Source organism: Eulemur rufifrons, chromosome 29 (assembly GCF_041146395.1).
Source record: "Eulemur rufifrons isolate Redbay chromosome 29, OSU_ERuf_1, whole genome shotgun sequence".
NCBI lineage: Eukaryota > Metazoa > Chordata > Mammalia > Primates > Lemuridae > Eulemur > Eulemur rufifrons.
Genome location: NC_091011.1, coordinates 70202629 through 70274717, shown reverse-complemented (window position 1 = coordinate 70274717; position 72089 = coordinate 70202629). Strand labels below are relative to the sequence as shown.

The window sequence follows — 72089 nt, the reverse complement described above, 5'->3', positions numbered from 1 at the left end:
TAATGATCAGTTATCTTAGCAAGTTATTCCTTTTCCACATGACATGATGAGAGGTATGAGTTAGCTGATTTCTACAGATTTTTTAAGGTCAAAATTTCTATGAAATAACTGGAAAACAAATTGTTCTATATATTGTAGCAATATATTTTCAAAAGTAGCAGGCTTAAAACTGCAGAGGTGGGCAAAGTTAGAGCCAAATCCCCAGTAATAAGGGTGGAGTGGAGGTATAGGTACTGTGTTGCAGGTAGTCTCATTATTGCAAGAGTAGAGGGTCATAGGGGAATTCTCCCAGGTTTCCCGAATGCTCCAGGATCAAGGACAAGTCAGAACAAAGTCACAGTCTCTACGTTATACTGAGTCAGACTTTTGAGCCAATCAGAAAGCTGTTCGTAGAGCATTTGTAGAATTAGATGAGAGGAAGCCTCAGTGACCATTTAATAAAACTTTCTCACTTTACAGATGAGAAAAATGAGAATAAGACATAAAAAGTGACTTGTAGTAGGTGCAAACTAGAGTCTAGAGCTCTGGTCTCCAAGTCTGTTCAACTTTCACCACCCCACACCATGCCAACCCCTGGCATTCTGTTTGCCCACAGCCAAGTCTTTCATTTGTCCTAGTATTCAAGTTATTTCTTTTTCTTAAATTCGTTTCTTCACCTAATGATTCCTTAGGTGTTGAAACCCAAGTCCCACCCACTGAGGAGCCAACTGCATTGACCAAGAAGATGGCCATGAACTGATGGCCATTCCCAGGGTGAATGACCTTGTTGAACTTTACTCATACTCTTTTCCAGGGATGCCAACATCACTTTAGCTATTTCAAAGCAGAGCTAAAGTTCCAGTCCAGGGAATGGCTTATTCTTCTATGTGTGTTTCTGTGTGCATGATTTGCTCTTTCAACAACCTCCCCTTGAGTTTCTGGAATGTGAAGACTGCTTTTGTCTCAAGAAACCACTGGCCTACATACTTTTATTACACACACCAAAAAATTGTTACAAAGGGTACTGCTATAACAGGGAATATAAAATCTTGGACTGTTTCCCAGTTATCTTTCTGTCTGTACTTTATCCACATGCCTGAGGAGAGTGGTGCAATCTTGGGAGCCAGCTTGTGGGCAAATTAAAACAAATAAATAAATTAACAAATAAGTAGACTGAAGAATAAGCATTAAAGTTTAAACTGAGTGCTTCCATGATGGGCTGCTTTCAGCTACATGACTTTGAAAATATCCTTTCTTCCTAACCACTTGTACTTTCTCGTTTCTAACACCTTTGGCTTTTCTTACACCAGATTACTTCTTTTCTCTCTTTTCCTTCTTCCCACTCTCCAAACTAAAGGGTAATTTTGATCACGGAATCATACTAATGCTGTGTTGTTATCAGCTAATAATTCATAGGCAATATGGATTTTAACTTATTTTGACTTTTTTGCTGAAATTTCTTTATGGTGAAATTTCAGCAAAAAAATCAGATTTTTTTTTATAAGGTTACGAATGAATATAGAACAAGAATTTGTGTGTGGGCCGGGCGCGGTGGCTCACGCCTGTAATCCTAGCACTCTGGGAGGCCGAGGTGGGCGGATCGTTTGAGCTCAGGAGTTCGAGACCAGCCTGAGCAAGAGCGAGACCCCATCTCTACTAAAAATAGAAAGAAATTATATGGACAGCTAAAAATATATATAGAAAAAATTAGCCGGGCATGGTGGCGCATGCCTGTAGTCCCAGCTACTCGGGAGGCTGAGACAGGAGGATCACTTGAGCTCAGGAGTTTGAGGTTGCTGTGAGCTAGGCTGACGCCACGGCACTCACTCTAGCCTGGGCAACAGAGTGAGACTCTGTCTCAAAAAAAAAAAAAAAAAAAAAAGAATTTGTGTGTGTGTGTGTGTGTGTGAGAGAGAGAGAGAGGAGAGAACGATTGATTAATTTTATTATTTGGTGACATTAAAAAAACAAAACCCAAATCCAAAAACCCAAGGGACATTAGCAAGGTCAAAGCTGTGTAAAAATTAAGTAGAGTTTAAAGAAAGTGGCCAAAGATACTTGAAAACAACTTTTTAAATCATATAATTATATAACAATGATTTTTTTTTTGTTTGAACTAACCTTTCCAGTTACATTTTGATGTGTATAAGTGTGGATTTCCTTCTCCCAATTTGTTCTCAGTTTCTGTTACATCAAATCTTTTTTCTAACGTGTTAGCAAGAGAGGTAGATGAGTCCTGATGGCCTCATCAATGCCCAGTCTCAAGTGACATGTGCCATTTCCACTTCTAACCATTGATTATAACTGGTCATGGGGCCCCGCCCTGACTCTCAGGGAGGCTGGGCACAGAGGGTGCACCAGCAGCCCCTGCCACACTTGGGGTGGGTGAAAAAGCTCAGGTCCTAGAGTCCAACCAATCTGTGTTCCACTCACTTCAAACTTGATAGATGAAGTGGTATTTTTATTTTCCATCAGAAATCATGCTCTACTGCCACATGTTCCCAATCACATTTACAACCATGTCACAGCACCAACCTTTTAAATGGATACTTTTTGCTGAAGAAAATATAAGCTCTTGGTGTATTTCTTTTATTTTAGTTGATAGCAATGGTATTGTATTCCAATAAATAGAATAGAATGGTGTTCTATTAAAAAAAATAGAAGAAAACATCAGAAATAAAAGTAGGAGAGGCATTTATTTTATAATTTATTCTGCTGTTTTTAAATTTGACTAAAGAAAGTATACATATAGTAACACACATATATCATAAGTGTGCATCTCCATGAATTTTCACAAACTGACTCTACCTGTGTAAACAGCCCCCAGATCAAGAAATAAAACACCATCGACAACCCAGAATCCTCTTCTGGTCTATAACCTCCTAAGGGTTACCACAATCCTGCCTTCCTGTACCATGAGTGAATTTGTGTTTTACAGAAATGGAAGCCTACAGTGTGTATTGTTTTGTTCCAGGCTTCTTTCACTCAGCATTATGTTGAGTTTTTTGTTGTTGTGATGTTAGGTTGTTCACTATTAGTGCTATAGTATTTCATTGTGACTATAGTCACACTATTAAATTTTTAAAGTAAACATTAGTAATATTTGTAGATTTGGGTTCATTTTTGACCACCAGTCCCTATTGGCTAGAGAGTTGGAAAACATTTATTTAGTTGATGTCCTGCTTCTGTTGATCAGTTTCCCTTTAGGTCCTCTCCTTGTCCCTTATATTCACTTCCGGCTGCTTCCTTTTTGTGGCTTACAAGTCATTAAATTTCCATAAGGGCTTTGCGGGCTCTGAGGCAAACCCAATCACAGTTCCCATCTTGCTTTCCTTGTTCATTCTGTCTTGAATTCCTCTGCTATTGCTGATATATAGTGTGTGTGTGTGTATGTATAGTATAGTAACACACACAAGTGTTATTTCATGTAACTTTTTTCCTAATAATTTTTTTCACACCAGGTAAACTAAAGGGAATTTGGAGGCATCTGTGTGGGGCTTGTTGAAAGTATATGTATACTTTATTCATTTATACAATTATGATAAAAACACGAAGTTTTAATGAAGTTTAAAAAATTTCGCCTTTAAGTAACACTGCTAAATCTTTGCAATTTTTAAAATGAGAGACTTGAATTTGCTTTGATGCCATTTTTTGACATCATAATTTTATGCCTGAAATGGGTACATACTTCCTGTTTAAGTCTTCTTAAGGATGATCTCTGCAAACTCTTGATGATCATCATTTATGTGACACTTTCTTTGCATAAGTGATAAAAATTTTAAACCATTACGATATTATAACAGTTAAAGGTATATTTGAAAAATTTAGCAGCTTCTGCCTTTTTCTCACTAAAAACTGTAACATTGAAATTTCCTTTGCTAAAGAGAATAGATTTTTGAATTTAATAGAAATTTTTTAATCTCAAATATGTTGAAATAGTGACAACTCTAGTTTGAGATGCCTGCATGTTAGAGGTGCTACCATGAGGCCAGTTTGATGACACTAAAAGGGCACATCAACTGAAAACAGAAATATCCAATAAATGTGAAGCCAGAAATGTGGGGCCACTACATAGAGCTGCCCCATTTCCAGCGCCCACCTGGACTTCCTACCTCTTTCTGCCCCACCCTGACCCCCTCCACCAGGCTGACCTTAAGCTACTTGGACATCTCAAACACCAGCTCTTCTGCCAGCCTCATGGGGCATAGTTAAGTGAATAGGGGCCCCCAAAAGACATGCCCATTTCCTAATTCCCAGAATCGTCAATATTGCCTTACTTGGAAAAGGGATCTTTGCAGATATAATTGAGGATCTTGAGATGAGGAGGTCATCCGGGATTATTTGTGTGGCCCTAAATCCAGTATCAAGCATCTTTATAAGAAATACACAGGGCAGACGTCGCAGGCAGTTCAGGGTGCTATAACAGAACATCATAGACTGAGTGGCTTGTAAACAACGGACATTCATTTCTCACAGTTTTGGAGGCCGGAAGTCTGAGACCAGGGTGCCTGCATGGTCCCATTCTGATGAGGGTCCTCTTTTGGGTTGCAGACTGCAAACTTCTTGTATCCTCAGGTGGCTAAAAAAAGAGCAGGTTAAGTCTCTGACCTCTTCTTTTAAGGGCACTAATCACATTCATGAGCGCATAGCCATTCCAAAGTCCCCATCTCCGAATACCATCACATTTGGATTAGGGCCTCAACATGTGGATGGTTGGGGGGAGCCTTCAGTCCATAATAGCAGGTTTGACAAAGAGGGGAGGTGATTAACCTCAGCGGCAGAGACTGGAGTGATGCAGCCAGAAGGCCTCAAGTCAAGGAGTGCCAACAGCCGCCAAGCCGAAGAGGGGAAGAATGATTTTCCCCTAAAACTTCCAGAGGAAAAGGAACCCTTGCTGACACCTTGACTTTAGACTTCTGGCCTCCAGCACTGCAAGAGATAGTTTTTGTTGTTTTAAGTCACCAATTTATGGGAATTTGTTAAGCCAGACACAGGAAACTAATCCAGGGCCCTTTTCCACCCCGGGCAGTAGGTACATGGTTAGCTGGCTGCCTCATCCCATCTGAGCAAAGCGTCAGGAGTGGCCATCGTGGAGCTCTCCTGCCTCTGTGGCCCACAGTGTGCCTAGGGCTGCCCTCCAAGGAGCCCCGGATGCAGCTCTGCCACCCCCAGCCTTGCTGAGCTGTTCCAGGGCTGAGGGGGCCAGGACATTGCAGCACACCGGCTCAGCCTACATGGGCACTGTCCTGGGGGCGGTCGCCTAGGGCTGCTATTAGCATTAAACTCATCCTCTACTTGGGATTTCTTCTCACTAGGGTTACGGGCTCTTTTGTGTTGGAGGGCACATATAACCATATAACTATGGTTATAAAAAATAACCATAGTTTTGGTAGGAAAAATACAGGTTCATGGTTAATCGGTACTAGCAACATCACTCATCAGAAAGTATTTCTAACTTCCAGTTTCGTTTTATTGCAAGCATTCCTTGAGCATAATGCAAAAGACCCTTGAGATGTGGTAGATGGTGGTAGAAACCCTTGCTGCCTCCTCTATTTGGGTTTGGAATTTTCCTAAGTTCACGCGTTGTTTGTTTGAACTCCATTTTTATTAAATCTCGGATGCATTACTTTTTGAGAGGCCACAAAAGTTGTAAGAAATTGTCTTCAACTCATTCAGGCCAGTTTGCTCTTTGCTGTTCCTTCCTCCACACCCTATAGCCTCTGCTCAGTTAGAGCTCCTCTGCCTCTTGTGTCTACCTTCCTAAGCATGACTTCATATTTTCTGAAAAAAAGACTGGACATGTAAAAGAGATTTGAGGAGATATTTTATTTGGTACAGAGAGATCATATTGACCATCCACGAGGGTGATTTTCATGAATATGCAGCTACCTGAGTTATTGGGAGATAGATTTAAGTTGTTACTAATTTTCTTATAACAGCTGCTCCTTAAGAGCCCTCTGTTCTGTCAAAACTGTTCAGAGAAAGTAATGCTGTGTAACAAGGTTTCCTCAAAGCATTTTTCAAAGTGTGTACACACTGAGCACTTTTATATGTTGTAGAAGGTGGAATGATCTCACCCATGGAGTTTAAATTGGGCTTTGCAGAAATGTTCTATAATCTGCACACGGTGCCGCATCTATGGCTGTTCCTGACCTCAGATCATAATCCTACAGAACTGGGACTGAGATTTTACCCAGGATGGCCTGTGGTCATAATTTATTGAAAAATTTTACCAAAAAAAGGGAAAAAAAAAACCAAACAAACACCAGAATAGCTCGATAATTTAAAATTAATGACAGACTAGCTTTTAGGGTTCTTGAACTATAGTGATTCCACAGTACTTAGGGAATAGGAGGAGAGGAAAAGGTGGTTTCCTTCTTCTGGGCCAAAGTACTGTAATGTTAAACAGAACAAAGGCAGAATATGAGCAGTGGCCACACTTGCTTCTAGAAGCTTCCCGTGGTGATGGCAGAAGTGACAGCAGTCACAGCGGCAGCACAGAGGACATACATTTCTGGAACTGCAGTGTATGAACAGTGTTGGTGGAGTCCGTTCATCCCCAGAAATACTGTCTGAATTGTAGTTAAGAAATCCTAGGACTGACCCTTCAGAAGTAAGTAAGCATCCCAATAGTTTGTGAATACCAGGGATGAGATTCTAGAGGAAGATAGAACTCTGTTCACCTAGGCAGGTAGTAGTAATTTTCCTTTGGCAAACTGATGTGGTACATAATGTGACCAAAGCTCTAAGTACTGTCACTGCTCCAATTTATAACTTGGAAAACAAGGTACAAAGAGGTTCAGTACCTTGTCCACGATCACAGTTCACAAGAAGCAGAGACAGAGTCAAACCGAGGCAGTCTGGCCAGATACTCCGCTTGATATAATTAGACCAGCATTTAAATCCAGTAAAGAGAGTGGAAAGATTGCTCTGCTTTTATTCAAACAATTGCTCCAAGAAATGGAAATAAATTGTGCGTGAGATATTTACATGTTAGCGTGAGTAAGTGTCACAGGATGGCAGGAGGGTATCGCTGGCATTTTACAACAGACAAGAGTCAGGAAAGAATAGCTAGTACTCAGCCTTGGAAAAGTTGAAACTGCCTGTGTACACAAGATCGAGATAATATTTATTTCAGCAAAATATTTTGAGTCTGTTCATTTTTATAACCTAAGGTTTGGAATACCTGACGTTTGCTTAGCCAGTATAATCTGTTTTAGCATTAGCATTCTCTATTTTCTAATTAAATTAAGTTTTAGGTAAAAGGGAAGTCTTTATTAAAGCAAGTATTGTTTTCACTGTAAGGTTGTTTATTTTAATCAAATAGTATCCAAATCAATCCTTGAAACATCAGCTCTATAGATCTTGAAGTTTAATACGATTAAAAATATGTGGCTAATTTCCTTGAGGAATTTTAAAACCTCAGTTAATGTGTTATCATTTTCAATCAATTTTTGAGAACATATACAAAATTTTCTTCACTGCCATTAATGGTTGTGGCTACTGATTGATACCTAATATTCATCGATACTTACTTAGTATAATATACCTGAATTTTTCTTCTAAACTTAATTACAAATCATTTATGTCAGTATCCTTTTTAGGAGAGTCAAGCTCATAAAAAGATAGTAAAATTTCATGTATTATATTAAGCTTAAGTTTGCTCTAGAAAGTTGTTTGAATAAAGAGAGACGCTGTCAGCAAGTGGAGAATATGTAACGTAAAGATGTCTTCAAAACCTCTGACTCCAGTGTACCTTCCTGCAAGGACTATAGGCATGTCCATGTCCCCCTGGATATGACATTGGCATTTTGAAGATACATACCCCAAACATAATTCACTATCTTCTTCTCTCAAACCCCGTTCCTCCCTAGGCTGGTCCGGGATGTGATAAAGAATCACACTTGCACTTAGTTTTCATATCTCTTCAGTCTCCCTTAATCTGGGGTGGTTCTTTGGCCTTTTATGACAGTGATATTTTTTGAGGGCATAGTCCATTGATTTTATAAAATGTTTTTCAAGAGAAATTTCAGCTTATGCCTTGAGGTCAGGAATATAATATAAGTGATGTGTTCTCAGTTCATCACCTCAGGAGGCACAGGATGTCAGTTTGTCTCATTTTTGATGATGGCTACCTTCAATCACTGATTAAGTTGTTATTTACTTTTTCCTACTTGTTCACTTCTTTACTCTCCATGTCTAACCAGCCCTTTGGTGTTGTCAGTTCTAAAAATCTACCAAATTTAGATTTCCTCCTCCACATGCATAAGCTTTGCCTGGTTGTTAGCTTCCCAACTCTATCTCATTTCCAATCTTTCTTTCATATTCTTGCCAAAGTTGCACTTCTGAAATACAAATTTGGCCATGAATCTCCCTGACCTTTCATAATTAAGACCTTCAATTCTTCTCAATTGCTTATAGTCGCATTTCCAAATTACCTTATATGGAACACTAGCTCTTTAAAATGTCCCGGGCAGACAAAGGGTTCTTTGGTCAAATAAGTGTGGGAAATAACATATTTGTTAGCATATCTTGCACAGCCAAGTACATTAGCATACTGAAGACTGAGAAGCTCTACAGAAAAGAAATCTAGCCTTTCTCAAACTTACTTGAAAAAGAAACCTTTTGTTTTCCAGTTCACCATAAATAACCCAAGAAATAAGTGGTCTATGGAGTTGATATTTTATAAGACAACTCTGGGGAACTATTTCTGCGTAGCACAGACTCTTCAGCAAGTCTTACAGTGACACTGGAGGTGAGACTTAAACTTTGGCTCTCTCCTTCACTGCCCATAGTCTGCCCCTCTCCCCGCCAATATCTCTTCCCTACAATCAATCAGAAGGACTAGCTCTCTTCAATGGCACCACATACGCATGTCTTGTTGTTGAACAAACAATGCCTTTTGTTTGCATAACTATCATGAGACTATGTCTGAAATACTCTTTACTATTCCACCTCCCATCTTTCTCCTCCTGGTCACTTGCACTCTTGTTAAAGACCCAGTTCCCTGAAGTCTGTTCTGCTCTCTCTTCTCCCCTCTGTTTGTACGCCCCTCTATTGAGGGCTTACCACACTCTGTATGATTGTCTTAGTCTGTTGGGGGCTGCTATAACAAAATATTATAAACCGGGTAGCTTACAAACAACAGAAATTTATTTCTCACAGTTTGGAAGCTGGGAAGTCCAAGATCAAGGCCCTGACGGGTTGACTGCCTGGTGAGGGCCCGTTTCCTCATGGACAGCCACTTTCTCCTCTAACCTCACATGGCGGAAGGGGCAAGGGGTCTCTCTCAGGCCTCTTTACAAGGGCACTATTCCTACCCATGAGGGTTTCCCTCCCATAACCTAATCACATCTCAGTGGGGTACCTTCTAATACCATCATCCGTGGTTGAGGATTTCAGCATATGGATTCTGAAGGGACGCAAACATTCAGACCACAACCATGATAACTGCTTGTTTGCATGTCTGACTCTGTCCTCCCATGGGAGCATCTTGAGCGCATGAGCTTCTTATACACCTTGTAAATATCATGGTATTTGGTAATCTCTGAATGTTGATTGTTAAATAAATGAATAAACGTAGATTTGATGTTTTCTACATATGTTGAGAATGTTATCTAGTGAATTTGTTAACTAACATCAGCTATACCTGGTGACCACATCCGATTTTGATACTGAAGAGACTTTTGTATCAAGCCCAAATTCTAAATATCCAAAAATAGATTCTTTATTTTCCATTTCCTTTTTCTCACACTATTCACCTTTATTTGGAAATATGTATTACAAGTTATTTAATATATAAAGGAAGAAATTTGACTCTTTTCTTTGAATATTAGTCAAAATCAGCAGGTATCACACATTTGCATTTCAATTACTTTATAAGATTCATGAATTAAGAAGGTATGATTATTTTATTGCTTAATAATTAATAACCAAAGAAAGTTTTGCAGCATACGTTCATTTTATTACACAATTCTGAAACATGATTGATTCCCTATAATTTGGGGGGAATGTGTAAGTTTGATACATTTAACTTATAGGGCAAATCTTCAGCTTAAAGCCACAAATTTTTAAATTTTTCTGTTCATTCAGAATGCCTTCACAAATCTTTTTTTTATTTCATTTATTTGACTATTTCATGATATTTAGAAAGAAAATAATAACATTTGGTTAGTGCAGTATATCTAGTTTCTTTGAAATGAAATTTAGAACTTAATAGCTAGACTTAATTCATTTTGCCAGATAAACACGTATTATTATTGATACATGCACCTATTTTCTTAAACTTACTGTAAACAGGTTAAGACATGGTGAGAAACACTGCTCTTGCATCTATCCTATGACTTTTATAAGCACATCTTGCTTTGTAATATTCTTTATTTCCTTCTTGCAGTTAAAGATGTGATCTGTCAGATGTTTACATGTGGTCGACAGCGTTGGCGAAAGCCTTAGCGCACGGCACCTGTGTATTCTCAACTTTGCCTCTGCCAGCCTCTGCCATGTCATTCCACTCCCACTCACCACTGGACCAGCTGGTTTTATTACCTTAATCAGGAAATCTGGTTCCTCTAAAAGGGCCAAGAAACGGACCCTTTCCTCATCAGAGGCCTCAGAGCCTGAACATGCGCAACTTTGTTCCGGTCCCTCCGGAGACAATCTTACGGGAATAAACTTTTCCATAGCAGGAGAGAGACTGTCATTTTTTCCCATATTGGCCTCCAAATTTTCAAGAATGCGTTTGAAATCAGATGTTGAACTAAACACTAGGTTTCTGTCTTCTATTTCAGATACATTCCATACAGATTATGGTAGGGTATGTCACTCAGCCTCCCTGAACTCTATGATTCATAAGGAAACCCCTTTTACTGGCTGCCAGCAAATCGAGAGCTTGGGAGACCAGGGTTTGAGCAAGCAGAGATTCAGAGTGAGCTCGGGCCAGGCGGGGACACGGTGTGCATTCCAGGTTGGCAAAAGTGCACAGTTTACAATTGCAAGGCAAGGTGGAGCTGCTGATGTTAAAGAACAGTCAAGGAGGCTGATGAACGCTTAGTAAATGAGGCCAAAAATTGCACGATTCTCTCTCTCTCTCTCTCTCTCTCTCATTTCTCTAACATGTTTTCAAAGCTGAAAAGTAACTTTAAATTTTCCAAAGTTCCTTATTCATTGTTAATGGGCAAGCCACTTAAATATCTCTGCAGCTACATAGTGCTGATCCAATAGTAAAATCACAGCTAACCTTGTAGTGCTGCAGTATGTGGTGGCTCGAATTAGCATTACCATACAAGGCAGCCTTGAATTCCTCCTGGTAACCTTTTATTACTGTTTTTAAGTTTCCCAAGCACTGCCAAACATCTTGAACTTTGTGGAATGATTATAAATTTTATAAAGATAAACCTTTGATTCCTCTTTGAAATTCTGCTAAAGAAGGCCAAAATTATATTAGCAATGCATATATTTCAAAACCAAAGACCTGGAATACCACTTTGATTATTCAACCCTAGAAAAAAAAATTGCTGGTATCATCGGACAATTAATAAAGGGGCATCGCAACAGCTGTGCTAGTTTTCAGAAGCAAAATTATACAACCCAGAAACAATGCTTGGGCTGCAAAGCAGGCCTGCGTGTCTGGGTTATTTGCAGATGCCTTGGATATTTAGAAAGCTGCCTCTTGAAAACTTCCAAAACATTTGTTAGAAACACTTCATAATGGAAGTATGTTTCCCTTGGCACCTCAGCAGAGCAGTTCTGACTTTCAGCTCAAAACATGAGGGATTTCGTTGAGAAACAGAAAGGGTTTTGTCTTGAGCAGGCGGACATGGCACTGCTGCTGGCTGCATGGCCCAGGATCAATCTGATGCGGAGAAACTCCACGAGGAGAGAAGAGCTTCCTCAAGGAACAGGCTAAAGCTTTTGGGAGATGCCAAGGCGCATGGAAGACATCTCTGTGGAAGAGCAAACACAAGAAAACATTTTTATGTCGTTCTAACATAGTGGCCTGTCCTAGTTCACGTGAAAGGAAGAAGACTCGCCCTCGGGGTGCAGTACGGCATCGTGAACACAATTCACATTTTGGGGGCCTGAGTGCCAGCGTCTTCCACTTCCTAGCTTGGTGGCTTTGGCCAAATTATGTCATCACACTGTCCCTAGTTACTTTATCTGTAAAATACTATAATGAAAGTATCTACCTGCCTCAAAGGGTTGTGATGAGGATTAAGTGAGTATATATGTAACAGTGACTAGAGCTACTATTCAAAAGAATGTCAAGGACATTTTAAAAAGGGGAGAGTGGCCGGGCTCAGTGGCTCACGCCTGTAATCTTAGCACTCTGGGAGGCCGAGGCGGGTGGATCATTTGAGCTCAGGAGTTCGAGACCAGCCTGAGCAAGAGCGAGACCCCGTCTCTACTAAAAATAGAAAGAAATTGGCTGGACAACTAAAAATATATAGAAAAAATTAGCCGGGCATGGTGGCTCATACCTGTAGTCACAGCTACTCAGGAGGCTGAGGCATAAGGCTTGCTTGAGCCCAGGGGTTTGAGGTTGCTGTGAGCTAGGCTGACGCCATGGCACTCTAGCCCGGACAACAGAGCGAGACTCTGTCTCAAAATAAATAAATAAATAAATAAATAAGGAAAGAGTAAGCATGAACTTTATTTAGGAAAAAAAGTTTCAGGCAAATTTGCTCTCCCGTGACAACACTTGCCCCAACGTACACACACATATGTATATATGAGCAATAAATAATAAAGAAATTCTAATGCTTTTAACTCTCCCTTTGGTAAAATCCATAAGTACTCTAAAAAAGGCTCTATGATTAGCTCCCAAAGATCTTTTAGATGGATGTAAGTGATGGAAATTCTTGTAAATTAAGAAGAAACAACAAGCTTTCTCAGCCTTTGATGAAGATACTGAATCCTCCCTCCAGGATGCAAACCCTTTGAGACAGGGGCTTCACCTGCCAGGCCTGCTGTTTTATGCGGGTCCTAATAGGAGAGGGCAGAGGGGAGTGCTTAATAAATGTTGAGCAGTGATAATAATTTCACAATAGCGCCTTATAGTTACCTCACAGATTTTTGCAAACTCCTCCACAGGGTATTTGCTGATATAGTCAAATACTGGGTGCTGTACCATTTGGTGAAAAAGGAGCAGGGCATGGAAAATCAATTCAGAATGAAAGGCACCGTATGTCGCTGTGGCCCTATACTGTTCTTCAGCTCCTCTCTTCCCCACCCCCATCTCACACCCATGAGCAGAACTTCGTTTGGAACACGGAGAGAGAGAAAATGCGGGTGGAAAAAAATGAATGTACTATATGCCTTTGTCAGGGATGGCTGCCAGTACTCTCACCTACTTCCTTACAGTTCACTCTTAGGGATGCGTAAGTACTTTGAAGGTACCATTCCTTAGCTATATCAATTGCTATTAAGAGGAAGTAACTTATTTTTCAACTCAAAAAATTTGTAAGAAATCAGGTAAATCACTGATTATGAATACTATCACATGCCATTATTCTTTGGAAAACAGTAAGTATTGACAAACTTCAGGGCTAATCACTAGATTTTTATCTCTACTATTGTTTTTATCACAATGTGTTGCTAGTTTGTTTAAATGCCTGTCTCTTTTATAAGATATGAGACTGTGAACTCGTCGAGGACAAGGCTTATGTTGTAGAAAATTGTATATCATAGTACTTGGGATCTCATGAGTGATTAATAAATCCCCACCTTCCCCAATCTTCCTTAAATAAGTACCTTTTATCTTCTCAAAAAGTGGAAAATCCTGGTGTTCAAAGGGTTAACTACTACCCTGGAGTGGTTCATGCTACTTTAAGATGTACTAGAGAGATAGAGGTTTTTAAAAATAAACAAAATTAATTTATTTAGGAATTTTTTTCTCTGTATGGGTTTGCTTTTGTTAGTGGTCCTCTTCTATGTCAATGACATGGGAATATGAAACTCTTGTTCCCTTCTAGGATTCAAGTGACAGTTGTCAGTGTAGCTAATGAAGAAATTCTTTCAACTTGTAGAAGTAGCTGATGAAACTGCAGATAATGAAAGTAATGAAAGTAACTATAGATAATGAAGCTAATGGATATGGAATGAAACTGAGGCTAACGAAGAAATCCTTCTAAACTGCAGTTGCTGGGCTGATTCAATGTAATATACATGAAATATATATATTTTTATTTTCTTCCCTATCTGGATTGTTATAAACACTTAATTCCTCTTTGACGAATTTGATTAATAAATGAAACTATGAATTAATAATTAAGTAATATGTCAAATAGTTTAAACAGAGAAGGGAGAGAATAGATCCAACAGTAAAGTTTGGGAAAGGAAGTAAAATGCAGAGGAAGGAAAGTTTAGAAGAAAAATCCAGAAAGGAAAAATGATAAAAGAGAAAGATAAGGAAGGAAAAAGGGGAATGAGTGATCTGTTCTGGTCTGTCATATGTCTTATGTAGAGGTGAGGTTAATGGGTACAGCAATTTGAGTTAATTTGCAACGCAGGGGTGTGAGAGAGATACCCCTAGTTCCCTAGCACCCCAGTGTGACAGATAACCTAGTTGAGGGTTGTTTGTAGAATGAATACTTGGTCTCCTTCCTTTATTTGTCTATACTAGTTAGGAAAGGTTTATTCCCATGACTAACGAGTATAATAGCAGTGGCTGTAAACAGTAAATGTGTATTTCTTGCTCACATCATTTTTCACGGTGCAATGCTGTGGAGCAAGGTCCTCCTTTATCTCTTGGCTCTACCATCTCCTAGAGATTCTTGAGTTGTCATAGCCCAGCCGGGAAGGAGATGCCATCACTTCTGTTCATGTTCTATTCGCCAGAACTCAATCATGAATCCCAAAAAACTGCGATAGACATTGGGAAATACAGTCATACTGGAAATAAGCTTGGTAATCACCTAGCCAGAGTCTGGTATATTCTCTTTCTAACTCCCTACCTACTTCAAATTGTAAGTAGTCATCTCGTAGAGTGTCTTTCTTTATATATATATATATATATAAAATTTTTAGAGACAGGGTCTCGCTGTGTTGCCGAGGCTGGCCTTGAACTCCTGGGATCCTGGGACTGCAGGTGTGCATCACAACACCTGGCTTTGTAGAGTGTCTTTCTACTCACAATGATCCCACAAACTGCTGGCTCCACCCCTGTTATTCCTACTGCGTTCCCCCTCAATCCTTATTTGGGGAGATTTTTAACTGTTTTGTCTAGATTGCATGACTCTGCCCCCTGAGCATAAACTGGGGTTTGTACTTGTGTGAAACAACTGGAGCTAATCAAATTTTCTTTCTGGGGAATTTGGAATCAGAACCAAGAGGCAGCCAGTCAGTCTCTCAGTGTGATGTGATTTGTAATACATCAACTCAGAAATTTTAAGGTACTCATCTTTTACTAACTATGTGGACCAAGAAGAAAAGAGAATTTGTCTACAGGGAAAGAAAAATAGAGCAGATATTCAGGAAGGAACGTGGATGAGAGCAGGAAGAGGGAGGAAACAGCCTAGCTTCTGTTCCTTCCACGGGCTGGCTACTTCTTGTGTCCCTGTCTGTACCCTTGTAATGAATAGCTTTTGATACTTGGAAAAGATAAAAAAATAATACTAACCAACTAGACACCTTACTTAATCCCACAAAGAATTTGAAACAGGCCAAAATGAGAACTCATACAATAAAATTGGAAAAGTCACAGAGATATTTAAGTCACAGTTGCTATGGTAGTGAAGGATTGGATTTTGTTCAAAGTTTCCTAGAAGTCAAAATGAAGAGGAGATGCAGTTGTTTAAATTACTCTCCATTTCTGGAAGAAAGAAAGAAACACCTTCCTTTGGAGAATGAAGCCCTGTTAGCACTAAGATCTAATAGTAATTTCTTAGGCAGTGGGGTAAAAATGATGCGTGGGGGAGAGAGTTCACAGCCTCCCCTCAGCCCACCCAGACTGTCAAAAAAGAAACCCAGTTTTCATATGTAAAGGTGAAGAGTAATGCTGGGAATCTTAGAACAAAATCTGAATCTCCATCATAAGTGTCATACATGCTCTTATGAAATATTATCAGTGGTCTTGACCTTCTGTCATTATTACTATATCCTCTGTTCTTGGGTCTCTCCCACCCCCATTTGGCCAGCATTTCATGTTAAGTGATAGAATTCTTTCCTTCACATTTATTCTCTCTAGAATTTAAAATACCTTGAGAGCAGGGATCTTGTTTATCTTGTTCACTACACTGTTCCTAGTGCCTGTGACTGTTTCTGGCACATAGAAGATTCTCAATAAATATCAATTGACTAAGCAAACGAATGAATAAATGAATGAAGCAATGGAGAGAAGTAGAGATGGCAGAAAGCAAGAGAATAGAAACTAGGCAGGATTGAGGTTTGGGGAACTTGTGGAGAGAGCAGGTGGGGAGAAGGGAGAATTTTAATAAGTATTGCTGAAGGCCATGTAGTTGGATCCTTGAATTGTCATTTTTTGAAAACACAAGTAATCATTTGATTTTTTAAAGAATTACTATGGTTACTGAGCTCTGTTTCTTATACTGCTTTGTCCTTTACAAACTTGACTAAGTGAATGATATCTTAACTAGTAAAACTCTTACCTGGTTTTCATAGCTTGTTCAGATGTCATTTAATTCATTTTGTTATTCTCCATTTTGGGGGCATATACCATGTGTTAAGTGCTGTATTGGGTTCTAGGGAAACAAACATGAGTAAAATTATATTCCTGCACTCAAGAATGGCATTGATGTCAGTAAACTAGTTGTGTAGGTCAAGACCTACGTGAACACAGACGATGGATCCCAAATGAGGTGGGGTGTACAAGTGTCATTGATCAGCTTCTTAGAGGTAATTACCTTTGCAAAGTTATGGAGGTACAAGGGAAGCTACTGACTTCAAGAATGTGCAAGCATTTGGCTATGGCTAGATGACAGTATGTATGTATGGAAAGTGTGGGGAAATGTCTGGATCACTGTTAAATTTTTAATTAGAGGAATAGAAATACCTTCTTTGTATTGTACTCTGGCAGAAGAATAGAGAATGAATCTGTGGTATTATGAAATATATATTTGATCTTCCTCTCCATTTCTTGGCATCCACTCCTAAAATCCTTGCAATCTCCGGAGCAATAAATGTAATCTCCAAAGAAATAATGTCTTTTTGTATGCTGATGAGTTGACTACAGGCTGACAGTCCCAAGGTAGCTTCAGGATGGGGGCTGGTCACAGAAAGACAAGGCAAGATTATTAGTGAGAACATGTGGTATTTGTTTTTCCATTCCTGAGATACTCCACTTAGGATAATGGTCTCCAGTTCCCTCACATTGCTGCAAATGACATTATTTCATTCCTTTTTATGACTGAGTAGTACTCCATGGTGCATATATCTATACACACACATACACACACACACACACACACCATATTTTCATTATCTATTCGTGAATTGAAAGGCACTTAGGTTGATTCCACATCTTTGCAATTGTGAATTATGCTGCAATAAAATTCGAATGCAGGTGTCTTTTTGATTAAATTACTTCTTTTCTTTTGGGCAAATGCCCAGTGGTGGGATTGCTGGATCAAATGGTAGATCTGCATTTATTTCTTTGAGGAATCTCCATATTGTTTTCCATAGAGGTTGTACTAATTTGCAGTCCCACCAACAGTGTCATAAGCATTCCTTTCTCTCTGCATCCACTCCAGGATCTACTATTTTTTTTTTTTTTTTGCTTTTTAATAATGGCCATTCTGATATGGATAAGGTAGTATCTAACTGTAGTTTTAATTTGCATTTCCTTGATGATTAATATGTGGGAGCTAATAGATGGGTACAGCGATATAAGGGACATGAAAAACCAAGAAGCGGGGGAGGAGGTGATGAGTGTGGGATAAAAACTTACCTACTGGGTACAATGAACATTATTCTGGTGATGGGCACACCATAAGCTCTGACTTAAGCATTATACAAGATATCTATGTAATAAAAACACTGTGCCCCCTTAATTAATATCTCAAAATTAAAAAAATAAATTACAGGCATCTTAGAGAAAAAAAAAAAACAAAAGACAAGGCATGATTAGAGAGTTGGGACTTTCAGCCCCACTATACAATCTCCAGGGAAGGGAGAGGGGCTGATGGTTAAGTTGATCACCAACGGCCAATGATTCAAACATACTTATGTAATAAAGCCTCCATAAAACCCTGAAAGGACTGTGTTCTCAGAGCTTCTGAATAGGTGAACAATGCAGGTTCCTGGGGGGTGGTGTGCCTGGATTGTGCATGGAAGCTCAACACCCCTTTGCGCATGCCCTGACCTATGTATCTCTCCGTCTGTATCCTTTGTACAATTGCTTATAGTAAACTGGTAAACGTAAGTAAACTGTTTCTCTGAGATCTGTGAGCCGCTCTAGCAAATTAATTGAAACCAAGGTGGGAGTTGTAGGAACCCCAATTTATAGCTAGTTGGTCAGCACAGGTGAAACAAGCTGGGGCTTGAGATTGGTTTTGGAAGTAAGGAGCAGCCTTCTGGGACTGAGCCCTCAGCTTGTGAGATCTAACACTCTCTGGGTAGATAGCTTCGGAATTGAACTGGAGGACATTCAGCTAGTGTCTGCTGCAGAATTGATTGATTGCCTGGTGCATGGGGAAACAGTCCCACACATCTGGTGTCAGAAATGTGTTGTAACTTTGGTAGGAGAAAGTGAGTTTAGTTTTTTCCTCAATTTTATCAGGATCAGAACAATGTTTCTTGCAGTGTGGACCCAGACCATTGGCATCAGCATCACCTGGAAACTTGTTAGGAAGCCCAATATTCAGGACCCACCCAATACCTACTGCCTCAGAAACTCTGGGGAGTGAGGTCCAGCAATCTGTGTTTAACAAGCCCTCCAGGTGATTTTGATGCATAGGGGGTTTGGGAACCATTGAATCACAACAAGGGTGAGACTATAGACAGGAAGACCTGATAGGAACTTACAGTATGCCTGGTGAGAAACAATATGGTTATCAATTAAAGTGTTGGTTATGGTAATGGAGAGCCTGGAGTAGACAGCTTGAAATAAGTGTTTCAGATGGCCAGATAAATGAGCATGGTAAGGGTACCAAGGACGCAATTATCACTTCTGGAGGGGAGGGGAGTGGTGCTTGGTAGAGAAAGTAACAATGACCTGTGACTTGACAATGGATCTGATGGATGGAATGAGATGGTAGGAGGGGCAAGCCAAGCAAAGTCCAGTAACCAGCACCCCAAGGACTTCAGTGTCTCTTGCTCTGACTCTAAGTGAAATCCTAAGAAAGATGTTCCCAAATGATGTCCCTGTCTCAGTTCATAAGGCAACAGAAACCCCAAGCTTCAGAACCATACATATATACAAACATACCTCCTAGCTATCTAGACAACTCTGAATCTGAGTTATTATTTACCATAGCAGTCTGTTTTCCAACTCAACAGCCATTTCCCCTCTTCCAGTATCAGAAAATTAATCTTGTTCTAGGGGCCCATGTGCCCAGCCCTCAGGGTATGAATGATGATTGAATAAATCAACCATAGCAACTCTGTTTTCCCTTTGCCTTTGATGAGGCTGAGCTTGCGACCTAGTTCCAGCCAATGAAATGGAAGGGTAGGTAAATCAGCCGGGGCTCCTTGGAAAGGTTTTCTCCTTGTCGAGAGAGTAAAATATCCTTTGTGTCACTCTGTCCTTTATTACTTTGTATGTCATGTAGGGGAGTGGTGCTTGAAATGAAAGGACAAACCTGAGAATGGAAGGCCACACATAGAGGATGGCAGAACAGAGATTAAAAGGAATTTGTCTGGGCCAAATTGGGATTAGCCTACATCTTGTCTTAAGCCACCCTTAGTTCTGTTTTGCATTATTTACAGTCAAAAGCATTCCTGATTACCCACCTTTCTTTAGGAAACTACTGGGGCTAACCTCAGCTTGCCTCTCAGCCCTGTTTACCTGAGAAAATCTGGACTTTTCAGCCTCAATTGGAAATGGGATGTCCATTCTGCTTTGTGAATCTCCTAATCTGGCCCTACCCCTTCCTAAACCCTCTAACTTTACCTCTCTACCCTCTGAAATCCAACTTCTACTCAAACTCTCTTGTCCTCACAAGCTCTGCATCTTACTGCTCCAACTGACCCCTGGATATCCCCAAATTCTGTTTTTCTGAAGTACTTTCAAGTAGAGGCTGGTTATTTTTTTCTCCCATGTGGGCATGCATTTCACAGTGCCTGTGGGGTGGGTGTCTTCCTCATTCTCCACTGTTATTTCCACTATTTTTGTTGTGTTTCATAACAATCACAGCTCTTTGAGACATAATGCATGGCCTCAGACTCTACCACCTAATTCTACCCTGAGTTGCCATCTTCTCAAATTCCAGAATACTTCTCCGTATTCTTTGATAACTTCAGGCGTGGCTCACTCTTCTCTCCACCATTCTCCCTGTTGTTATTCTGGCTGACTTCAGCATATTCATTATGTCCATCCAATACTTGGGCCTGTTACTTCCTTGACTCTTCAAATCCAGCAATCTTGTCCTCCCTCCTACTCAGCTGTGACTGTGGGGAGGAGATGGAGAATCAGTGGGATGTGGCCAGAACGAGTCAATCTTGACTCCTAAACCCAGCCCTCCTTTGAACTATACTGTGATGCCTTCACAGCCAGTCAGTATTTACGGAGAAATCAACTCTAATGTCTCTGTATTCAGTAATGGCTGAACTGGGTACAAGTTGCTTTTATTATTATCTGAAGGTCAAGATGTCCTGAGGAGAAGAGCATTGAAGAAAAATCAATAACAGCCTTCATAAATGTCAGCATAAAATGCCATTCAAAACAAGTATAAAAGGTTAATGACATCTTGTTTTGAGTGTCTCAAAATACATTATCAAAAAGAGTCTACAATGACATGTTCCCCATGAGAGGACAAAGTAAATTAACCAAAGCTATTTAAGCATCTAGTAAATATATGAAAAAAAAGATCCTATTAATCAAGCCAGAATCAAAGCAAGTTTTAGGTTGTGTGCTCAAAACACACCCACATTTCCCAGTATAGTTGGTCCTTTTCATACACGTGAGCATTCAGTACAATCATCAAACTTGTCACTGAGTACTTAAATCAGCAGAGGTCAGGAAGGGGCAGAGTATCTAGTAAGAAATTGTGGCAAAGTGCCTTTTCATGGAGACATTGATAGAGTCATAAATTTTCCAAGGAATTAAGTGAATACCCAGAAGACAAGTTCAGATATGCCAAGGCATCTCAAGACAAAGGCTTAATACTGATTTTGGGTGGTAGTGTCTCTCTGGTAACTATGGTGAAGTTGGATGAGCTTAAATACTACATGTTGGAAATTCCTTGAGAATGAATCAGTAATGAATTCCTTGCCTTTGGTGAAACTGGGCTGAAATACTTCAGTGTCAGATTTGGAAATCTATGCTTGAAGACTTCAGAGAAGTTTTAGCTAAAAAACACAATACTCAGTTGCTCATTTCCTTAAGAAAGAAACAAACCAACCAACCATGCAACAACTGTGACCAGTAAGTCTGAGGAGCACTGACTTCTCAGCAGGATCAGCTGTGCTGGTTGGTATGCAGGGGCTCTGTTTCAGTTTAATTCAGTCATTTGGCCATGTGTGGGAAAAGTGAAGTTGTTCAACTGTGTGGGCAAAATGCTGTGGCAAATATATCTGTTGCCATTTAAGATAAAGACAAAAAGATGCTCAAGTGTAAATTGATATTTATAGACAATAAAGGATATTTGTGATACTAGCATTTAAAATTGTATGCAGAATTAGCTTCTTAAAATAAGGTGATGTGTTCAAGCTCCAAAAGATACCTTTCCCTGGTTGGGGAAGGCACAGTGCAGAAGGAATAAAGTATGTACCTGTATGCACAAGTGTGTGTGTGGCAGGGGGGATGGAATATAAAGAGAAACACTATCAGCCAAACAAACATGAGCTGGAAAAAAAAATCGAATTATTTTGGGTACATGTCAGAGAAAACTGCTATTTCTACTGTGACAGAAATACTTCTGAGGGAAAAACACCTCATGGTCTGCTAATATTAGGAAGAATTAATTTATTACTATTCCCCATTTGCTTCTTTTATCAAATAGGTTGCCATGAAAAAATTCTATTTTCTTTATATATTAGGAAACCAGAGTTGCAACTTTAGTATGAGTAATGTTTGTTAGATTCACCTGAAAAGAAAATAAAGCTTTCCAAAACTTCAATTTATTTTAATACACTCTCCCTTTTCTTTAAAAAAAAAAAACCCCAAAACCTGCATGACCCCAAAAAGTCCTGATTTATTTTAAAGTTTCATAAAACTTATTCCTTCTCCATAACGAAAAGTCTAGTTTCTGTTTTGTCTTGTTAGAGCGGTCTTTTTGTTTGGGTAGTTTTTTTCCTTGGAGACATCGCCCCCTGCTGTAATGCATGCTTAGTTGCAGAAGGATTTCTTTACTCATAAAAAGAATATGAAGACACAATCATTAAAGTGAGAGAAACTTTATTTTGCATAATAATATACATAGCATTCATTCCATTTAATTTTCATAGTGCATAGCTATGTATGGAAGTATACAGAAAAAAATAAACACTAGAAACACCTAAGGATGGAATTATATAAGAGAAGAAGACATTCAATATATCCATAATAGGTTTACAAGTATCATAAAATAGGATCCATTAGAAAAGAATGAAAATCATGCAAAAATTATATCTGAACCATGGCAGGCAAGTGCAATAAGTATAAGTCATAGTTTCCTAGGTACAAAAACTATACATGTTCTTTGGATTAAAAGCAATACAAATGAGTGGCTTGGCTTTTATGTACAAGCCAAAAATCATCTATAGAAGTAAAAAGTGTGGATATTGTTATGCCACATGTGATAATAAAATATTCAAGGCCACAGATGGAGGTCACCAACTTACAAAGAGAATACTGAGAGGTAGGGTACATGATAAAAAAAAGAAGAGAAATGCAATAAAGAAAATGCCACCTCTGCCTAAATCAGGAAATAGCAAATGCATAGGCATGACAATAGCAGCTCTACATACTACACTGCATTTCTATTTTCTGTGAAAAAGAATTCACTGTGTATCATTACAAAGATCAGTGAATCAGATGAGGCAATAAATGTAGAGCCTGGGCATTAGGGCAAATTTAATTTCCTTTTTATTTCTCACACGAGGGGAAAAAAGAATATAGAACTAGATATGCTCATCTTTCCACTCAGTACACTAACTTTTAAGTGTTTTGTGTATACTCTGTTTGGCACAAAGGGGTTAGGGAAATTAAGTTTAATTAAAACCCAACTTTCCAACTCAAAGATTTGACATTTATAAAACTAAGGAAAGATAAAATTCTTTACCATTTTTTAAAATCAATTGCTTAAAGCAGAGTTTAAAAGTTGAGACAGAAAAAAAATTGATAAGAAAAAATAGCAAAGAAACATTTTGAACAAAATCTCCTGGTTTCTTTTACACTTTCTTTTGCCTTTTATTTTTTCAAATTAGATTTTACAGTAGAAATGCAGACCACTTTGGATAGCTATGGCTCAATACTTCTAGGTACCCTCCTCCTAAGACATCATCTTCTTACATTCCACGGAACAGAAAACCATCCCTTCTACTGGCATGAACTTCTGCCCAATGAGACATTTGCTGCAGCAGGAGCACAGGAAACACTCAGTGGACGCATGCCAGCTGAAATTGTTGTAGGTCACCCTCTGGACTTCTGGATCAATGGCATTGTGGCATCCTTGACATACCTGTTAAGTAATAATACAAGCAAGAGAAAAGGATGAGAGATCAAAATGTGACAGTAACATGTTCATCTTTGGACAAACTGAACATGTTTCTTCAGATGATAAACTAAAACTCATGACAACCCTGGAAATATATAACTGAGAGTTAACCTTCTCAGGCTTTCTAGTTAACCTTTTTTGCCAACAACTGTTTACTGGAAGTCAAAATGCTGAGCACTATGAGAAATAACAGGTGAAGGCCAAACAGGTGATTTGGTGCTTGTAAGATATCTTCATGGCATTCAAGGTGGAAAGTCTTGACAGCAAATTCCAAAGCAGTGCACTTGGTTCCTGCATATTCTATTAGACTGCACATTAGTAATTATAAAGAAGTTGATAAGATGATTTTTCCTCATTCATTACAGCTTTGAAGTGGTAATTTTACCAGTCTTACCTATGACACATGAGATCATTAACCACTAATTTCTAGACAGTGGTAAATTAAAATCATGTTCAAAGTAATTAAGGACTCAATTAAAAATACTGACAGTGTTTGAGAATAATGAGTTTGCACTAAAATATAACTTGTAGTTAATTGGTTTCTGTTCTGTCATAAGATCAGTCAGAATTTATGTATAATCTAATACTGTAGAACATCAATACTTACAATTCCTATACCATTCAGTATTATATGTTATGGACAAATATATACATGACACCCACATGCATATATACATACACAAACATACATGCATCCAAAACCACACAATTGTCTTCTTAATTATGTATATGAAGAAAAAATGGAATAACCTTCTATATTATAGCAGAAAACAGAGCACCAACCAGTTGAGATCTCCAAAACACTGGATGGTCCATATATGTCTTCTTGGTTATACATGTCCTAAGTGAATGTGACTATGCAACTTTTTTGTTTTAAATATTTCATAAGAAGCGAAGAAGCCAACAAGATTGTCCGGTATAAGATGGAAGTGCCTAATTTATCTTGATCACACTTAGTCTCCTAATGTGATTGTCAGGAATTACTGAGAGATGAGGGGGGCAAAAGGTGGGCTGAGGACGGTCATTTTAATGAACCTCCTTACTATATATGACCCTCCTCACTTGGAAAGACTTCAAAATGTGGCTGCTACTAAGTGGGTACACTGGTGTAGGCAAGAAAATGAGGCCTTCCTACACACATCCATTTCAGACCTGCAATATTCTTTCCATATTTTTTTAGAGCTACGTTGCTTCTAGAGATTATATCTGCAACCTATAAATTATATCAACCCAGTCTTCCCTAAGAAATAGGGAGATACTTTCTTTTCATAATTAATAAATATTCCTGAATACAACAAAAATAAGTGTTATAATTACAAGTATACTCCTAATTTGTAGCTGTACCATGCAGGCAACTGCTTTATATATATATTTTTGTATATATTTATTTTTATAGCTTTATAGTAACAATTCATTTAGAATGCTATCTTATAGTTTTCTACATTTCATATTAATCTTTCAGTTTTTAAATTTATTTTTATTTATGATTGACACAATAATTGCACATATTTATGGGGTACTATGTGATGTTTCCATACATGTATATATTGTGTAATGATCAAATCAGGGTAATTAGCATATCCATCATCTCAAACAGTTATCATCTCTTTGTGATAAGAACATTAGATCTTTCAATATTTTTAAACCTGTTTATACAAATATTATATAAACATATTTGCGTAAATATTTCAAACTTGTTTGAGTAAAATAGAAGGATTTCACACTCACAGTTTTATTCCCTTGCTTTTAGATCATGATCTACCTCTTCTTTTTCTCAGCCCTGTAATACTATTTGTGGATCTTTTTATAATTATGTAAAATACATATTTTCATTTGCAATTTATAAAAAAGAGGTAACTACTATTCAATTACATTTGAAATTAAAGAAATTATTTAGGTAAAAAAATAACTAATGAATAACACCTGGATGGTATAGAGAATTTATGGTTTGTGGTTTCATAAAATTTAGTTTTGTTAATGATTTGATTACCATTCATCGCAAAGTCTGACATATAATCCCAGGTAAAATCTACTGATCACTAATTCTTCAAAAGTCTAAAGGTAGGTCTAGGCTGTCTTGAGGGTCTAGGGACTGCAGAACCCTTCGAGGAGATGATACACTTTACCACTTTCTGTATGGCATTTGATTTTCCCGTGTTCTTAAACCTCTAGTATTTCAAAGAGTTCTTACTTCCCTCAAATTCCTCTTTTGTTTGTATACGAGATGTGAAATAGCCAATGACACTTGTAATGAGCTCTCTGGCAGGAGGGTCTTGTGAAATCTCACAGATGTGAATTCTGGGAGTGGCCATGTAAGTCCAGTGATCATGCAGAGACAAACTAGTTATAATTTCCATTTTCCTCCTTCTAGGTAAATTTTTTCTCAGAAATGCCTTGTTTGTAGTTGAGCACTTGGCTTTGGTCTAAAAATAATTTCTATTCTCTCTCTCTTTTTTTTAAGATTAAAAGATCTAAGCAGATCAATGCCCTGAACTGGATAATTTGCAAAATTTTACATAATGTATTAATAACATGCTGCATGGGGAGCTCTCTTTGCTGTTAGCTGGAGTTTGTTCAAGCATTGGATAGATATGCTTATTTTAATATTAGACAAAGGCCAGTGGTATATCTTGCTGAGAAAGTAAACTGTCTACAAGCAATGATGCTATATTAGAAAACTATGATAAATAATTTAGAAGTTTTTATTTTAAAAAATCTTAGCTGTGGTTATTCCCTACCATTGATTAGATACAATGTAATAGAGAGATGCTTATAATAGCAAAATAAAGCAATTTCATCTGCTTAAACTTTTATTTAATAAATATTTATTGGGTACCTACTATGTTGTCTTAGTTTTGGAAATAGAGCAGAAAAAGCAGACAAAAAATCCCTGCCCACATCGAGTTTACTTTCTAGTCCTTAAGACCAAGGTCACACACCCTACAAAGAAAATACACATTATGATAATCCTCTTCTGTAGAGAACCTGTTGCAATAATATTCATAGAAGGAATTTTTAGCTAAACAATGTATCAGGCCACATGGTGATTTAACTTGTCTCCAGGTAAAAGAAAGGTCCATGGTGACCACAAAGCAAATGAAGAAACACCAGGAATAAAAGTCAGTCATTCAAATAGTTTCTAAGTATAGACACTGAAGATATGGAAATAAGATAAACTCTACCTTCCAATTGCTCTTATAGTCTAGTGGGGAGAAGACAGATGAGTGGTATTAACACACACACACACCCCCATGGGAACATAGAGAGCACAGCCAGCCGGAGAGAAAGGGGTGGCGCCTGGAGACAGGGAATCAGGAGAGGTGTTCTGAAAAAAGCTAAGCCTAAACTGAGTCTGGAGGAAAGTGTGCAGGCATCATCAGGTAAACAAGGACTAGGAGGGAGTACAGACAAACTGATACAAGTGAGCAAAAGACAAAGAACAGTGTATAAACTAGAAGATGCAGGTAATATGTTGTAGAAATGTATGATTTGGGTTGGACTACTAGAAGTTACAGGAGAGGCAAGAAGGCACATCTATTAAACAAAGGCTTAGTGATTTGCATTTTAGAAAGATCATCTTCCATCATTATGGAAGGTGGCTTTTGAGCAACATGAAGAATTGCAGCAAATTTGAGGCCACTGCAACAATCAAAATGACAAGAATAAAGGTCTGAAATAGAGTAGTTTTAACTATTAATATGAGGAACTGAGATATATTGATGAGGCAGTGTTGATAGAAAATGAATGAATGTACCTGGGGCAATGAATAAAGGCTGTTAAAATTGACATTGATATTAAAACTTGTTACCTTATCTTCATAGTACCACCCTCTTGGAACCACATAAATATGTAATTTTATTCCTTAGCCAGGAGTCTCCTTTACTTGAGCCCTCAGAGGTGCTGATACTCCTGGCTTATAAACCTTACCATATATAGTCAACTTTTTACCCTTTATCTACATTACCTATCTCTTGGTCATTATGAAATAGCAGCTCTGTATAAGCACTGTAGATGTAAGGAAAAATAAACTCTCACATTAAATACTTGAACTGTTTGGCCCACAAAATAAATCTGAATATGAAGGTTTCAAATTTTCTATACTAAATCAACTCAATGAGGGCTTAAGAAATAGGCACTATATAATCTCCGGTAGCAAAATCAAAGTCCCAGTGAGTGGGCCAGTAACATGAACAGAAGCCACACACATTCATATAGAGCTAAAAAAAAAATATGAAGAACCTCTAGAAACCTTTATCTAAATGGAGTCTGGTCTGTACCCACAAGAATAAATCAATCTCATTCCTATTAAGCAATTTTTTTAGCAATTGTTTTAGGATTTTATTATCAATACCTATAATCTATACTGTAAACTGCACAGGTAGAAATCTTGAGGTGGCTCATAGTCAATGCATGTACTGTTTTTGAAATGCCTGGATTTTAACACCATATGGAAGGAATCACACACTTTCTACTTAAGAAGTGCTTTCTGTTTCCCATTTGTAAGCATTTTAAAGAGAGGCATAAACTCAAGATGTAAAGCAGGTTGAGGCAACTGCATCCTTAGAATGTGTCTCACCACAGCATGATTCTTCACGTAGCAGGGCTTGCAGACAGGTTTGTCATTGACCATCACGTATATTTCCCCAGCTAGGATGTTGTCACAGTCAAAGCAGCAGAAGTGTTTCAGGTGCCAATTCTGGTTTTCTGCCTGGGTATACTCATTGCTGAATATCAGCTGGGAAGAAGATAAACAAGATAAATCATGCATTTTCCTTTTTGCTATAGATGAAAAGCTAATCATCTACAAGTATATCAACATACTTTCTTGGGGTTTAAAGTCTGCAAATCATAACCTAAAGCTTGAACTTATGTCATCATTTAGTCCAAATTAATCTTTTACGTTTCTGGATAGCCTTTCATTAGTCAACACAATTAACACAGACACTCAGAATGAATGATATCAAAAGTTTCTTTTATTAAACTCAATGGATGTAAATAAAGTAATTGCTGTTTGATTAATTCCTGTGGCCCTCTGGGTAAAGGACCATACTGGGGTACAAGAGGACACCTCCATGCGGGTGGCTCTGGAGAACATACCTCATCACAGCCAGCACATCGGGGTTTCTCACTGTCACAGTAATGTCTGCCACAGTACAGCTTCTCGTCCTTCCAGAAATAAATCATGTCGACCAGGAGTTCATAGCAGATGCTGCAGACGAAACAAGCTGGGTGCCACAGTTTATCATAGCCAGCCCTCTCAGCATAGATGGCTGGATCGCCTTCCTTCATACTCATTTTGCAGCAATAGCAGGACTGAAAGGAAAGCCACCCCAAACAATTTAGTCATTGGAAGACTTCCATTTATCATCAGCTTCAGTAGAAATTCAGAGAAACAATTTTTAAGAGAAAGAATTTCTATAGAAATTACTAATTTTTACTAATTTGTCACTATAGATAATAAAGTATTGACAATCCTGTGAAATAGAATCTCTTAGCTTTCTCTAGGCTGCTCAAACCTACTTCATTCACCCTATCTGTAGTAATAGGGCACTGTTTCCTGAATGAAAGTCACTTATGGGAAAAGGAAAATAGTAATTTTCACCTCAATTTTAAGTAAGTTCTCTAAAAAATGATTACCTTAGAGCTTATTAATACTCTTTTTTTTTTCAGGACTAAGCCTTATTGGTTGATGTGCTTATTGGATCTAGGAGAAATATATTATAGCAAGTTTAGTTCTTATGCTTTGTTCATCTGTGTCATTATCATTTTCTATCTTCAAGTCATTAGCAAAAGACTTCAATTTCTCTCTCTAAAAGAGACTTTAAGAAAAACAAGCTTGACTATATATTCACATAAATTTAAGTTTGAATTTTAGGTATATCTCACAGGCAAAACTGAATTAACCTAAGGATATATTATTCTTATTTATGGGAAGATATAAGGAATTAACACCAAAATTATGTCTAGAAACAGATTCTAGATTAAAATGCTCTATTTGAGCACCATGCCAATGCCAACTACTGCCTATACATAAAGCTCACAATTTTCCTTGAAAACAAAAAAACCGAAAATTTGGCTTTGGACAGAAGTTTCAACATAATGACTCCCTAAGGCAAGTCTAAACTGAATATTAATTCAATTCATTTCTTTTACCTATTCCCCTTTGGAAACAGAGGAATGGCCCCCAGAAAAGTTCAAGGAAAGGGAAAGAACCTGTAAAATATACAAATCTGGCCAACAGTATGACCACTGTACTTACATACTGAGTGTTTTTATGCTCGGCACTTTTGTCCTCCATGGCCCCCACCGCTGCTGAGGTGCTTCTGTCTCCGCCAGGGATGTACATTTGATTGGGGCCTCGAGCATCCAACTCACAGGGAAGTTTGACGTCTCCTACTCCCAGAGCCTCGTTCTTATATTTCTTCACAAATTGCTCCATTTCCTTCACCTCTTTGGGAGACAACTCATGGCACTTTGAAGGATCTTGGTCATGTGCAGGGAGCTGCTTCGCCAGCTGCTTCTTCCGGTACTGCGCCCCTTCTGAGCCTGCCACTGGCTGCTTTTCCTTGGGCAGCATTTGCATGTACTGCCTGGCCTGCACCACAAGGAGACCAATGTTAACAGGGAGGGGCCTTGGCCATCAGGCAGCGTGATATTTTGTAACACACACCAGAAGCAAGTTACTTAAGAAAGAAGTAGGTTTTATCCAATAATAGAAACTCGTCCTCATAGTATAAATATCTTCAGATGTTAACACATTAAAAATGGTACACTAAATACATTTAGTTAAGTAAAAATAAACACATTTTTCTTTATGAAATTAAATTTTGTTTTTCCATTTGTAAAAAGATTTGGTTTACCACTGTTTACTTGAGCCAAATAAACAAATGTACAATCGAAAAAGAACACAATTTTAGGTAGACATGTTTAGAATGGTCTATGGATCAACAGCATTTTTATCATATGAAAATGATATCATCACAAGATTCACTTTAATGACTTAATCTTCTTAAATGATTTCCAGATGTTTCACTTAGTGTTATAAAAGTGCAAGGAGCTTGATACAAGGCCACATTTGTTTTGCCTTATGTAGTAAAAGAAATATAAAGCTGGACATTTTTTTTCAGTTCTAAAAAATGGCAGAAATTCTATTCTTTATCATTTTAAGAGAAATCTTCTCAAGAGTAAGCCAGAAGAGCTACTAAACTGATACAAAACATCTGATTTTCATCTAATTATTAAGAATGTTAGACCACTCCCTCAAAAAGGTAAATATATCTAGGTAGTCAGAAAAAAAGTTTATGAGGAATTTAGTCTTATTTAATACTTTCAAAGGAATGTAATAGGAGTTAAAAGTTAAAGTAATGAGAACCTCGGATTAAAAAAAATAGATCCAGGGTATGTGAGGTTGAGCAGGTCACTAAAGGAATTGACCTAAATAGATAGTACAGAAACTTCAGAAGGAACTCTCCCCCCACTATTATTTACCAAAGCCTGATTCTGGACAGGAGGAGCCCATTCATAGGTAACTGTATTGATGGAGACATTCTTCTTGGCAGCAACTGGATTGGTCAATATCATAACATTGCGTTTATACATGGGAATTCCATCTGATTTTAGTTTTGCAATCAGGGTGGTATACTTGGTGTCTTCAAAAAGTTTCCCCACTTTTCGATCCTCTTCATTGCTCAAGAGGATATCATGTTCTTCTTGGCCGCACTTGCAGTTACGACATATTTTTCTGTAATTTTGGAAATATGTAAGAAATGATAAATTACATCTAATCAATAATTATGTTCAAACATTTATAGTTCATAAAATATTTTAACACGTATTCTATATAATGGTATGCAAAGGCAAGTCCTGTTATTAGAGGGGGAATAAGTATCCATAAATTTAAATAGAAGGAAACATAAAAACATACTTTGTTTTATAAGATTTTGAAAAGTTAGGTTGTGATTAAAAAGTGCATGCTCAAAGGGGCATGTCTGAGTGTAACCTTATCTGGTATTCCTTATGCTCTCATCAAATAAAAAATAAATAAAAATAAAAATAAATTAAATTAAATCACAAAAAAACTATATGCAGTTTTACTATTTAAGCAAGAGGTTTCATATTTTATTCCATGTTAACATTTCATGGAATGAATCTCATTACCCAAGATTTTTTTTTAAGTGAGAGATAGGGAGATTGATACAACTTTACCCATCAAAGGCTATAATCTTGATCTAGGTTTATAGCCTTTCTCACTTTCTTTCCATTTCTTTTGCCCTCCATTCCTTTCCCCTTCTTCCTCCCTTCTCTTTCCTTCCCTTCTTTGATTGCGATAAACACTTATTCACCATCTACTGTGTGCTAAAACACAGATAAATGAAGTCTATGCCATCATGGTGTTTCTTATAGTACAAGAACATTGCTCTCTTCCCCACTCTGGTCTGGCACATAGTCAGACATTCATTCATTCAACATCCATCAGTGCCCATGTGCCAAGCAATGTACCCGATACTAGGTACATTGTGGTAAAATTGTGGTTTAAAAAAAGAATAATGGAACCAGTCTCTGATTTCTAGAACTTACTGTCTTGCGTTAAATGATCATACAGACACAGACATTAAATGATCATACAGACACTAAATGATCATACACACACACACACACACACACACACACGTACACTCTTTTAATTGCATTTGTAATAGGAAAGAAAAGTATAGGGTCCCTTGAGAGGGTATAATTAATTAAATAAAACTTGGAACTGGTGAGGAAAAGACTCCATAAGAAAGTGACATTTATGTTGAGACCGATCTAGATGATGTGTAAACCATAGGTGTGAATTGTGTATGAGAGTGTATATTTGGGGTGGGGGGAAAGAAACGAAAAGACTTCTAACATTCTGGATAGAAAGAGGAGTACCTGTGGTGGTCCTGAATTAGGAGAGAGATTGTCTCCTTAGGTCCCAAAACCAAAGAAGGCCAGTGTGACTGTAGTGAGGTGAGTAAATGGGATGTGATAAGGCTGGAAAGGTAGGCAGGCATGAGGTCATGCAGGGACTTACAGGACACATTAAAGAATCTGGTCTTCATTATAAAAGCATTCAGAGGGCACTGAAGGCTTTTACATAGTGGAATAACATGATAAAATCTATAATTTTATTTTATTTTAGAGACAGGGTCTTATTCTGTCACGCAGGCTAGAATGCAGTGGCATGAAGATGGCTCACTGCTGCCTAAAACTCCTGGGCTCAAGTGATCCCACCTTAGCCTCCTGAGTAGCTAGGACTACAGGTGCACGCCACCATGCCTGGTTAATTTTTTTGTTATTATTTTAGGGATGGGGTCTCACTATGTTGCCTGTGCTGGTCTTGAACTCCTGGACTCAAGTGATCTTCCTACCTCAACCTCCCAAGTCACTGGGATTATGGGTGTGAGCCAACACATAGCTATAATTTTAAATATTGTAATATTTGCCATGTGGAGAATGGATTGGGGTGGAACATAATTGGAAGTAGGAAAATCAGTTAACATGCTAATTGTGCATCCAGTTTGCAATGGCATGGTTCTAAGTAACAGGGATACTGTAATTACTGTATAAATGGAATTTACATCTTGAATAGTTATTATTGTGGTTCAGGTAACATGCATCATGGCTTGAACTAGACAAATACTAGAATATTCGACAGTGGAGGTGAACAGAAAGGAACAAATATGAAATCTCATTGAACATAAAACGGACTAAACTGTGTGGCTGATTTTGATGTCGTAATGGTGAAGGGAAGGCTCAGTCTCTCAAAAAAATAAAACCAGGTTTTTGGGATGAGTAAATTGGTGAGAAGGAATGTAATTTATTAATATAGTAAATACAAACGAGGAGCAAATTTGAGGTATGGGGTGGGGAAAGTTGATAAAAGTATCCAAAACTAAACTATTGATAAATTTGAAATGCCTGTGAGACATGCAGATTGTAGGATATATGGATCTAGTGTTAAAAATTGTAGCCTGGTAGAAAATATAAATGTGGCAATTAGGAAATGATATATAATGTATACGAGTTGAATATATCACTTTTGCCTCCTGAGCAAGGTGTAGAGGGAAGAAGTGAGGACTCGAATAGTCTGGCAGAGGAACAGAAACTAGACAAAGTGAAAGAGGAAGACAGAGAAGTATGGAAACTTTGTGGTGCTGAAAATGTACACTGTAACTAAAATACAGGGCAACCATAGCATTTTAAACCTAAGCATTTTAAAAAACATTCTAAGATACTTACATTGCTCAGGAAGAAACTAAACATATCAAGTAATTTTAGATGCTGTTAGACTAAGTATACATGTTAAAATATCTACATAACTAACGAAAGAAATTTATAGCTTAAATGCTCAAATTAGAATAAAGGAAAGAATAAAAATTACTAAGCTTTCAATTCACGAAGTTAGGAAAAAGGCAGAATAAACCTAAAGTACAAGGAAGGAAAATAAAGATAACAGCAGAAACTCATGAAGTAAATGTTTGCTTCTCATTAAATGCAGAAAAAGCATTAATACATTTCAACACCTCTTATGATTTTGCTTAGTAATTTCATCAATAGAAAAGAAACAAAGGATTCTAAAAAGAGTTTCTGGGAACAAAAAACTCAACACTCAGCATACATCATATTCAGTGCATTAATTCTAAGATCTGAAGAAAGCAAGCAACCTTGCTATCACCAATTCTAATTTGATGGTACTAATCATAGTAGTGTGAAAAATCAAAGAAATAGAAATTATAAGGATTCATCAGAAAGAAAAAAAACTGTTTTTATTCACAGATGTATGACTTATCCACAGAAATGCAATGTAGTAGCATCAAGAATTTCGTAAGTTCTAGATTTAAAACTAATATACATCATGGGACTTCTCTACATCAGAAAAAAAAACCAAACAACTAAAAACCCAAATGAATCTCTTTGCCAAATAATAAATTATGAATTATAGATTTTTGTGTTCTGAGTTTTGTTAAAACACTATTTTCAATAAGCAAACTAAAACATGAGAATTTGACTTGTACATTCCCAGAGAGAAAGAGACAGAGAGATATGGGGTGGAGAGGCAAACTACTTTCCTTGTGCACACTGGTCAGAAATCTTTATTTGGTAAGAACTTGTTGAAGAATTTGCATATTCTAGTTCAGCTATAAAAGATTCTTTCCAACGTCTGGTTATCTCATACTCCCATCTAGTGGAAAGGAGCATATTATCTTACTACATTATGTTCTTAATTTTTGTTCTTTGGTTAACAAAAACAATGTAATTATTTATAAGATGATCACACATTGTTCTTGGATCAAGTTTAAAATTATATCTTCCTGAGGGGAGAAAAAGTGGAGTGGGAATTTAGTTCTTAATATAGCTAAATAGATCCTCATATGACCGTGAACTACAGCATGCATCCTAATAATCAGTGAAGTGATGCCTAAAGTATCAGGGCTAGGTAGTGGGCACTGAACTTCCTTTGGAACTATTTATGATCCAGTTCCACACCAGTACAACATATATCACAACAGAAGGAGGGTCAGATTTTAGAACTTGAAAGACAAATAGTAAAAGATCCAATAAGTGAAATAAAGCCTGCTGGTTTCTAAAGCCTGAACTATGGTGAGCTATAGCATGGTTAAATATACTTATTGTGAAAATGTTACATATAAAGAGTTATATTAACTACTAATATAAGAGCTATTTTTTTTTTTTTATTATTTGTCTTGGACATTGTTGGAAGGATTCACATTCTGAGGAAACCTCTGTTTTCCTATCCACCCCTTCGATCACCCAACATACCTTTATTAAGCAAGTAAAACCAGGTTAAAACAACACACTAATAGCAGCAGTGGTGAGGAAAAAAGACGTAGCTAAAAACTATGCCCAATCATCACTTTTCTAAGTAGGGAAAAACCTATGATTGATTCATTATAATTTAAAAAATCATGACTATATTAAAAGCCTCATCTGTATCCTCACTCCAGTGTGGTGAATTGTGGTTAACAGAGGACTTGATAAGAATGTGACTCAAGAAGGGTGGGATGGTTCTTTCAGCTAGAGCTGTCATCACAGAAGCAGCTGGAATGACCACATCCCTTCCAGATCCCCTACCCTGAAGCTCTATTGCTACAATGAAAAGGGCTGGCTACAAACCATGAGGCATGAAAGAAACTATAAAATCAGCACCAGGTGCCAAGAGCTATCTATCATGGAATTCTGTCCTATTACCACCATCTAGTTTAAAAACATTTAAACATCTTTTCTCTTGGAGTTCTACAGTGTTTTATATTTGAATCTCCATGTTTAAATTAGAAAAATTTACTTTTAAAAATACCTTTAAAGAACATTTAAAGTCATCTGGAAGCTATCCAATAAATTTATTAAAAGGAAAACCTTGTTGAGGAATTGGGGAAGAAAAGGATACCACCATTACCTTGGTATTCAAGAGGTGGCCTGAGAATGAGTGGATGTTTATCACATATTTCATTTCAGCCTAAAATAACTCAGATTCTATCCTTAAGAAAATGAAAGTCTTTTAAAAATTTGCAAACCTAAAACAAAAACAGAAACAGGGCATGGGTGAGCATAGTACCCACACGCAAGGCCTATCTTTGTGAGGTGTGGGTATCATCTTTCCTCAGATGATTCATGAGTGACTTTTGATGATATATGTAGACAAACAGTTTATGCTTACTAGATTTATTTGTGCTATACCAATTTGAGGGCAGTTTTTCGCAAGTATATAAATCAGTTCCCATATTTAATGCAGGTGTCAAATCTCTTAATTTTCTAAACTGTCCTATAGAGCAGTTCTTCCCAGACTCTCCATGGAATGTCAATGAAAGTTATGCAGGGACAAAAGGAGGGAGAGGAGATTCAGAATCAAATTATTTTTAAAAGTCTTCTTTATTACTTTTTTAAAAAAGATTCAAAGGTGAACTGGTAGGCTGGGAAGCTTTAGGGTGTGGGGAAAGGGGAGTTATTTACAATAATAAGTCATTTATACAAAAAAAAGTTTAGCACCATTAACACATACATATGCAAACATTAATATGCATGGCAAATCAAAACTGTATATTCAAAACTTTACAACTTCAGAATTCTTGAGTTAAATCTGAGAGAGAACAAAATTGCCAAATGTATTGCCTCCAAAAATACATAAATTTACAGTTTCAATCTGAAAGCAGTTAAGAAACTATCCCTCATTCTCCCAAAAGAGAAATTTTTTTTGTATCACTATTTGTGAAAATCATTATTTTTCCAAGGCAAGTAGTAGAAACTGGAGTGCTCTGACATGCTGCCAGCATTCACAGTGATTTAAAGGCATGGCCATAGCACTGCTACAAACCATAATTTAAAAGAGCTGGAAGCTGCCCTTTTATAACAGGGATATACATATATGGACTTACGCATGGGCCTCTGTTATAAAATTCAACACAAATATTAATCCATTTATGGTGGGGAATTTTTAGTTTTCAGCCAGCTCTAAATCAATCAGAAATTCTGAACAGATGCATGTTATTATTAAGTAACTTTTTTTAATAAAATGCAACTATTTTATTCAAAGGATTTAAAAACGTAAGGCAAACCAATAATTCTATTACTTAATATCATAAATGATCTATGGTTGCAATATTAACTATATCTTCAATTTGAAATAGTGGCTATACACTTCCTGAAACCTTGGGTTTGTGTCATATATTTCATAATAACTTTTTATCTCTAATTACTACTTGAAAGTATGCCCAGCAGACAGTGGCTCTTATTGGGTAGGTATCAGGCTTCCTCAACCTTTTATTTTCCTCTAGTCTTGTAATCATTGGCATTTTGAAGAAGGAGAGGACTCACAGTTAAAGGACACCATTGTCCACAAGGACACCTGTGTCACAACAATCACACTACAGAGAAGACAGCCAGGAGGTTTAGGCACAATCAGGTTCATAAAGTGCTATGGTAAGAGCATTGTAAGATGGCCCCATGACCTTTGTCCCCTGGTGTTACTCCCATGATTGTTATTTTATACGGGACATGGGAGATTTTCCAGGTATGCCTAATCTAATCACACGAACCCTTAAAAAGCAATGAATTTTCTCTGGCTGGCAGCAGAAGAGGAAGTCAGAGAGATCTGAGGTGCAGGAAAGATTCTAAGCACTGCTGATGGTTTTGAAGATGGAAAGAGCTGTATATCAAGGAATTTGAGGGCCTTCTAGGAGTTGAGAGCAGCTCCCAGCAGATAGCCAGCAAGGAAACAGAGAACTTTCCTCCAACCACAGGAACTGAATTCTACCAACAAGAATGAGCTTGAAAGCAGATTCTTCCCCAGAGCTTACAGATAAGAACCTAGCCTGGCCAATGCCTTGATCTCAGCCTTTTGAGATGCTAAGCAGAGAATCCGGCTAAGCTAACCCCCCTCCTCCAGACTTCTAACCTAAAGAATAAATAGATGGATGTTGAGTTAATTAACAGGCATCGTTTTAACCTGGTAAATTTGTAGTAATTTGTTATGCAGCAATAAAAAACTGTCACAAGTGCTTACCAGTGTGTGACACATAGAAATCATTCATAAATTATATTTTTTATGGACTCAAACAAGTCTTTTTGACTTTCTTGGGTTTTAGCTCTTTGATTTATAAAATGAGGTTTAACTAGGTAAGTTATAAGTTCCATTCTAAATTCCCTAAGTCTAAGAATTCATTTTTAGCTTTCTGCAACTGTGGTGACACACCTTGATCACCTTCCATTCACCTCTCCAGATCCATTCTCCATGCTTCAGTACTCTGTGCTATGCACCAGGAGGCTGACCCCTAAGGATACCAGCACTGGGGCAGTGGGAGGCACCAGCAGGAAACCAGAATGATGGAGAAGAGTGAGGTCTAGGTATTTACTTCCTAGCTTCCTGCAAGTGTGCAATGTAATAAAAGGGAAAATGATCCCTCACTTAAGTTGGGGGTATGTAGAAGCAGACGAAGGGATTATGGACTGAATTGGTCCCCCCAGATTCATATGCTGAAGCTCTAACCCCTAATGTGACTTCATTTGGGGCTTTTAGGACATAATTAAGGCTAAAAGAGGTCAAAAGGGGAGGGTCACAATCTAATAGAATTGGTGACCTTATAAAAAGAGGAAGAGAAATCTCTCCTTCTCTTTCTCTTCACACACATGTACCAAGGCAAGGCCATGTGAACATATGGTGAGACGGTCGCTGACTGCAAGCTAGGAAGTGAGCCCTCTCTAGAACCCAACCATTTTGGCACCTGATCTTGGACTTTCCAGCATCTAGAAGTGTGAGAAAATAAATTTCTATTTAAGTTACCAAGTCTATGGTACTTTTTAATGGCAGCCTGAGTAGACTAATACAGTGGGCAAGGAAGATTTGTCAGAGGTAGTGCTTGAGCTGAGACTTTTTGCTTCCTAGTACTAGGAGGTAGTGTTTTTCCAGGCAGAAAACAGATGCAATATGGCACAGAAATTTCTGGAGCACAGGGTAATTGGAAGGGAAGTGGGAAAGGCTGGAAAAGCAAGCAGAGGCCAGGTGTTGAGGTTTAACAGTAAAGGCCAAAGACCTTGCCTAAAGGATTAAGTCCAGTGGAAAAGCACTAAGCGTTCTGAAGCAAAGAGGAAGTAATAATATCCACTTTCAAAAGACCATTCTTGCGGTCATGTGGAAGGCCAGACTGGTAAAGAGGCGGAGAATAATTTAACTCTGATTTTTGAAATGTGCACCATGAAGCCCTCAGGGTCCTAAATTAAGGAGCACCATGAAAATGGAGAAGGAGGCTAAGTGGGCAGGGTCCTGGGACCCCAAGTCCATCTCACGCACAAAAGTTCTGTGGCCTTAGACTAGACCTGGAATCTTTGTTACACTCAGGGCAACTTGTCTAGAATATTTTACTTCAAATACTTCTGAAAAATGGCTGCATCTGTAGGTCAAAGGTACCTACCCTGGGTCTTCCAGTTATGGTGAAAAAGGGAATTATCAAGAATTCTAAGAAAGAAATGTGTTTGGACTCATGCCAAGAAGATGACAAAACTACTAAGAAATACCATCTGGAAAGTCTGTTATCAACCCCAGCTAGATTAGAGGCGATATCCAAAGTCTTAGACTTTTATGGCTCTTAGGTCCTCAGACTATGCACAGTAGATTAAATGAGTGTATGTGATAAAACTCAAATAAAAAGGTGATTTTCATGCTATGGAGGTCTGCTCTTGTCTGACATATTTCTATCTGAAAATATCAGACGAAAGAGATCTGAAATAGGAAAACAATATAGATCAAAACTAACCTTCTGCTTCAGAAAAAAGGTCATATCTTTTAGGAAGGAACTTTAAAAATCTCACTAGAAGTTTCTGGCAATTGCATAGCTGAACTAAAAAGAATACAGATTGAGTATCCCATATCTAAATTGCTTGGGATCAGAAGTGTTTCAGATTTTTTTTTTAATTTTGGGATATTTGCATAAACATAATGAGACATCTTGGGCATGGGACCCAAATATAAACACAAAATTCATTTAGGTTTCACATACACCTTATACATACAGCCTGAAGGTAATTTACGCAATATTTTAAATAATTTTATGTGGGAAACAAAGTTTTCACTGTATTTTGACTGTAAGCCCTCATCACATGGTCACATGTGTGGAATTTTCCATTTATGGAGTCACGTTGGTTCTCAAAAAGTTTCAGATTTTGCAGCATTTAGAATTTCAGATTTTTGAATTGGGGCTGCTCAACCTGTGTTATCTTAAAATCAGAAGGCAAAAACTACATCCAGCAGAGGGCAGTGTAGCCTTCTGCAAAGTCAACTGGTAGCCATGACTGAAATTGGTAGGCACATTAAGAGGTACAATATTCTAATCCATGAAAACTATTTTGTGTTCAGAGATTTTTACCTTATTAGAACATGACAGACATATTGCCTAAATGCTATGTCCCTTGAAAATGTAGCACAAAGAATACCTATTTCAGTCTTGTAAAAAACTACCTGGAAAATTTTAGCTCCCTAAAAATAAAGAACTGTATCATTATTTGTGGAAGGTTTCCTTTGCCTTCACTACTTTAAACAATTGCTTTTTTTTTTTTTTTTAAACTTGTTAAATAAGATAGCTTTCAAAAGAGTCTAACATCCCAAATTTTATTCACTTAATATTCTCCTTTAATTTATACTGTACACATCCCCAATGGCTGATGGAATTATTTAAGAGTTTCCTGTGGAAATCTGTAGCATAGAAGTGGTTCTCAAATGAGATTCTAACAAGGCAGCTGCCATACTAAAATTGTATAGTTGATTATCTTTATTTATTTCTTCTAACAAAAATATGCTGATTCTAATTTTGAACAGACTTGTGAACTACCATTATGGACTTGATAGCCACTGGTTAAGAACATTTATGTTATTCATAAGCACAGGCTTCAAATAACATTTTAGATTATACAATATACAATATTACTTTTAAAATAACACATAAATAAGGTGTACATAAAATTCATATTTTTGATCCACTAACACTTGTCTTGCATATATGGACTTCATTCAAACCAAGCCACTACAATAAATTATTTTTTTGCTTTTAAAAAAATTCAAGTATTTCTAAGTTTTCCACTAGTGAATTTACAGCTGAATATTTTTAAAGACATATACATTCAACTTCATTTCCTGACAATTAGGATGTGAATAATCAATTCAGCATTCATATTTATTGTTTATTGAAAATACAGATATGAGATGTGAAGTTACCAATTTTTAAGAATAAAAACTAAATTATTAAACAGTCCTGGAAGATTACCACAAATTTGTTTACCACTCAGAAAGATATACTCAGTATTCTAGACTTAACAGGAAATCTGAAAGACAGCAAATAAATCAAACAACTCTAAATATAGTTATGATGGTCCAATTCACTCAATCAAACTTAATCATAGGAAGACAGACAGCTTTGCTTTCTATTCATTTCTTTAAAAAGAAAATAATAGATCTGCATCTTAGCAACCATGCCGGAGGACTTAAAAGGTATCTCCACTGTCTGAGGAAGTATTGCCAAAAAGTGTAAATTACTAATGTAGTTATAGTTTTTATAAAAATACCTCCAGAAGTGCAGTTCAAATCCTTCACATTTTTCTTTGCATTTTAAACAGGGGGCTCCAAATCCTTGCTCATGACCTAAGCCCATCTGTTAAAGAGAAAACAACGTGAATCTATTATTAGATTTCTTAAAAATCTAAACAATTCAATAAATTACACTTTTAATTCCACTCACTACTTATGCTGATAAAACTTTCAAACAAATCTTTTATGAGTATTACAAAGTTTAGTCAATGATGATATCCAGGTTATGTATATGGCAGCTCCAAGTACATACATAGCACGCTTTTTATATTGTTAATGCTTTTTATCATGAAAAGAAAAACACCAGAATATAACCAGAATATAAGACTGCAAATATTGCAAGTCACAAAAAGTCATGAATTTATGTCTCTGGCCACTGCATGCCCTAAGTAAAATAGGCACAGAGGGCATGCAGAATACAGAGCTCAAAAAGCAAGCATAGCCCTAAAGAATATTTGCAGCAAACAAGGAAATGTATGACAGACTTTAGGAATTTCAATTAAAATGACATTACTTTATATTATGATAAATGTAATAAAAATAGCAACAACAAACATTTATTGAAAGCCAGTGCTGTGGCTTGAATATTTGTGTTCCTCCAAAATCCATGTTGCAACTTACTTCCCAGTGTAACAGCATTTAGAGTTTGGGCCTTTATGAAATGATTAGGTGATTAGGCCATGAGGGCTCTACCCTTGTAGATGAGATTAGTGCCTTATAAAACTACTTGAGGAACTGAATTCGTCCCTTCCATCTCTTCTGCCCCCTGTGCCACGTGAAGATGCAGCAACAAGGCTCCATCTTGGAAGAAGAAAGCAAGCCCACACCAGACACTGAATCTTCTGGTGCCTTGATTTTGGACTTCTTAGCCTCTAGAGCTATGAGAAATCAATTTCTATATTTATAAATTATCCCATCCTAAGGCATTTTGTTATAGCAGCAAGAATGAACTCAGATAGCCAGGAATAGAGGTAAGTGCTTTACTTATATTATCTCATTAAAATCTTTAAAAACTTCATAAAATGTTTATATAAAGTAGGCAACATTATTTTCCATTTCAGAAATGACTTAATTGAAACTTAGAGAGAGGTTATGGAGCTTGCTTAAGTTCAAGGTGTTAATAAATGATAGAGAAGAGATTTGAGTCCAGGTCTTCCTAACTTCAAGGCCTGTGCTCTTATACCCAGCTTAGGGGTGGAGGGCTCTACTGCTGCCCTTGTTATGGTAAATCATCTTTTTTTCTTTACCATATTAAACAATAATCCTTGGGAATTTACTGAGACAGAAGGGGTGGGTGCAGATGGGAAAGGACACAAGATGGCAATGTAAACTCTTTTACCCAACCAACTACTGATACTGGAGTAAAAGGATCAGCTGAGTTTACATCAACACAACAGCAATCCACCAGTGACCAGATTATTCTGTATTTTAAATAGCACATTAGCGATTGTGACAAATTAATTACCGACTGTGCTTGGAATAGTAGTTCAAGCTGGACAAATAATAAATATTTTTCAATGGCCCTTTTTCGTAACTTTACCAAGTTGTTTGTCACTATGCAATCAAAACCACATTGTAACTTGTTCCTTGAAAGACAAGCCTGACATGGCCTGAAGTTGAAGTGAAGCCCTTCCTTTTTGTTCTGAAGAAAATGACCACATCCTCTTACCCTAACTAAGGCCATATTCAAACCTGGCTGGTCTACCAGGCTGCTTAGGAGAACTCATATTATTTTTAAGTCAGACCACCTCAAGCATACTCTCTAAAGCTGCGGTCCCCAATCCCTGGGCTGTGGACTGGTACCAGTCCATTGCCTGTTAGGGACTGGGCTATAGAGCTCCACCGCACCCTCCCCCACCCCCGTCCACCCATCGACTCATCGAAAAATTGTTTTCCATGAAACTTGGCAGGGGGGTCAGGAGATGGGCACAGTAGGAGGTGAGTGGCAAGCCAAGGGAAGCTTCATCCCTGGCCATCGCTCACTGGCATCACCACCTGAGCTCCATCTCCCCCACCCCACCAGTTCATGGAAAAATTGTCTTCCATGAAACTGGTCCCTGGTGCCAAAAGGCTGGTAACTGCTGCTCTAAAGGACAAAAACCTGTCCAGCATTCACTAAACTTCATCACCTTTGCCATGTCTGTATTACTAATTTTCAAAAGAATTGAAATTCTCTAAATTGTATACTTAACATCAACACTAAACATCTTTTTTAGGAATCAAATTGTTTCTTGTCACTGACAATCATAGTATACAGTATGGAAATAAAGTGAGTTAAACAAAAGACAGAGGCAGACTGATTATTTGAGTTTTCTGGTCTTTTGTAAGAAGCATTACAATATTCATACTAAAATGAAAAGCAAATCTAAATGGGTATATTCTTTTTCAAGCCTTTTCTAGTTTTCCATTCTAGGAGGGTTAAGCCTGAATCTGCCTGGTGTATGAATTTGCTTCATACTGTGCTTCATGTATCTCTTGCTAAATAAACTCTGCTCCCAAATGAAAATTGAGATTACATTATTAAGGTTCAATCATATAGCTTAGCTTAAGCCAGACGCTTTTAAACTCACAGTAAGAAATGCATTTTGTCTCATGAAAGAACTTGCATAGACACATACAAACTTATGTGTGTATAAAATCCTGAGACTTGCTGGCTTAGATAATATCTAGAACTAAGTATGCCCCAGCCTCTAAGTTAAATGGTCACCTAAACAAATTCTTCTCTGGCTTCAAATCTCAATTGCCTGGTATGAACAACATTGGGAATAATACAATACTGTAAACATACTGGAACACTACCATCTCATTCTCTATTTCTGAATGCAACTTGAAAGTTCAGCTAATATAACTAGAACCTTAGTCAGCAGAGTTATTACACTAAGGCCTCAGTGTGGCTCACTGCTGACTTACAAAGTCAACCTTGCAAAAGGGTAAGTTATTTTTTTCCTACCTACTTTTTATCTTCCTAGGATAGTTATTAATATCAGTGTATCTATTAGAATTATTAGAACTGGTGGTATTTCATGAATATCTGCCCTTTTAAAGTACCCCACATATTCTTATTCTGGACAGGACTAGGCATCCCTCTAGTGTAAAAGATTAGGAAACTAAAACCCAGAGAGGAAAGACGACTTGCTCCTGGTTGCATAGCTAGACCTAAAACTCAGTGTCTGGCTCCTGCTCCACTGTTCTGCTGGGGCAGACAGACCAGAGAGTGTCAAATGGGAGCTCTTCAGTCTCCCAAAACCAGTCTTCCGACTCCCAAAGACTGGCTCATTTCTACTCCCAAAGAAAAGGACTACAAATTCAGAAACCCTCCTGTACCAACTCTAAATGTAGATGACTTTCTGAAAGCTTTGAAAAGGGAAGACTTCAATCAGTCAGGGAGGCTGGGAAAGCTTTTTTGAACAAGGGGTGCTTGAATTACAATTGAAAGGATGAGCTCAGAGGAGAAGGAAGTGCATTCAAGGCAGAAGGATCACCACATGCAAAAGCCTGTGGCAGAAGAGGGCAAGGGAAGAGCCAAGAACATCACAGAGCACTTGAAGTGTGATAAGGCCAGCCTCTAGCAGGAAGAGTGTTTTGTTTTCCGTTTCTTTTCCTTTTCCCAAGGAAGAAAGTAAACCTCCTGAAGCATCCAATATCATGTCTTAGGCTACCAGGTTTAACAGAGGAGAGGACATCCTCAGAGACCGGATGAGACTGCTTAAAGAGGAAGTGTTAGAGAGAAGCCACAGGGCAATTGGGTGGGGTGGGGAGGGTGACAAGGGTACCTCTCAAGTTCTGCTAGCTGAACCTCAGAGCGGGACCCTCACAGAGACCAGGAGGCCAGGCTTTGGGAGAAGCAGTAATTTGGCTCTTTAGGCTGCCCTGGCAGGCTCAGAAGGCACTGTTCCATGGTTCTTCCACCCAAGGCCCTGCCTGAATCTTAATCTCCTCATGGGCTCTTTCCAGCAGAGTTTGTGAGTGCCTAGAGAAAGTGACCCCCATCCCCACCTTTCCAAACACATGCACTTTCATCTTCCTCACGTGCTCAGGCATAAGAAGTGTGGGAACTTTGAAAATATCACAGACAGAGAGCAAGTAAATGAAAGAGTGGAATGAAGCAGTATGACACAATCTCCTGCTATAACCCAGCGGAAGCAGTCCTAATTAAAAACAAACACACAAACAAAACACAAAGAAAAAAGACACCTACTCTTCAAAATCATTGTTAACAGCTAAAGCAATTAGACTGGCAATGAACTTATTTTCCTGAGGGAATTTCCTGAGGGAATAAGTTAAATTTATAGCTACAAAACTTGAACCTCATTGACATCAGCATTAAAGATCTCCAACTTATGCCACATTATTGTGTGAGCACTTTTCCCATATTTTTATTCTCTTTGGAGAATATCCACTTCTGTTAGGATAAAAAAATACAATGCCACTTAAACAAAGAAGATATGTGATTCACACTCTAGCATTTTCCTTGTCTAGTGCATCTGCCTAGTCTGGACTGAATTAGAATACAGAATGCAGTTGTTAAATCCAACTTATATTTTAAAATTGTATGATAACAGACACACCTCTACTGGTGTGAGGCAAATTTCTTCTGCTCTGTTTCCACCCCAACTGAAGCATCTAATCATCTGCTATTCTCCCTTTCACAAGTCAAACACTAACCTAATGAAGTAAAACACACCAATTCTACTCTGGGGTAAAATGAGTTTCTGAGTCAGAACTGCCCCCAGCACAGTTTCTCAAGGCCTATTTCCAGACCTTTTGGGGCTGTGTCACAGGAGCTGGCTTCCCAAGCTCTTCTAGGATTCTTTTCCTTTCCCCAAGAGCCAAGGCTATTACTCTTGGACATCCAAATCCTATAGGTTAGTCTCTGCATGGTGTCTGAGCTGGAGAATTCTTGGTGAAGGATCAGAACAGGGAAGGTGTTATTTAATGATATCCAGAGTGCATGCAGGGGCATGCGGGAGGGAGTGGTATAGAGGATGGGGAGCCCAGAAAACCAATTCCACAGCTAAGGCAAACCAGCTGTATAGAAAGTGAAATCCAGATCCTTGTACTAATATAAATACCAAGATACGTGTGCTTGTACGTAATACCTATGTTGTGACAGTTAGCTACACCAGATGTTAAGGAATACCTGGGTTCTCCAACTCACACCACATTTTTGTAACACGACCAAAAATTACATGGTTATAGATACTAGAGAACTAAGAAAACAGAGAAATGTGAAAATGTAGAATGATAACTGGAGGAAAGTCAGAAAAACTAGAATCCGGTCCCAGAGTGTCGCTGGTGAGTTCAGTGCTTCTGGAAGTCATTTTTCTTCTCTGAGCTTCATCTAGATAATGAAGGAATTGAACTAGATTGACTCCAAGATGCCTTTTAATTCTAAAATAACGATGGCAAATTATGTGTCAGATTAACTTTATCTCAGTTTAGTTGTTATTCTGAACATGGTCATCTCAAAGTTTAATAAGTAAATAGAAATAATTATTTCAGAAAGCTAATACATTAGTGGCTCTTAAAAGTCTGAATCATTTGTAATTCAGTTTGGAGGAGTAGTTTATAAAGTATGCATAGGAAACAAAAGACTTAAGTTGTGAGGCATAAAACTCAGTTCCATTGCATACAATTATTTCAACAGCAAATGTAATATGGTATTCCCTGCAGAGCCAACACTTATTGCCTAAAAACACATGTTTTTCATAAGCATACAAGTCCCAAAGCTGTCTACTTCATATAATTTTAGTAACATGTTCTGGCCAGCATCAATACAAGGGTATGACAGATTAATTTTTCTTCTTCAGTGTCCAAGAAAACAGGTCCTTGGGATTGACTATATTCGGAGAAATTATAGTCGGACTTTGGGATTACCTATCAAGGTTCTCTGAGAAAAATAAAAATGACTCCATAATATTTATACTGAAACACTAGTCATAGACAAATAGGACTGTTTAAATATCTTTAACTACAGTCTCCAGTCTCTGAACTTATATTCCTATGATCTGTGCCTCAAACCACCTTCTTATCCCTTGCTTATTTTACAGTAAGAAATGGGAATGGAATCAATTTCTCCATATTCATAATTTTAAACAGCCAGATAGGTTGGCAACATTTCAGGTGACCCTTCTGACTCAGAAAAGGGTATTGCATGTCAGGTACCACAAAGAAAAAGGAAAAAAGTGTATGGAACATCTGGTATTTCAAACACGATCTGAGTTGATTTGGAGACAATTTGGGTCTGGAAGATATTATGCAGTACTATTCAGGATGAGATCATCTGATTCATGCTGTTTTCATAACGAAATTTCCCTCTGGAGCAAAGAATCATATGTGGTTACTAAACAAGCAAGTGTTACTAAGACTTCTTTAATCATCTTGGAATGAAGTTGACCAAGGTAGATTATATGAAATATACATATTCATATTAATTCTGTGTGTGTATATATGTATATTTATCCACCTATCATATACACACACAACATATATTCAAGCATTTTAGATCTTGTTTATCCATATGAATACTCCAGACAAAGGAATGACATTTCTAAATAATTCCTCTCAGCACATGGCTCTCTTAGAAACCTAGTGGAATCTGTAAAGTCCCCCACGCCAACAGATTTTTTGATTAATCTCTGACACAAGATTTTATTAATGAATTGTCTGAAATTTTACTTTGTTGCCTGTTTCCCAAACTTTACCAAGATTTGTACTGCCAAGAAAAGGGTAGATTACACAGAAAACCAAACTTAAATATAAAAACAGAGGCACCTTTCAACTTTTATATAGTTTGCCAACTTTCTCAAGTAAGAATAGAATTAGTATATTTAACAGTTATGATTAATCATTCCTAATAAAACTGCCACATTTCTTTTTATTTGCTCCTAAGAACAAAAACTTCTCATCTCTCACTTATTCAATTTTGATACACAGGAGAGGAAGAATGAAGAAAAAGTCATTACCCATCTGGTCACCCAAGCTGGGGCCCAGAGGGCTCCTTTATCCCTGCCTAGCCATGCTTATTATGCTCCAAGTCCTGTTGGTCTCCTCTCTAAAACCCATACAGTCTGCTCATCTTCACTCCAATGTTTGTGTTCAAACTGTCATCATATCACCCTGAGACCACTCTCCTAACTGACTGTTTTGTATGATGTCATATTGCTGTTTCCACAATTGTTTTAACACATTGACTGCCACACCAGAAAAAAAAATTTTTCTTGGGGCCATGGTGTTTTATTACAAAAATAGAATAAAACAAAATGATCCTTTCTAATTTTATGAAAAATTGGTTATTTTTTATTGTTTTCTGTGTGTGAGTTATATGCAATTAAATTGTCAATATTAGTTGTAACAATAAGAACATCAACAAGATTTTCATGAACCAACTGCGGGGTTTTACCCAAGGGACCACCCATCACATAACATGTATCCTACAGCATTAGAAGTGTGAGTTGCCTGCACACCACAAGTCTACCAAAGTAAAGATATGTGTGAGTTATGTACACATCTCGGAGGCCCTGGGCTCAAAACTAGCATGAGTTAAATAGTACTTACACGGCAGTTAATGTGTTAATAAACCTAAAGATGATCATAACTCACCCCTTGCTAGATGCTTTCAATGAGTTCAATGAATGTCATGCTTCTTAGCAAGCTAGGGCACCACGGTAGCTTCTCCCACTTGCCTTCCTCATACTCCTCCCTTCCAGCCACTCTCTGCTTAGGGCAGGTTTTCCCTTTGCCTGGATCTCTATTCCCCTTCTCTGCTACCTGCCAAAATCCTCCTCTCTAATGGGTCTATAGAACTAATTCTAATGTCAATTACTCTGAGACACCTTTCTCAACTATACTCAGCAAAGTTCTTCTGAATTCCTATAGGTCTTGGCACAAATTCTATTATATAGTCCTTCCTAAATATATACTATGATTGTTTGTACATCAGTTTACCATATCACATCGAAAGCTTCTTATTCATATTTGAACTCCTGATGCCTGCACAGTGCCTGAGATTTATAGTAATGCTAGAAAGTTTTATTTGTTTGTTTTAATTATCAAATTATCTTTAATATAGCATATTACCCCAAGGAATTCTCATTGCTCTTCACAAAAAAATCTTTAGAATGGGTAGTGATAATAACAGCAGTAGCTGATTTTTATCACACACTTACATTGCCAGGCATGGTTCTAACTATTTTGTACAGGGATCATCTCATTTAATCCTCATGACAATCCTGTAATAGTCTGAGATACTATTAGTATACATGTTTTCATCCAGATGAAGAAACTAGAGCTGAGAGTTGTACCTTTCTTAACCATTTGTGTCTAAACATAGGTCATGGCATGGAAAACCCTGAGGTAAATAAATGTTATGTAGTAAATTAGTTTTAAAAAATAGAAAGTAATATAATTTTTGACTTAAAACCAAAGAATTATAGTTCAAGAATGAAACAATTATTATATCTTTAGTTGTCAATATCACTTATATAAAAGGAAACAGGAATAAAAGTCTTCACCCTACATTCTAGGATTGATTTCCACACCCATTCAACTTTTCAATGCAGGAAGTGTAAATCCAGAAGCCCTACATCAGCAGTCCCCAACCTTTTTGGCACCAGGGACTGTTTCACGGAAGGGAATTTTTCCATGGTCAGTGGTGCAGGGAGGTGGGGAGGTGGAGCCCTGAGGCCGGTCCCTTACAGGCTGGGGTACCAGTTCCTGGCCTGGGGGTTAGGGACTGCAGACCTACATGACTCTCTATCATGAAATCCATTGTGAGCCAAATGGTTTGAAGCCTTTTTATTCACACACAATAGTAAATAATCACATAGACCATTCTATTAGGAATGAAAAGGAAACAAGTGATCTTTTGGCCTAAATATCTTATAATAAATTCTATTCTGTACGTAGTGGGTTAATCTTCTTGAAACTTAAATGAATTAAAGTTAATGATTCCTCTCAATCTGCCTCTACATTTCTTAAGACAATACCAGTATTAGGTTAGTGACAAAGATATTGTCACTAACGCAATTTGTCTACTTCGGTTTGAGATGTAATCAGGTTGTAGATTATCCAAGGCATCTATACCTCAATAAATATGGTAACATAACTAAAGAAGAACAGAAGTAGATCTTGCTGCATTTTTAGGAAATAATAATGAATTTTTGGTTTGGTAGGATACCTTGCAGTATTTCTGATTATATATATGTATTTTTTAATGAGTGCTGGAAGGTTGTGATGGTAGAAATGGTAGCAAAAAATACCTCAACCATCATTTGTTAAGATCTACCTGCCAGCCACAATATATATACCAACATATTTAATGTACAACCACCTCTGGGAAAGGTATTATCATCCCTATTTCATACACAAGGAAACTGAGACTTGGAGAGATTAAGTAACTTGTTTAAGATTACCCATCTAGCAAACAGCAGAGTGAGATGTGCCGCTTGGCATTTGTGACTCCAAATCCTGTGCTCGTAACTGCAAAGCCACCATTTTTTCCCTTCAAAATGAGACTTTAAAGTTAAATAAAAAATTAGAGTAGTATTCCTTATCTGTAACTTCTCTATGAAGATTGATTTTGATCTGAAAGACTACTGCTCACTAGCTAGGAGTGCCTCATCCTAGATAAATCTGAGATTGATTATAAGACACCTGAATGTCTGCATACCAGTCATAGTAACACTGAAGCCCCTAAGGTGATTAATTCATACACACACAAGAGGATCCTCAAAAGAATGGAGTGTGAATGAAAGAAAATCTACAGGGTCTTGATGCAAAATAGGTCTCTTTCAATATTATAGCAAGAGAAGAAAAATTTTAAAAGAGTAAAAAAGAAACACAAATGAACAAATTATATCTCAAAGTTGAAAGACCTTTATTCAAAACAACTAAACTTATCACTAGTACTAAACATTATTTGCTATATTACATGGAAAATTCTACACATTATGTGGTAGTCAGGGACAATAAAGGCAAAAACTAAAATATCATTCTTTTCATTTTTTTTCAAATGACTAAATTTCTAGATTTATAATGGAATACCTCTGTATTAGTCACAAACTATCCTAAAACTTAGGGATGATATCATTTATCATCTCAGTTTCTGTAGGGCAGGAATTTGGGAATGGCTTAAGTAGATGGGTGGGCTCAGGGTCTCTTGCAAGTTTGCAATCAGGGTCAGCTAGGTGGCAGCCATTTCAAGGCTTGACTAGGGGGAGACAGACACGCTTCTAAGCTCTCTCACGTGGGCCTATCCACATGCCTCACAATGTGGTAGCTGGTTTTCCCTAGGGCAAGTGATCCCAGAGAGAGCAAGAGAACACAAGACAGAAGCTGCAGTCCTTAATCTCAGAAGTGACGCCATCAGTTCTGCCATGCTTCATTCTTTGGCAGCAGCCGACTGGGTCCAGCCTGCACTCCAGGAGAGGGGAATACACAAGGGTATAAATATGAGTATGGGAGAATCGTTGGGGACCATCTTAGAGGCTGCCTACTATATCCTCTTTTCTGTTTTGATTTTAAATCCAAAGACTAAGTGATTTGTGATGAGAGACATATTACAAAGGGGGACAGAGGGACAAAGGATGCTTATCTATTATACTACCTTGCCTTTATTTTTTTCCATTTCAAATATTTAATTCTCTTCACCCAAATGGACACACTAAAACTGAACTGTGTTCCTTCCTTATAATTATTACTTATTTCCCTCAATTTATTAGTTGTTCACTCAATAAAGACCAGAAGACAGGGTAGAATAGGATTTTTAGCCTCTAAATCTCATTTTCTTTTTCAACATATACATACTTATGCACAGTAGTGTACACATACACACACACTTCTAAGATATAGTTGATAACCAGATTATTAACATATCATTCAAAATATGAGTTGGTTAGCAAGAAAGTTTCAGAAATATATTTAAGAAAAAACTTTCCCAATTTTTATAATATGTCATAGTCCTCCTTAAAGAACACAGAATAAAATAAAAATGGAAAAAAAATTATGTAAACTCCATTCTATTATGAACACAGAAATCCATCTGGAGATGGAGTTAAGTAAAAGAAAATAGATATAGCACTTCTTTGTGATATCAGGATACAAATTACTTGACTCAAATTAGGTAGTATTTACAGTCAGCGGTTTCTAACTTCCCAGTACTACTTATCTATTTGAAACCTAATGTATCCTTACAATATTTTTAGATAAGCAAACAATAAAAAGAAATATATTCTGTCTGCTCAGTTTATGCTGGTTTCTTATAAACATTTTCCAAACTCATTACTATCAGATTATTTTTATACTATTGTGTAAAGGAAGTCACTTGAAATGTTCACCAATAGAATACATCTTTTGTGGACTTTACTCAGAAAAGAACTCCTCCTGAATCTGTCTTTGAGAAAGACAAGGCAAGCTATAAAAATGTCACAATTAACAGGCTATGATTGCCGTTGAAATTGCTTCTTAACTAGGATTGGCTGAGCTCTGGCTGCACTGAAGGACACTGTAATGGCATGTGCTTATACACAGTCCTCAAAGCCTCCTCTTTATTAGCTATAAAAGGGATTCTAAGAACCAGATTCCAAAAGGCATCTGCAGGAGTTCCTTAAAAGAATCTGGATCATGGCAAACATTCCTAATTTGGTCTTGTATCACTGCCTCAACAGCTGGCTCTAAAGAGTGGATCCCACAGACAGCTGCATTAAGAGGCCTTTATTAAGACTCCTTAACATAAAACTTGAATATTGCCATCATTCTTGCTATGCCGAAGGGCTACACAGTATTACTTCTTCAGGAGTAACCCATTATAACACATGGGTGAGGGCATGGGGAGGGTGATTGTACAATTAAGAGACTTTTTGTCACTAATTCCCTAAGTAATTAGAACACACACAAGAAAATAGGATAGTACAGATGTGTTTTCACAGACTGGAGAATTAGGGGAAAGGCTCAGGGCATTGGCTGAGACAGTCATTAGAGGAAGTTGTTCAGGGAGCTGCAAGAGAATCCAAGGAAACCTGGAGAGTAGAGCCCAATGGAGAAGGCACAGAAAACGGAAAAAAGGGTCCAAAAAGACAATCTTCTCACGTTCCACTTTTGCCCAGGATTAGCATGCAGGGGCATGTAGAACAAAAACAAAGTCAAACACAGACAAGGGTACTGGAAACTGGGAAAGCAGGGAAGGGATGCAGGAACCCCTACTGCCAGGTCCCTACGCTTGCTTATTTATTTATTGTCTTGCCTGTTCATACCATCCCTTACTCTGGAAAAATCTGAATTATGTTCACATGGTGTGCTGTGTAAATGAAAGAGCCTTAACTAATTTTTGATCCATCTTTTGAATGTTGATCTATTATTATAGAGTGGTTGGATTACCATACTTTTTGTTCTCTATTTAGACTACAGCACAAGGACTTACCCACTAAAGAAAGTTTTTACAGACATTATTTTAGATTTGTCTAGAGGTCCAGGGGAAATTAAACAACTTTCAAAATAGGCATACACCACCTATTTATAAATAGAATGAAATTTCAGTTACATGTTAATTTAATTTTCCTTAATCTTGATGGAACAAGCAAAGAAATAAAAATTAGATTTGTCTAGAATAGAAAGGCCACTCTCAAGCCACCAATAATGTTAGAGAAATTATAGTATACTGATTCTTGATCCTTTCATATGTACAAAGGGCTATAAAGGTATTTCAGAGTGGGAAAAGCCTCCTATAAGACTCCTTTCATAGCTTTCACTGTGGGAAGCTGAGAAGACTTACATCCCAGCAATAGAAGGTGTCAGCAGTAGAGGGGGTATAGTTACAATTTGTTGCCTAATAAACCATAGTCAAATATAGTGGCTTAAAATAACAACCATTTATTTTGTAGTTTCTGATCATGATATTCTGCTCATGCTTTTGCAGTCTGGTACCTTGGTCTGGATTCAGCTGGTCAGTTCTCCTGGGCTGGTCTGGGCTTTCTGCATATGCTATCTGACCTTTCAGGTCAGATAGGGACAGATGGTCTAGGGGAGCCTCAGCTGAGATGTTTAATGTCTGTCCCATGTGGTCTCTCATCCTCCGGGAGGCCGGCCTGGCTAGTTCATACGGTAGCATCAGGGTTTGAAGGAAGTAGGTAAAATCAAGCAAGGTCTCTTGAGGTTCAAGCTTGTTACTCACACAATACCACTTGACTATGTTCTATTGGCCCAAGTAAGTCAGAGGAAAGTCCAGATTCAAAAAGAAGGAAAATCAACTCTACTTCTTAATGGGAGGTGCTACAAAGAATAGTGGCCATTCTTGCAATTTTCCACAGAAATTCTAAGAGAAGATTCTGATCAGGAAAACATATCAATTCCCTTTACTGGACCAGAATACTTGGTGATATTAAATGAAGTGCTTCTTCCAGAGAACATGTGACTGATTTGCAATAACAAGAGGATTAAAAAGAGCTCTTATAGTACAGCATGTCCTTCACTGCTTCAACCTTTTGTTTGAGGTACTCATTGGTCTAACGCAGATGAAGATGTGGTGCTAGTGTGGTCCCAAACTGTGGGAATCAAGCTCAGCCTATACCCACTAGACTCCAGCATGAAATTCCTCCTCTGTTTCAACAGATGATACTATATATATATATATATATTTTTTTTTTTTTTTGAGACAGAGTCTCACTTTGTTGCCCAGGCTAGAGTGAGTGCCGTGGCGTCAGCCTAGCTCACAGCAACCTCAAACTCCTGGGCTCAAGCGATCCTCCTGCCTCAGCCTCCCGAGTAGCTGGGACTACAGGCATGCACCACCATGCCCGGCTAATTTTTCTATATATATATTTTTAGTTGTCCATATAATTTCTTTCTATTTTTAGTAGAGACGGGGTCTCGCTCTTGCTCAGGCTGGTCTCGAACTCCTGACCTTGAGCGATCCACCCGCCTCGGCCTCCCAGAGTGCTAGGATTACAGGCGTGAGCCACCGCGCCCGGCCGATACTATATATTAAATAATCACCAAAGTTAGGGTGGAGGAGTAGCTCCTCAGCAGTGGGCTAGGTTCCTGTACTAGCTCACTGACACCCTTCTTGAATTCAAAGCTGTACCTTGGGAAAATTACAAATTACTGCAGCTCATCTACTTTGGCTTTATTTTAGAACAATCAAAATTGAAAATGTTAATGGTGTGAATGCCAAGCAAGGGTTTACTGATTTCATAGCCATGTACCTTTGGTTCATGCTATTTGTTCTTCCTGGAATGCTTTCTTTGCCTAATGAATCCTTATTTATTCTATAGGAGTTGTTTCCTTGATAATATACTCCCAACCCACACAAATAAAGTGAATTACTTCTGCTTCTGAGACTTCATAATAGTTGTTTGTATTCCTATTATTGCAGTGCTACTCGAAGTGTGCCAGTCTGCAAACTGTCAGTCACCAGTCCCTGATGGGGCACCAAGAAACTGAAAGTAAGCAATTAGGAACTATTATGCACTTTGGCCTTATATTTTTTTGTCTTACTAATTCATTTTTATTGTATTTTTTAAAATATCAGATCATGAAAGACTTTTGTAAAAAAGAAAAAAGGCTCCTCATCACAGATAAGAGAAATTGTATCATAACATTTACATCATTTTATCCAGCATTATAGTTAATTATATACATATCTGTCTTGTCCACTAGTTTTCTTTCTTTCCTTCCTTCTTTTTTTTTTTTAATCTACCAAAGCTGATATCACAGTATTTTGGAGGATACAAGTTCAATAGGTGATATGGATAGAAATGGAGTTTAGATTCTGCAGTCTTAAATTTAAACTGCACTTTTAATATATTAATAATTTATGAAAGAAACAAAGGGTAACTTTTTGTTTAGCCCCCAGTTATTTTTATTGTAGGCCAGTACCTCATAAAGGAAAAAACAGATCCTTTATACTTTTACTTTGTGACTTATTCTATCAAGGTTGTCATGTTATGCTCATATAAAAACAAAAATCCACCTAACATCTGCACGATCATTTTGCAAGGAAACATGATATCACTTTATCATCAAACAAAGCAGGGGAAAAGTTCACTGTGGCTACAGACTAACTAATGGATGCCACACCAAGGCATCTGTGCTAGGCTTTCAGTCCTCTTTTTTACTACGGTCACGGCAGATAAGAAGCCGTGCAATGGACACTATGAAACTCCTTTTTACAGTTTTTCATGGTGGTCAGAATATCACAACAATAAACACAAGCTGAATCATTCATAGTTTGTGGATGATTCAGCATTTCAGAGATTAAATATATTTATATAGTAGTAGCCTTGCTGTCATTTAGCAGATGGGATCTCAGCATTCCTCACTGGCTGGCTTCTCATAAAGCTCCTCCTCCCACCATTCTGACAGACTAAGGATCAAAGAAATTGGCAATTCTAAATTATGCTCTTTTAGTTTTTTGAATATGATCAAAATAAAAGCAGTGATACCCAGAATATTATAGTCATGCATACCGTTATCTCTCTAACTCCCCATTATTTAAACAGGAAGTTAGGTAGACAGGGAACTTAGAAAAAAATAGACAAAACCACTCTAAACCATAGCTCTTTTATAGGAGAGTCAACGATTACAGTTGGGTAGTTGAAAAGCATAACCTCTAAATTTAATCCTCTACTAGCTGTGCTTCAGGCAAACTTTAATATATGGATATTTACTCAAAGTACAGTAGTAAAGTTATCAATTACTAAATTATTTTTCTTTAAAATCATGAAAATCTACAAGGTTTTAAAATCTGTTTTTAATTTGGTTAGTCTTTTGTTCTCCTTGAAAAAGTTTATTTCATAATTCATAACTTATATAATTCCCTTGAACATCATCACCTCATATGTACTGCATATTAATGATCTGATAAACAGATTTTTAAAAATCATAATTTCAGTTACCATGATAGTAGTTACCAAACAAAAATTAGCAAAGACTGCAAACTGGAAATCCAAGAATGACTCTTTCGTAAGGCATCCATAAACAAGAAGACTTAGTTTGTGTATCATCCATTTATGATATTTTTCACATTCTAATACATAAAAGCTGCTTTCTCATTTATTTTCCCTTTGCCATTACTTAAAACAAATGAAATAAGAATCCCTACTACAAAGTTTGCAAAACCAGGAAACAAGCCTAGGAATCACACCAAAATTACCCATTGTCTGTGTTAGAAATCTAATGCACTGCTGACCTATAAAGGGTTCAGTGATGGGTATAAACCCAGTTGTGCTTACTTATAATCATTTATGTTGTCATTTACTTTTCTCTATCATTCCTTATGAGAGTGTAATTTCTGTGTCATTTTTGTTCATTCCAGAGACACTTTGAGTACTTTGCTGCCAGGGGAAAGAGGTTTAGCCTATCTGTGTTATGTGTAAGGCTTTCTATCAACTGTGGAGTCCCTCTATAGTTCCAGATGCCATTGGTTGAATTCATAAAACAAAGGCCAAATGCAGGGTCGCTATTACTCAGAACCATATTTATAGCTAGGAGGCAGCATTACCATTGTCTCACAGCATTAGTTGGGAAGTTGGAAGAATCCTAGAAGATATGGTCCAGGATATTACTGGAGCTTAAGCCATTTTCTCTGCCTGTAAAATCTCCCAGGAATTCCTTTTCACAATACTTTCACTTTTTGTAGACTTTGCCTGTGTCCAAAGAGGGTCAATGGCAATTTACACTAAAGGGCAAACATACGACATGGATAATGCATAAATAAAATATAGAAAACTTGCAGGATGGTAATTTTGTTGGAATAGAATCCACTTTTTCAAACATAATCCCTTTAAACAAACAAGTAAAAATGTTGAAATGTACCTCATTTTGTTTCTTTTTTTTTTAATGGAGTTATTCATTCAACATATATTTAGTGAAATAGGAATAGGGATTTCAAGACTCAGAGGCTAAATGAGATGATAGAAGAAACATGGATTCTGCAGATAATGGTTCAAGTTCAAGTAAGATTCTTCACTTTCAGATTACACTATCTAAACTTCAGTTTCTTCATCCTGAAAAATGGGGCTAATATCTACTTTATAAGATTGCTTTAAATAGCAAAGAAACCATGCAAGTATAATAAGATATGAATTCATCTCTCAAGAAGCTTGCAATTTAGGTAAGATGAAACACACAAAGGTAACTATAATTGAGGGGATGGAGAGTGATGAGTATCCTAAGTGTTACAGATAACATGCTTTGAGAATCCAGGAGAAAAGATCTGGCATCTAGGTGGGAACATGTAGAAAGAGTTCCTAGAGGAGTGTGCATTGTGAAGGGGTGGATGGTCCTTAAGGATGGGTAAGATTTAGTATTGTAGATGAGCACTGAACTACCAGTCAATGGGGTACAGTGATGGTACCCAGGTAGTAGCTAGTAGAGAGATAAATTCCTATTTCTACCTCATAGTACAGCATAAATGAATGAAATCAATAGAAAATCTACTATTTTTTTTCTTAAATAATAACAATATTCAGGGAAACTAACAGAAAGTGACTTTTCGTATTCTATCAATGTAATGAATCACTCCATGGGTTAGAAGAGACAAAAGCCCAGCTAAGGACCACTTTTCTCCTGCTCTTGTTCTGAGAGACAGAACGTCCACCTCTAAAGCAAAGCCCTGGATGTGCCATGCCTTCCCTTTAACCCTGGCCCTGCCAATGATTCCTGCAGCAAGGATGGCTTCAAGCATTGAATCCAATAGTAGATTTGAGTATCGAGGCCACCATGTACTTGACTTTCCCACTTCAATCAGGGCCCACCTAAGAGAAATGGCTCATTCTAATTTTTAATGGAAATAATCTTTGTGGTTCAGTACTTTTTCCAATTGCAATCACTTGGTTACACTATGCTTTTTGGCTAATGACAGTTTTGAAAACAAGTTTGGATGCAGAGAAAGGGGATTTTTAGTGACCTGTATTGAATCTCATTTTTCAAAAATGCAATTAAAGAATTCAAGAAAAGAGTCCTAAGAAAAGTATGCAAGATATTAGGACGGATCATAAGAGAGGAGTTAGAAAGGCAAAAAATGAACAAGGTAAAATTAAAGCCTTGCAGCAATTCCAGGCAGTATAAGGGAAATTACTGAAGTTCTCTGTTTCTGTGGTATGTTTTTAATTGGAAAAAAAAAAAAAAGTGATTCTCATGGGAGAGTAACACAGAACAGAAAGAGGAAAACAGCTGGCTGTGGGCCAGGATTTACCATTCACCACAAAATGAAACTCTGTTTCTGCTTCTCTAAAGGCCATTGTTTTTTTCCAAGCAGACATGGACTCTACTTAACACAAAGTCAATTACGATGAGAGACTTGACACATAAGGAATAGGTCTAGATGTGTAACTCAGAAGACAGAGCAAGGACATAAAGGTCAAATTCTGTTCTAAAATATTATTAAAACAAAAACTCTGTATAATCAAACTAGCTCCCATATCCTAGCAACAGGTCACTTACTTCAAACAAAACAAAATATAGCAAAATCTAATTATAAGAATCCCTTGTCTTTGTGATAGTTAGTTTTAACTGGCAATTAACCCCAATTTATACAAATGAGGTGGACAAGTTCTCCTTTTATGAACCAAGAATCCTATGATAGTATCATCTACCTAGGTCATTGTGTACTAAGAACAACCCTCTTTAATTCTTTTTACATGAAATGTTAATGGATAAAAAAACATTTTTCATCTGTCTGGGGAAAATTCCTTATGAAGTCAACAGTGTAAGCATTTTAGAAGGAAAAAATGTCATATGTCTTAACACAGAAGTCAAATTAGTTTTACTTAAATGGTCATGTCTTTGTTCCAACTTCCAACCTGCTTTTTCTCAAGGTACATCCAAACTATTACTTTTCTTGTATACCTATGTCAAAAAACAAGGGAGAGCAGGGCTCGATGCGATGGCTCACGCGTGTAATCCTAGCACTCTAGGGGGCCAAGGTGGGCGGATCATTTGAGCTCAGGAGTCTGAGACCAGCCTGAGCAAGAGCGAGACCCTGTCTCTACTAAAAATAGAAAGAAATTATATGGACAACTGAAAAAAAAAAAAAAATATATATATATATATAAATTAGCCGGGCATGGTGGCACATGGTGGCCTGTAGTCCCAGCTACTAGGGAGGCTGAGGCCGAAGGATTGCTTGAGCCCAGGAGTTTGAGGTTGCTGTGAGCTAGGCTGATGCCACAGCACTCTAGCCCAGGCAACAGGGTGAGACTCTGTCTCAAAAAAAAATAAAAATAAAAAAATAAAAAAAAAAACAAGGGAGACTTAAAAACTATCTAGGTATTAAAATAGGGTTAATAAGGCTCTGCTGGTAAATCAGAGATATCTGATAACGTTTCCTTCTTTGGGTGTGTTAGAAAACAATTTCTAAAGGTAATATATAAATTTCTTTTTGAGATTAGGGCTAAGACTATAAAATGTATTCCAGAGATTTCCGAACTCTTTTGTACTGGGAAACTTTTTGTCAATCCATAGAACATCAGGTCTATCCAGGATCCTACAAACCCAGAGAGAGGATATGGTTTGCGGTCAAACTGAACATCTTTGGGGTCTTTTAGTGGTTTCCAATGTACTGGTTGAAGACTCTGTTCTAAGAATTAACAGTGAAGACAAAGTAGTGAAACAGGGATTTTTTAATGTCATGGGATTATCTTTAAAAGCTTTTAATGCATGGAGTCCTTTTTGGGGGGCAGGGATAGGGAAGAGGAGGATTATAGAGGTTAAGATATTTGTTTAAAAAGATAACTTTTTAAAGGAGAGTGGAGGAACAAAGTTATGCCATATGTCAAGAGCATTATTTATCATAACCCACATTTTAAAACTCCAAGGAAACTGTTTACAAATAATGTCTGGATTTTTCCTTTGCAAGCACATATAATTCTTAACTTTGAACTTTTTTCCCTCAGAATTACTACCTGCCTCAAATTGTTTTAAAAACACATTTGGATGTTGATTTTTTTCTTTTTAAATAGATTTTATTTTTTTACAAGCAGTTTTAAGTTCACAGCAAAATTGAGCAGAAAGTACAAAGTTCCCATGTCCCCTCGTCCCCTCTTTCCCTTGACACTCTCAGCCTTCCCCACTATCAACATCCCAAATCAGTACATTTGTTACAGCTGATGAAACACGTTGACACATCATTATTCCCAAAGTATATAGTTTATATTAGGGTTCACTCTTGGTGGTGTACATTCAATGGATTTTGACAAATGTATAATGACATGTATCTATCATTATAGTATCATACAGAAGTGTCATTGCCCTAAAAATCCTCTGTGCTTTCCCTCATCATCCTCCCTCTGCCCTAAAAGGTGTTGACTTTCAAAAAGTAGTTTTCGAATGAAAACTTATAAACAAAGACAAGACACCCCCCCAAAAAAAAAATTTTTGGCAATTTCTAAAGTAAGTAGCTTTTTAAAGCAAAAATGAGTACGGTGTTCATCAACACAAGGCTAACGAATCGGTAAAATGATTTTCTGGTGGCAAGCAAGATTAACAAAAAATATTATCGTTATTTAAAATAAAAAGAAAACAAAAGAAACCAAACAGGAAGAGAATAGAATACAATCAGGTTACTCTTAGAATTTATGTTTTCCTGTTCTTGATTTCCCTTTTGAGTGCTTGCTAGTTTTGGCCATAAGAGAGGAAGGAACTTTTTTCTCATTGCAAGTTTTTATTGGTCAACAACTTCCTAATCTAATACTTCGCATTTCCGTACATTAAAAAAATTCAATTCTGGGCATAAAATAGAATTAATGCTCAATTTAGGGACTCTGCCTTTCGAAGATGAAATAATATTTTGAACCACAAGTGGGCAAGAGAAAATTAAGTCTTCTCTATTTTTCCCTTACTCTCTCCTCAAAGCTTCCCTATTTGATAAGGGGCAGCTAACTTAAATTTACCACAAAGTAAACAGGAGCAATTCCCTGGAAGGAGACCTTTCACACAGAACGATACATTGGAATGTGACATCAGCATTCCTTCTGAGTCATAGTCTGGTCCCCACCCCTTTCTCCGAGGCGACACGAGGCTCCGCATAACTAGGGAGTGGGCTCAGGTAGGGCCGGCCGTGCGTGGGTCCCGATGCCTGGGAGCGAGCGGCCAGACTGGAAACGTCTCCCTGCGCTGAAAGACGGGTGACAATCGCCCTTTGCGGCTGGCTGCCAAGCAGGAAGAATGCTTTCTTTGAGAGATAACTCCCTAAGAGGGAGGCAATGCTTTGGCAGTCAAGTAATGAATGACTTAAAAAAAAAAAAATCATCACATTACAAGTTATCACCAGCCCGCGGGTGCGAAGGAAGTGCATTAAATCAGCACTCACTTTAGAGGGCCTCGGGCAGTCAAGCTGGAAGGGGAGGAGGTCAGGGCTGTCAAAAGCCACATCAGTGCCCCGAAACCACAAAGGCTTAATAAAGTTTAACTTCCTGAACCAGGAAGAAGTGTCACGGTCTCGCCCGAACTCGCCCTACTCTCATCCTTTTCTTTTGAGGCGACACAAGCGAAGATAAAACATGCTAAGGAAACTTTCAAACACCTCCAACCGTTGGGACATGGTGACACGACAGAAAAGTCTTCCGCGACCGTCCGCGCTCGCGCTCGCGCCTCTCTGTCGCTCCCGGATTTCGGGAGTCGGCAGGGCTCCCTGGCACCTCCTCTACCCAGAGGGGCGGGAACCTGGGCTCGGGCACCGGAGACCCAAAGCCGGGCTCGCGCCGGGCAACCCGCGCGCCCCACCAGCCGCTGGCAGCCAGGGGGGCTGCGCAGCCGGGGGATCCGGACGCGGCGCACCGCACGACCCGCGCAGGTGAAGCGGCGGCTGTCCGCCACCAGCGCCCCCCTACCTTCTTCACTTTGGTTTCCAGGTCCATGTTTGTCAGAGGAGTTCCCTCCTTCTGTCCAGGATGTCACGCCCAGGCTCTGCTGGCCTCCGGCTGCACTGAGGAAACTGAAGGGGAAACCTGCGGGACTCGGGCTCCGCTGCCTCAGCCACTCACCCGGCGCCGTCGAACTTCCGCCACCCAGTCGCCGCAGCGGGCCTGCGGCAGAAACCCGGGAACAAAGAGGTCCGGGCAGCCAATGGCAGCCGGGGCAGCGCCGGCCGCCTCCAATCACCGAGCGCCGCACGCACCTTCGCGGCCGGAGCGCCGCGCGGCCAAGGTGAAGGGCGGGGCCGCGTCAGGGGCGGCGCCCTGCAGAGCGCGCGCCGTAGCCCTGATCTCGCCTGTGGAGAACGCGCCCGGCGTCTGCCGACCCGCTCCCGACGACCTGGGGTCCAACCTGCAGCCAGCCGACGGTGGGGCAGAGGCCTTTCCATTTTGGCAGGTTGTACTTGTGTTTTCCCGGGACCTTTGAGTAGAGTCAAGGGGAGTAGTTAACCCAATATTAACTTAGTTTCTTTTCAGGGCAAAGAGTAAAACAAGAGATTGTGAAGATGGTTAGGGATTCTGCTGGTGGACTTTGGGCCCTAATTTCACTATTTTTTTTTTTTTGAAATAAAAGTTTTTATATAAAAGGAAAGAAAACAGACACAGATACTTCCTCCCCCCCCCCCCCCCCACACCTATAAATGTTACGGTCAGTTCTGCTATTACGATGTTGCCTGTGTCTCCAAGCAATAAACACGAAATTTCATATTTACTGAAATCTTGGGGAAACAATATGCTGGAAAAATAGAGATCCCATAGTGACATAAAGGAAGCCCCAGCTCACCAAGCATCAACAGAAATGACCAACACTCCCCGAGTGCCAGAAAGCAGCTTAGCTAGGATGCATACTTGTGTCATTGGAAATGAGATAAACCGCGCCACTTCACTTCCTGGCCAAGTTAAAATTATATTGTTTAATCCTGTTTCATTTGGAACACAACACTGAATCTGGATTAAAAAAATCACATTCCTCCCGTTTTAGTTGCCAGGGAAGGAAAACAGCTCTCCTACCTTTACCCCAAATTTTCTAGGTAGTTGTCTTATAGCTTCATGTAGTTCTTTGGTTTTAGGCTAACATACATCTGCTCCAAGAACACTTTTATCACTCCTTTGCTGGGTGGAGATTCCCTTTTCTCAATTGCTTTTCTCTGTAGTCCCAAACACAAGTAAGGAACCTTATCTCGCATCCTTAACATCAGTGAAGGTTGTTGCATTGTTTTTCTGAGCATTGTTCAAAAGCCAGGAGATGTAAATCACGGTCAGAAACAGGTTGTGCCATTTCTTTGGAAGTAGGGGCTTGCTCTTTGTCCCTGCTATGTGAAATGGCGCGAGGCCTCTAGTGTGTCTTCTGCTTTGATGAGGCAGTTTCACAGTTAGCTCAGCAACATCGGAGCACCAGAGCTGGATACATTTCTTGCTCTCATTCAGGAGTGATTGCAGTGAATACCACTGGATGGGTAGATCTGGAAGGGATCCCAGGAATTACTGAGTCTAGCTTCCTCATTTTCCAGGGGACTGAGCACACCAGAGGTGCAGGTGCAAGTGTTAAGTTAGAGTTACTAAGTTGTTTGCGACAGAGGTAGTACTCATGAGGCTAGGCAACTTCTCTAGTATGTTTGGGGCCAGAAACACAGCATTTTGACCAAAGAAAAGAACAGTTTTCTTTGATTTATGGTTATATTTAATAGCAAAAAAATGATAAGGGCCACACAGCAGGTGACCTCCTAATCTGTTAACCACTTTTAAAGAGTAAAAACCAAAAACATACAAACCAAAGTTCCCAAATAATGCAAATATTCACGTCCAGATTTCTCTCCACTTTGCTTCTGGAAATTTGGTAGCTAAAAACACCAAAAATTCATTTTACCAACACTTTCAACCCTTTGCTTGATTATTTGTTAACGTTGTTTAACAGAGCGGTGCATGTTTCCCTTATCCTATTAATAACTAAAAATGGAATGACCAAAATAGGTCATGAATTTTTCTTCTCAGTTGATGTAAAACTTTTCTATCATATTTTCCCAAACCATCCTGAAAGATTTGAACTCCTGCAAAGTTAACCGCATGTAGGCTGTCACGGACATGAGGTCTAGCTACGACAAGGCAATTTTGTCTCTTTCCAAAAGCTTAACAGTTGGAAAATGTCCAATAAAGCAGTTTAAATAAGGCATCAAGCAAATGTTGTAACATAAAATTTGGGCTCTTATTTGGTGAGGTGGCAGAGATGACGCTACGAAAATGATATGGAAACATTTTTTTTTTTTTTACCATCAACATTTGCCTTTCTCCCTTTCTTTTCCTCCCAGCCCTCCCAGCATCAGTTTGTGTGTGTGTCACTGGCAAGGATGGAAGTTGAAATTCAGTGATTTTTATTTGGAATCATAACTGTGCCAATTATAGAAAATTATTTATACATTATTTATAGAAAATAAAATTGAGATAGATAAGTTGTTAGTTTAGGAGAATTAGATTGCACATCCCTATTCAGTTATTCAAGTGTTAAGTTAGAGTTATTAAGGAGGTAGAACTGGCACAGTTTGATGACTAGATATAGTTGATGGTAGAGTAATGAATAGGAGCTGGCACACATATTTCAATCTTGATCACCCTTGTGCATCGTTCAGGAAGAGAGAAAATATGGATGCGGGGAAGGGTTTTGTTCAGGTGTGCTTTCTCTGGGGAGGGAGGTGGAGATAAAAGGTACAGTTTGGAATATATTGGGTTTGATATTGGGATATTGAAGTGGAATGTCCAAATATAAATCTTAGAGATGAAACTTGGACTAGAATAATGATTTAGGAGTCAGCATTCTACATAGATAAATGATTAAAAGTCATGGCTAGAAATAAGATCAGCTTGAGAGATAGTAAAATAGAAGAGAAGGATATCAAAGTCAGCAAGTGAACAAGGCTGAGCAAGAGAAGTGTGTAAAGGAGATAAGGATGAATGGAAGGGTATGAAAAAAAATTAGGAGTCAATTCACACCAAGCAAGGAAGGAAATTCAAGGAGGAATTAGTCAACAATGCTAAATTATAGAGAAGGGTCAAATGTCCATTGGAGGTTAACCAAAAGGAGATTATTGTTGACTTTGGGAAGAGTATTTTTGGTGGAGTTGTAGGGACAGCTATTGCTTTGTAATTGTATCTCCCTTTGTGCCTACCAGAGTGCTTTGGTCAATGTTTGACTTGGCTCCTGCACAAAATTCATGAAAACATCAGTCAAATAAATGGCTTATTCTGATGTTTCAATCAAGTACAGAGGAAATCAACATACTGCATTGTATAATAGTAAGGAATGTTCTTAAGAGCGTTATCCTTGGTAAAGTAAGTAAAATACTAGATTTTACATACATGTGCACCCACACATACACACGTTAAAAAAGTTCTTTGTGTGTGCCAAATGAAATATTTGTTCAAGTTAAATTCAGGCTCTAGGCTATCAAATTACAATCTCTGATAAGGGAGATATGTTAAACATTTATATACCCTGCACTATAATGGTCCCTGTAGAGATTTAGACATACATAAGACATTTCCTTTGTTCTTAAGTAGTTTACAGATTGGTATGGGGGTGGCAGGCATGTATGAGGAATGTAGTGTTGTAGGTAGAGGGAGGCACATATGAGGGTCAGGGAGAGGGTGATATTGAGGTTTGTAAAATCTTTAGGGAAGAGTAACCCTTTGTTGAGTCTTGAAAGATGAATAAGTGTCTTAGTTAAAACTCTTCATGCAAGCAATAGAAAAATCAAAAAAAGTAGCATCTTATTTTAAGAATACAGAGTTGTCTTACAAAACTCAAGGGCCAAAATGCATTTTGGACTAGGTCAGGTACTGAAACCAAGGGAACTACTCCTTCTCTGGGGCCACATGATCTCTCATCTTGCTGCTCTGCCTATATCAACTTTAGTTCTTTCCCTATGCAGACTATGTTTTTCTGCACACATGGACATCCCATAAAGGCAATCTCAGTTCATGAGTTAACATCCCCTTACTTTAAGCAAAAGACACAGTTTGGGGTTCCAACTCCTCCAAAATAAAGACTCCCATTAACCCAGTTGGATAAGCTTGGACCTCTGATCTAATCACCTGGAGCTGGTGCCAATTTGGAGGCACACAGGACAAAACAGAGACTGAAGTCCAAATTTAAAGGTAGGGCAGATCCCACAAAAAGGGAATACTAAGAGTTTTCCACATATTCCCCAAAGATATCTACCTGTGTTCCAGGTATTATAAGGAAATAAACTAGGAAGAAGGTTAGTGGGTAAGAGCAGAAGATTAATTTTTTGTGGATATTGGAGAACTACTGAACATTTCAAAAATGGTTTACATTTCAGAAAGCCCATGTGGGTAGAAAGTTATAGATGTTTCTTTTATTGTGAGGAATGTGGGTGAGAGTAATGAATGAGACAAGACTAAAGAAAGGAAGATTGATCAGGAGATTATAGCTACAGCCCACATGAAATATGATGAGGGCCAAAGTAAGGCAATGCCAGTGGGTATGGTGGGTTAAATGGAATTAGCAATGATGTTAAAGAGGCAGAAAACATTGGGCTTGAATGACTCTTGAAGAAGGGGAAGATAAGGAATCTATTATTATTCTATTTTCCTACCACGAAACTTCTGGGCTGAATACCAATGATTATATACACAGGCACATAGGCATACATACATAAACATATATACATATGTATATATAAACACACACAGAGTAAACATACTGTAAACACCAGGGAAAAGGATTATTGAAAAGTTGTATATACTAGGTGAGGTAAAATTTCAAGATAAAGATGATTACACCTGTCCCCTCAATTATTAATGTGTTCCCAGGAGGCCTCTTTAGAGATGTTAATTATTTATAAACACCTGTCATAGGATCTCCTGTGTGAGCTTGATCTAGTTATTATTACTCATTAGCAGCTTTCATAAGATTACAGGTTGCTCAGTAGGGATATTTTCATAAAAAATCAGGCACCAACATATTGCAGACCAAACTATTACCTGTAATTTTATTAAATTGACCAAACTTTGGGGATTGGCTAAGTAAATAATGGATAAGCCACATGATAGATTTAGCAGAGCTACTGTAGAACAATGATACTTAGGAATTTTTGTAATAGGAAACAATTATAGAACATAACAAAATAGAATATATTAAATATAATTGTATATACACCATGGTCACAAATATATGAAAATAACATGCACAGAAAAGAAACATGAGGGAAATACACTAAAATGTCAGCAGCGGTTTGTCTTTGGTTGGTCCATGGGGATTTCTTTCTTACTTTAAAAATATTCCATGATGAGCAAGACATATTTCTTAATGGAAAAATCTTATTTAAAAATATATTATGCAAAGCATTTTAGGGAAATGGAGTAATGGCAGTGTAATTTTCAATCTCTCTGAAAACCCACATTAAAAAATAAAAAAACTCAGATCAACTAGTTAGCAAAACCAAAAGCCCAGGGACAACCTTTGTAATAAAACCAGCTAACACAAATATCTTCATAAATCCCAAATCACAAGAGGTGAGAACAAATCACCAAAAGCCACAAGACTGTATGCAGAAGCAGTTATGTTTTGAGAATAGAAGGAAGTGATAGGACAGTGTCTGGTGGATGGGAGGACTAGAATGCTCCCCTGCAGTTATTTATTGTAAAGCATTTCAAGCCAGTTTTATAATAGCAGCTGAAAAAGTAAGAAGTATTAAAGGGACTGACGCCATCTAGCCCTTGTGCTTACTATCTCAAAATGGACCCTCTGATGATAATGTAATCCTCTAGATCAGAAGAATATGGAGTAACATATTTAAGACATTTAAGAAAGATACTGTGAGTCAAGGATTTTATATGAAGTGACTTCAAGTATAAAGGACGCAAAGTTTTATCAGCATGCAAGAACTTGGGAAATATTGTTCCCATGAACCCTTTCTGTGGAATCTATAGATAATGAGCTTTATACAACCAAATTACTAGAGAGACATTACATAAAAAGGTAAATGTAAACTACATAGACTCCTATAGAATTAAGACTAAATGAGGAACAAGAAGGAGAGAGGGTAATGTATATTAACTGTATGATCTAACAATGTAGATATAATACAAATAAAATGGGAGGAGAGCATATAAATATTTTAACGTATTTTCAGTTTTCATATTGGTAGTATTAACACCATTAATCTGCTGTTGTGCATGTAATATGAAATAAAATAGATGAATAATCAGGATATTTTAATTTTATCATCCCCTGTGATCTTGAGAACCAGGATTCTAGGTATGGAAGAAAGAAAAAGAGGTTAAACTAAAATCCTGAAACTAAAATACTTTTGAATTTGCCTCTGTGTATCTATGTATCTATGTATCTATCTAATATCTGTCTATATTTACTAACTCTATCCATAGAAAAGGCCTATAAATGATGACTAACCTAGTATCAATGAATATCCCTAGTGCCTAGACTGTGATCTTGAAAAAAAATTTCTTGCTAAAAGAAACCCAGAGCTTCTTGGAAAAATGGCCAATTCCAGATGTAGAGCAGAAAATGTATAAGATGAGGCTAGAACATGTTGTCATAGCACAAGGAAGCTATGAAAAACTACTATGACAAAAGAAATCAGAAGCCAGCTTGAAGAGTCTCTCAGTGGCTAAAAATGGGTCAACTTGAGCTTCAATAATGATAACAATTACAGTGGATTGAAACTCATCAAATATGCTTAAATTCATAAATTCATAATGGTGTTTTTAAAAACCAATCATCATTGGAGAATGATAGGGAACCAACTAATTATCTAAAAAGTTAGTAAATAAAGTGAAAGAATCAAGGATTTATTCTGCCTTTCCAATATGAACTCTACCACTGGATAATCAAATATTAGAGAGAAAGTGCCTATTTATAGAAGTATTCCAACTAATAAATAAAGAAGTAATAGAATATCACCTGTTTGTAATACTCATTGAGTAAAAAGTAGTATCACTGACTGCTACCATCATAAAAAGAGAGACAAATAGATGTTATGTGCCAAACACTTCCAATAGGACTACCAAAGGGATAGCACCTGAATCTGATTCAGTCTCTATTCAGTTGCCAATTGGCAGAAAATACTACAGACAAAAGAACACGTTGAACTGCTCCAAGAATACCCAATCAGCAAAATCCAGACTGTTGGGAAACTCTACAGATCAAATGATCCAGGTTCTTTAATGGAAGATTGTAAGAAAAGAAAGGGATGAAGGGAGAACCTACAGATTAAGAAAATTTAAAAAATTAGTTATTTTAAAATGGGCAAGGATAAAACTAAGCCATATCATCTAAAGTTGCACATTTGAATGATGAAACTCTAAAAATGCATGAAGTAATTGCCATAAAAGTCAGGATAATGGTTACTTATGGGGGCAAGAGGAAGTTATGATTGGGATAGAGCAAATAGATAGGCTACCTTGGGTACTCACCAAACCCCCCAGAATAAGGGGCCCGGGGGGCCTAGGGAGGAGACTCTGTTCTAAACAAGAAATAATAACTATTGCCAATTATGTCTGTTTCTTGTCTTCTTGATACACTGATATGCCCTTTTTTTCATATATACATTCGCAAAATGTAACCTTCAACCTTGTTGGAAATACATCTATCTTATGTATAAACACAAATATACTTACCTCTTCCCAGGTCAAATACAACTGCTGGATCTACCATAAATCCAGGATATCTGGATAATACAAATTCATCTCAATCAGGTCTAGATGCAGCTCATTGTGATTCTGTTCAAATGACCTAAATTATAAATATAACCAATACCTAAATTAAACAATATAGAGTGGGTGTATTAGAGTACGAGGGCTGCTGTAACAAACCACAGAGTCAGTGGTTTAAAACAACAGAAGTTTATTCTCTCACAGTTGTGGAACTTAGAAATTTGAAATCAAGATATCAGAAGGGCCATGTTCCCTCTGAAGGCTCTAGGAAAGAATTTCTCCATGCCTCTTTCCAGCTTCTGGTATTTGCTGGAAATCCTTGGCATTCCTTGGCTTGTAGCTGCAGCTCTCCGATTTTTCCTCTGTCTTCACATAGCCATCCTCTGTGTATGTGTCTGTGTCAGAATCTCCCTCTTCTTTCTCTTAAAAAGATGCCAGTCATTGGCTTTAGGGCCCACCCTAATCCACTATGACCTCATCTTAACTAATTATATCTTCCAAGACCCTTATTTCCAAATAATATTACATTCCGAAGTTCTGGGTAGATATGAATTTTTTTTTTGGTGGGGGACACTATTCAACCCACTACAA

The 72089-nt window shown here is 37.8% G+C and overlaps 1 protein-coding gene across 1 annotated transcript; it reads right to left on the bottom strand.

Annotated features, from left to right (window-relative positions):
- Positions 1-23438: 23438 nt before the first annotated feature.
- Positions 23439-63878, bottom strand: TES (testin LIM domain protein). Its single transcript, XM_069461886.1, has 7 exons — positions 63726-63878; positions 41880-41965; positions 31278-31530; positions 30049-30384; positions 28887-29102; positions 28366-28524; positions 23439-23753 (listed from the first exon to the last, which is right to left on the bottom strand). The coding sequence occupies exons 1-7, from the start codon at positions 63750-63752 to the stop codon at positions 23565-23567; spliced, it is 1266 nt and encodes a 421-aa protein (XP_069317987.1). The 5' UTR covers positions 63753-63878; the 3' UTR covers positions 23439-23564.
- Positions 63879-72089: the final 8211 nt, after the last annotated feature.

Excerpts from the sequence above, each read along its gene's own strand:
- TES (XM_069461886.1), bottom strand. The coding sequence starts at position 63,752 with ATGGACCTGGAAACCAAAGTGAAGAAG. Across the intron at positions 41,966-63,725 it reads TGGAAACCAAAGTGAAGAAG|ATGGGCTTAGGTCATGAGCA; the intron begins GTAGGGGGGCGC and ends TCTCTTTAACAG. Across the intron at positions 28,525-28,886 it reads GATGTGCTGGCTGTGATGAG|CTGATATTCAGCAATGAGTA; the intron begins GTATGTTCTCCA and ends TCTTCTTCCCAG.